The 72089-nt window shown below is 39.8% G+C and overlaps 2 protein-coding genes across 4 annotated transcripts; both read left to right on the top strand.

The window, feature by feature from the left end:
* The first annotated feature begins 28754 nt into the window (after nucleotides 1-28754).
* On the top strand, nucleotides 28755-39505 carry LOC149287384 (tripartite motif-containing protein 2-like). Of its 3 annotated transcripts, none has more exons than XM_089492868.1 (11): nucleotides 28755-28897; nucleotides 29573-29810; nucleotides 32535-32686; nucleotides 32926-33106; nucleotides 33232-34012; nucleotides 35088-35191; nucleotides 36930-37097; nucleotides 37371-37549; nucleotides 38095-38167; nucleotides 38456-38596; nucleotides 39353-39505. In XM_089492868.1, exons 1-11 carry the CDS (start codon nucleotides 28764-28766, stop codon nucleotides 39503-39505), a joined length of 2304 nt encoding a protein of 767 aa, XP_089348994.1. In that variant the 5' UTR covers nucleotides 28755-28763. The 3 variants fall into 3 exon arrangements, with proteins under 3 accessions (XP_089348994.1, XP_089348993.1, XP_089348992.1); XM_089492867.1 differs by having other exon boundaries at nucleotides 28764-28897; nucleotides 33232-33955; nucleotides 37371-37539; nucleotides 38097-38167; XM_089492866.1 differs by having other exon boundaries at nucleotides 28764-28897; nucleotides 33232-33955.
* A 3586-nt stretch (nucleotides 39506-43091) lies between these two features.
* LOC149287383 (meiotic nuclear division protein 1 homolog) lies at nucleotides 43092-71809 on the top strand. The gene is made up of 8 exons (XM_089492893.1): nucleotides 43092-43130; nucleotides 45641-45706; nucleotides 46472-46529; nucleotides 47386-47534; nucleotides 64032-64106; nucleotides 67142-67256; nucleotides 70511-70555; nucleotides 71703-71809. Exons 1-8 carry the CDS (start codon nucleotides 43092-43094, stop codon nucleotides 71807-71809), a joined length of 654 nt encoding a protein of 217 aa, XP_089349019.1.
* Nucleotides 71810-72089: the final 280 nt, after the last annotated feature.

Raw genomic sequence — 72089 nt, 5'->3', positions numbered from 1 at the left:
AGGTTGAATTGTTAGATCATTATGCTGAAATATCGCCTCACCAAAAATCTGGTTATACGAAGGAACATCCATCAAATTAATTGATGCTATTCAGTTTAGCTGGGGAACCTCATCCAAAACTTATTACATTGTGCTTGAGCGCCTAAGTTGATTTACACTATATTGACAAAAGTATTAGGACACCTGACCATTACACCAACAGGGACTTTTATTTCAGTTGTAAGCATAGAATTGTCCAAAACGTCATGGTATGTCTCCTTCCGCAGTGGGAGCAGTTTGAGAGAGGCCATTTTATATTCCAGCATGACTGTGCCCAATTGCACAAATCAAGGTCCATAAAGACATGGTTGGATGAGTCTGGAAGAACTTGACTGGCCCACACAGAGCCTCATCGAACACTTTTGGGATGAGCTGGGACAGGCCTTCTCATCCAACATCAGTGCCTGACCTCACAAATGCTCTACTGGATGAATGGGCAAAAATTACCACAGAATCACTGGGAGGGGGGGGGGCAACTTTATATTAATGTCTATGTATTTAGAATGCAATGTCATAAAACATTCCCTGTTGGCGTAATTGTCAGGTGTCCCAATACTTTTGTCCATATAGTTTATACACAGTCTATTGATTATTGCCTCTTTGCTCACAGTCTCTTCATATATCCTTACCAAACCACCATGATCCCCAACACTCTTTAACATTCCCAACTCTCTTGCACCCTTACTGTGTTTCCTGAAACACAGTACACACTTGAATCGGTAACCAGTCATATCCCATTGAAATAAATTCAGTGAATTCTTCCATTTTCATGCAAACCTTACTATTAATATTATTAATAATAATAATAATAATACTCGTATCATACTATGATGGTACTGCTTCAGTTAGAAAACAATTGTTAATTTTATCACAGGGCCGTTTTACTGCAGACGGATTAAAACAGTGTATGCCCGGAAGCTCTTAGTTTGCTTTTTATCTTAACATAACACTCAATAATGGTTCATTAAAGCTACTGTTTATGCCTATGCTGTGTGAATCACAGGAGAACGCATCTGAGTGAGAGAATTAGCATATTGGAAAAATCCAGTCATATTTAGAAAGAACGTATTTAGAAAAAATGGGAAAAGCTGGCAATATCATTAAAACCATTTTGCATAATTATGGTTAACATCTATATCTGCTCTTATTTTTTAAAACATTACCAATGTAGAACATGAGTAAAAGACAAATGTGACCTATAATCCCGGCTATTAGGACTGCTAAGCAGTTAAGATGTAGAAACAGAATTTGATGGCACATAAGAATGATTCGGCCCATCAAGTCTGCTCATTTTTCCTGATATAAAGACTCCGACCTTAATGAGTCCTTGGTCTTGTCTTAGATTCAGGATAGCTTTATGCCTACTCATGCACGTTCAAATTCCCTCGCTATACTAGCCTCCGTATTACGCAGTTGCCCTATTCGGACAGAAAGACACTGGCCCGGCTCTGAGTGTCTGCTGTTTTTAGGTTAAAGTGCTCCCAATGGGGACATTTAGCCCATCTGTCCTGGCCAGATAGGCCACTAGAAAGTTCAGCCTCCCAGATGGCAAGCAAGTCCATCTTAGATTTATTTTTTTGATATGGTTGTATATCAATATACGGTATTGGCTCGAATATAGGCCGCACCCGATTATAGGCCGCATCCTAAAAGTCTGGTGCCATTTTAAAGAAAAAAATGATTTTTAAAGAAAAAAAACACATTAGTGGAATAGTAAAGCAGTATTTTACCTAATAAACAGGAATACAAGCATTTTAACATTTTTGGTATATATTATGCAGCATAGTAAGCATATGTTATATATAAACAGAAATTTGGAAAACCAATAGCCATTTTAAGGTCCCCCCTTAATTCATGATGCACCTAAATAGATATTCCCCTCTGCCCCTCTGATATGCCATTCTGGCCCCCAGATATGCCACTTTGCCCCCCAGATATGCTAATTGCCCCCCATAAATGCCACTCTACCCCCAGAAATGCTTTATGCCCCCTAGAAATGCCAATCTGCCCCCTAGATATGCGCATTCACAAAAAGTACCGGTACTCCCAATGAGTTCTATGAGAGTGTTTTCTTGGAATTGGCTGGCCTCAAGATGCCAAAAGTTGGCCCCAAAGAGTGCATTCTGGAGCTGCTGCCTTTTCACCGGGTAAGTGTTTTTGTTGGGGTGGGGCACTGGAGAAGAATTCATATTTAAATGCTTACCATGTACTGTAATATACATTCTTTGTTGGGAAGGCTGTATGGGGCATTAGTATGTCTCTTTACAGGCTAAACCTTTTAAGCATTACACATTTTTATTTAAAAAAAATACTATTTTCAAGAGAAAAAAATAGGGCCAGCAGCCAGGTGTGAAGAATGTAAATAGATTGGGTTCATACACAGAAGAACTGAACAGAACAAGAAGACAAGAGATCTGAGACTGCAGCACTTTGGCCTTAGAAATAGAATATATGACCAATAATAATAATGTGAGCCCTCTATAAATAATGATAAAGGCTATTTATATAGATTCATGCTAGTACATTGTTTATTGATTTTTTTTAATTACACAAAATAATGAATCCCACTTTCATGTATTCTGGCTAAACTGATCAGGCAATTCTTTGTATTCATACACCAAAATCCATTTCTGTGTAGGAGTTCTTCCTACAAAACAAATCATTTTAGAAGCAGGAAATACTAAGTTTAGAATGAGCTAAATAGATATTTTTTCTCGCTCCAAACAATGGAGCTGAGAGCTAAAGATTTCTTTGATGTCCCTGACCAATTTCCTGTGAAATTAGAATAACTTCTACCTCCATTCAGCTACAACAAAGTTAAAAGAAATGTTTTAATTCTAAATAATAAAAATTAAGACATGGGGACCTACCCACAAAAGACCTGAACATTTGAAAACCTTGACACCCCTTTCAGAGATGAATTTAACTGTCCCACTGTCCTATGCCTGGCAGTGCCCCCAGTCCCTACCTCCATTGTAGGCTTCTTCCCTGCATTAAAAGCCCCACCAGTACAGTCTATGGAGGCTGTGCTGAGCTGGCATAACCACCATAGTGTAAATGGGCTGGTTGGGGAGAATATTGTTGTGGGAAGAATGAAGAAGGTGGTTAGGAGTATTTGGATATGAGAGCAGACATATAGGGGGTGCAGAGTTGTTACTGGTTATGGGTCAGGATTAAAATTTTATTCTGGAGTGCATAGGGAGCCAATGGGCTGACTGACATAGAGCGGCAGTAGATGAAGAGGGATTAGTATTTTGGTAGTTTCTTGTGTGAGAAAAGGACAGACTTGAGAGATGTTTCTCAGGTGAAGTTGGCTGGATTTGGCGAGTGACTGTATGTGAGGGATAAAGCAGAGGGCAGAGTCAATTGGAACATCAAGGCAGCAAACCTGGCCTTTTGGGTGGATTGTGGAATTATAAACAGTGATACAGATGTCTAGAACTGTGAGATGGCAGGGATGGTGGAAAAACCATAACCTCGGTCTTGGAGATGTTGAGCTTCAGGTAATGGGACACCACCCTTGAGACTAGATGGGCCAAATAAAATATTCCTTCAGAATAGTAGAATAGTTCCAACTCCATGAAGTTGAAGAATAAAGCTTAGATTGCAGTAATGGGCACATGGAGCGAAGTTGAAATTGCTGAATTTAGCTCAAGGCAAAATGAACAAGATGACACAGTCCATAAAAAAACACTGAAGCTTGTCTCATGCGATCACTCCATTTAAAACAGGCAGAACTGCATTCATAGAAAAAGATGTTTTTACATGAGTATTGTACACAATCTGGGTATATCTGGATATATCTTGTCCCCACTACTACTGGAACTCCAGGCAAGAAAGATTGCTGATAAAACACGTTGTTGAGTTTTCCCCAAGCCAACGGCAAGGCTGTACAATATTTTAAAGAACGCCTGTGGTGCAAAGAAGCAACGTGTACCCATATCTTTGAAGAATGTAAACTAATAAACATACTATCACTACAACGTAAAATGCAAAAAATGAGCTCCTAAACTTAAACTAAAAAACCCCAAAACCGATTATGCAATAGGTGAATGCTACGCAGTAAGCGGCTGTGCTAACAGGAGATAGCTTTGGGACCTGAATGTCCACAGCTGATAAACAGTATGCGACAGAAGCTAATACTCGACAACTTATTCTGTTTTAGTTTATAGGAATAGATAAGTGGTTTTCCAAATTAAATTTACTATATACTCAGCAAAACCGCCAAGGTGCTGCTTCCCTGATAATGGAACCGAATTGTATTGTGAATTATTATCAGAAATTAAAACGGACATTATACAAGACCATTGTCAGATCAGCTTGCTCAGTCTCTATAAACATGTGAATTAGGATCAAAATAATATTTTAGCATAATTCAAATAATACTGTCATACTACTGTTACTAATATACAATATTAAAAAAATATATATTAGAACGATGATAGCTGAAGAAAAAGGAATAGAAGTGTTGATGAGTGGGGTAGTGCAAACAAAGGGGTTTATGTATATATAGTAATTCTTTAGCAAAGTGGTAAGAGTGGAGTATGAACATTTCACCGGTTGCTATGGCAGTTGCACCACCTTTACCTATTTGCACCGTAATAATTCATATACATGCTTGCAGCAGAAAGATCTAGGCATGCCGGCATATTAAAAAAATATATAATTACTATTAGGGGGGAAATCATTGCGTAGTGAGTAGGCTGGACATGTAGGCCTTGTCGTGTATGACATTAGCATTTAGTATAGTACATAGAACAATACACTTGAAGAAGAGTATGGTAGACATAAACATATCGGAGATTCCATGCCATTTGTTATTCTCTCCTTCCAACATTTCCAATGGCCAGAAGGGACACCTTTGTTTTAGGGGGATAGAGGTGTGGCTAGGGGCGGGGTTTTTACTAAGACTTTTTATGTGACTCCTACATAGTAATTTGTGTAACTAAGTGAGGCATTTAAGAAAAGAAGAATGTATTTTTACACAATTTAATTTATAAACACATGTTCTGCTGTTTCTATACACTGTAACTTTTCAGGCTGCAGAACACTGGGATACTTTCATAACCACCAACCACTTCGAGATAACAGAAAAGAGGGACATCAGGGGAGAAAAGATGGACCAGGGAATTCAGGCAGGACTGTCCCTCCTATAGAGGGACTCTTGGGAGCTATGTATTATGTGAATTCCATGGCACAGCGTGCTGATTTACTATCAGTAGATCATGCGCTTCCTCTGAATGTAATGACGGTAATCAACATGGTAATTCCCGGGGTAAGAAGTAAGAGTTATCGTGCGATCAGCCATGTCGCAGCTCTGCGATGCATTATATAGTTTCCAAAAGCATCACGTAATTAACAGGATGTGTTATCGCTTTAAATGTAACGCTGATCTCACCAGCCTGCTCAGTGCTTATTTGTGCACAGGGTGACCTCCCTCCTCCCCAAATAAAAATGTTTTCCCAGTGGCCTTTGCCCTTTGTGGGTTTATCATTGCCTCTCTTCCTGTCAGTGTGTGCTGGATCCCCCCTCTTTCCCTGAACACTGGGCTGAATGTAGTGCAGCGGGAGCCGATCCCCGGTGACAACTCCCCCGATCCCCGGTGACAACTCCCCCGATCCCCGGGCGCCGCCCCCTTTGGCTGGAGCTGACAAGCTGTTTGTGTTTGTGCTTGTGCTCAGAGGAGCTTTTCATTCTGGGGCTGAATTAAGCCATTTATCCTGAATTTCACAACGAGCAGACCGGTTTGCATGCGAGATCCGCTCAGGAGGACGCAATGGAATGCCAGTGAGTAGGGTCCATACGGTTACCCCATCATCACGCTAACACTGCATTGTTCTATGTCCCATTGTGATCAGTTTTACCTCCCAGAGAACAGCTGGAAAGAGAATGCATCGTCTCTTACTTACAACACCGTAACTTACACTCTGTCTGCCAGGACTTTCCTTTTGCCGAGATCTAATGGCTTGCATTATTAATGAAAACAGTCAATTAGATCAACCATAGAAATCAGCTCCCTTTTAGTAGCAAAGATGGGCATGCGGGTTTGCTGCTATATTGGAACAGATGGTAACAGTAAGAGCATCTTAAAAAAATAGTGTTTTTTTTTCTTCATTTAATGTGTTCTCTCTGTATTTGAATAATGGGTTATACAGAGGACTTCCTGGAGAGGGAGCAGCTTTCATTACTATAATCACAAGCAGCCTACTGCAGCATGTGGATGCTTTCACTTTGTAGCGTAAATAGCAGTATATTAACTGTCTTTCTAGTAAAAGATGAGTTGGAAAAAGTTTAATTATACAAAATGGTTAGTCTAATTTATTTTCTTGCCTGTGATCTTATAAAGTTGGCATAGGAACAAGATAGTAAGTGCTAGTAGAATATTGTATATTGTATAACGTTAGAATTTACCAACATACCTGTAGTAACATATGAGATTATTTATAAACCAAATATTATTTATATAACATATTTCAATATTATTGCTGAGTGCTAGTTTTTTGGGGGGGAGAAGGAAACAATCATTTAAGGCATATTCCTTTTTTAATATAAGGTGTAAGGGTACATTGATGTTTTTGCTTCACTAAAGTAGTAATAATACTGACTTGTATTTACGGATTATATAAAAAAACAATTGTTTCTATGTTAAATAAATCTCTACTTCCTATAACTCCTCCTCCACCTGCTGCTACTGAAAACAGGAAGCATTTGTCAGTACACCTGTTGCACATGCTCAGTAGAGCTCCCATTCTAATCAATGGGAGTAATATTATCTGTACACGTAATTGGCCACTCTTGGATGACTTCAATTGGATTACTATAGAACAAGTGCAAACATTTTACATACTGAAGGTTATTGGTTTTAGTAGAAGCAGCCAGGGGAGGAAGTTAATGGTAGTAAAAGGAATGAGTCCATGCAAAATGCCATTCCTTTCACAATAAACACTGTTAACCTGCATGCTCATCACAAGTTTGTTTGTAATTCTTTCACTCTTGAGGAATGGGTAAGCAGTCAACTTTTAATTTCTTTTTGTAAATGTATATATTTCCCTAGTACCATAGGAAGCCATTACAGGCGGTCCTATTGTCCATTGTGGGAATGGGTCACATGAATGTATAGACAGCTAAGCCTTCTATAGTTTCATTTGCAGCAAACGAATGCTTTTTTTTCACTTCTGGGGATTTTTCACAAAGCCGTTGATTTGAATCATGTGGGAAAACTACCTGCTGTGCAACTATGTATGGCCTGACAGCGTCTGCAATGTTGTTATTGGTATAACTAACCATGACTATATTGATCATTAGAAGTGCTTATGTATTGTTATTATTGGACATTGGTATTAACAGACACATTAAAATAAGTAATATTATTATAAATGTAAAAAAAAAGGCTATTCGACTTTGAGACCCATGGGTAAAAATCCAGCAATCTTAGAGCGTACACGTTAACGCATGACCTCTGCTGCTTCCCATTTTATACAAATAACTATACCTAGAAACTTTCTGACCCTGGCTACCCAGAGCCCACCCTTGCGGGATACGGGTAAGAGGTCCCGCCAAGGCTGTGGGACACACGCTATTTGTAATGGAGAAGTGGGCAGGCAGTGCCACAATGCTGCTCCTGTGACCCAGAGTTACCCATTTAGTGACTCCGGAGTCTCCTGGCGAAACCCTGGAGAATTCCCAGATATATTGATATAACTGATATCTTCTTAAATCAAGCCAAATATGACTACTGATTTACACATTTCTAATGCTAATTAATGCAAAGGTATTTGGGTTATGGGTAGTATATCTCCCCCTTGCATATCTATAAAGATCTTTTTGATGAGGAATGCAAACATTTCTCATTTTTTATTCATACACATGAAATGCATAGTCAGCAGGTTTTGTTTCCACCTATATGTGTTGAGTGATACACAGGAATTTAATGTCAGGTAAGGTCATCAAACCTGTTAGATGTACAAATGTGCAGTTGGACTGGATAGTATCTATGTTTCGTATGAAGTTTGTTTTGATGCCTCCAGCTATACAGTGGAATAAATTATTCGTAAAGTAGTTGAAATAATGTTACTTCAAGGGAAATTCCTCCTTTTGTGGCTTTGTGGATTTCAAGAAATAATTCATAATTTATGTGGCCCTCGATTTCTTGTAAATAAGTTGACATGAGGCCTGATGCTGGCGGTCCAACCTGGGGGGGGGCAGTTGGAATGGCATGTCCCATAGCTCAGTGTGATGGTCAGGTGTCCACTTACTTTTAGTCATATAGTGTACTTGTATGCAGTTATATCCTTGCTTGCCATTTTTTTCCCCAAGAGTAAAAAGAAAAAAGCTCAATTTGATCGGAGATCTTCCATTCCTAAATTTTGTTTTGTTGCACGTCTAAACCCTTTCCAATTCCACAGTGTCTTTATTTTTTATTTATTTTTTAAATGAGCTGTGCCCAAACCCATCCAATTTTGTACTCCAGCAACTGAGAATGTGGCACTATATTAAAGGCCTTGGCAAAATCCAGGTAGCCCACATGCACTGGATCACCTGGATTCACACTGTGACCTCCAGCTTTACCAAAAGCAAGCAAGGTAGACATAGCCTATTACTCCATCTAATGTTATTGTTGCATAGAACAACTTCCTGAATAGCATCTTGTTAAAATCGTTCCAACAGTTTTCTATATCGCTAAAGGAATAATAAATGAGAATAACTGGGAACGTCAGAGAGCAGGACACCGAGAGCTCTTCTTCATGAGGGCTTGGCTTCGTGAGGGCCTGAGCCAGGTCTAGCTACAGAAGGGGCGTGGCTAGCCATGGAAGGGGTGGGGTAGCACCAACTACTGTTAAATGGGTTGGGAGTGGGTGGAGAATTGGGCAGGGAGTGGGCATGGCTAAATGCTGCTCCCCGGCCCCTGAGAATAAGGAGATTGACCCAGGGGAGGCAGTGCTTCATTGGTCAATGCGGATGAAATATTTATTTATATAGCGCCAGCAGATTCTGTAGCGCTGTTACAATAGGGGAAGTGACAACGTTTAACAGACCATTAAAACATACTGTTACAGAAGGGGGCTGTGCTCTTGTGAGCTTACAATCTGTTAGACCCAGAGAGTTCCACAGAGTCCTGTCCCTCTCTGGTGTTGTCTTGCTAACAGCTGTTCTACGTATGATCAGATCCTATGAGAGCCTCTTACAAGATTTGCAACTGTGCTAAAAGTCACTGTTTAGTGAATAAGCCCCACAGTGGTTTCAGGGAAAGAATCCTTCCCCTTTCTCGTCAGTCTACTATTAGAGACTCTGAGCTTTGATTCATGACATCATAACCTATTACCTTAATGGACAAAAATATTGTGCTCTTTCTCTGCTAGCCTTGAGCAAATTTTCTACTGTTTTTCTGTATTTCTTCAGAATGTTGACTTGCCCCTTTTTCAATTGCTGTGCAATACATCTGGTTTGATTTATCCAGATCTTAGACCAAAAATATTGTGATTATGTTAAACTGAGCGCACTTATAATCAAATTCCATGGGAAAAAAACCGATGACTTAATACTTTTGAAAAGCAGAAGGAGCCTGAATGAATCTCCCTGCTGTGTTTCAGATGGGGTTAATGAGTCGGAATAAAGAAAGGTGGGAGGGAGTTAGTACTCTCCATTTTGCCAGCTATTTTTAATATGACGGTATGTGTTACCTCAGCTGAGAATGTCTGGGGACAGAGCGGGCACGAACGCAGATATCAGATTTAGTGACAAATAACCAGGAGACAAGAACACTGAATCATCCTACGTCGGATGTAAACAAGTCACTGTGGGGTGTAGCAGCACCGTCGCTCCATCGTGGTGGGTTTGGTAAGTGTTTGTTGATGGTCTATTGGTTTGGAAACCACGGCCCATCTTGTATTTTTTGGCAATGACATCTGGCATGTAAGTATGCTCTAAAGGTATATTTATAGGTGTGTTCCAAGCAATTGTCTATTTAAATTGAACATATTTTTGGCATAAATGCCACATTTAAGGGTAGGTGTAATGCATGCTATTAAACTTACCGTTGAAGATGTGTTGTATCTCTGACAGCTTGACAACAGTCTTCGGATACTATGCTGGAAGGGAAAGCTTGTAATGCTGGTTGGAAATATGTTATATATTGTATCAATAAGTGAAAATAAGAGTGTAAACAAATGTCTCTTGTAGCTGAGCCAAGTAATATGTCTCTGAAATGAGCTCACGGGAGTGATTTACAGCAGCTCTTTGCCATTATAAATGTTGTGTTTAAAGAGAGTACACAATGTTACAATCCGGCTCTGTTATATTATATGGTGCTTTAATAACGAGGGCCAAGTTTAATCGTATCACTAACACTATTAAAGTGATGCATCCGTTTAAAAATTGGAATTTCCTATGCTTTGCACCAGAATTGCTCTTTATTTAACCCTTGTTTTAAATTTAATTGTTACAAGAGGCTGAGATCTGACAAATACTAATAACGTGATATTTGGCTAGATCTGCTCTTATGGAAAGAATGATATCTATAGGTTATAGGGCAACTTTGGGAATACATGTTTGTAATTGATTATGACAGCAGCAGTTATCAGGAAAACTCCATAAGCCAGGACTGTAGGAACGCAGGCATGTGTCTTGACCCGGTGTATAAGATTACACTGGTATCCACTCCAGGAGCATACGGTTCCATCTAACCTGTGTACCTGCGCAACATAATCTAGTTGGTATTGAATACATTCTACTTTTTTCAAAGGCACTTTACTTACCACTTTGCCGGTCTCCTATTATTATTATTATCTTTTATTTATATAGCGCCAACAATTCACGCAGCGCTTAATACAATACATAAATTCAAGGGGTATGACAAGACTAAGACAAATCGATACATTAGGTGGAGAGAGCCCTGCTCGCAAGCTTACAATCTAGAGGGAATGGGGTGACAAACATAAGGCACAGTGAAAGGGTGAGAGGTAGTGTGGGGGCTATAAGGCACAGAGAAAGGTTGAGAGGTAGTGTGGTGGTTGTCTCAATGACAAGGAAGTTCTAGCAGCTAAGGTGGAATGCTTCTCTGAAGAAGTGGGTTTTGGGATTTTTGTTGACGGTTGTGAGGGAGGGTGAAAGCTGAAAGTTCAGTAGAAGTAGATTCCATATATATGGAGATATGGGGCAGCTCGAGTGAAATCTTGTAGATGGGAAAAGGAAGAGGTGATAAGTGAGGAGGAGAGCCTTTGTTAGGGAACAGTTAAGGACTGGAGGGAGTTTATGGTTGGAGATGATAGGAATAAAATTGGTTAAGTTGACCATGTTGGTTAAATTTGGTGGTTGCGAGTGATAGGAATAGGGAGGAATATGTGGGGGGACAGAAGTAGCAGAGCAAACACAGGCAGCTTTCTTCTATGCAGGAAACGCATCTCTTGACACATAATATACTTGCCACCAGTCAGCTCCAGTACTAGATAGAAAGCATTCTACCAATACCTGCTACTGATTGGCTGCTTGAAGCAAATCGTTGGGCCATGGAGGCTTAATTTTTTTTTTTTTAAATAACTTTTTACAAAACCTAGCTTTAATAACAACACTTTGATCAGCAAATGTTTCATTCTGAATGGCTGAAGGGTCAAGGGTTTTAATTACTTTTTACCACATCAAACCAGTTTAGACCAGGACCTTAAATACTTGTCATGGAGAATTGTGTCTCAATCTGTGATCCCTTTACGTCACCAACATCCCCGTTCAATAAATGGCATTTGATGTGAAACTATTGTACGTACAAGTTGTCTCATGGTTATCATCATTAAAACCCTATTGTAAAGCATGAAGGGTGTTTACAGCTGTCTATCAGATTTGATTTGTCACTTTCAATAACAAAAAAGCTTACATCTGAATTCCATTCAATAACGGCAATAAATAATTAAGCGCAGCAATGCTTTTCAGGATATCTTCAAGGCTTTCCTAGAACTTTTTTTTTTTTTCTCTTTCAATGCCAATGAGACAGTAAATGTGACCTGTTTGAGCTGAACTTGCAAGTTTCCAATTTTTAATTTTATGTTCTAAGCACAGATTTTGGAGACTGGAGCCACCATTAATAATGTCCGTGGTCTGCGGGCCCTTCTGCTCTGAACGGTGCCATGTGTCATGTATAGTATATTTTTATAGGCAGGTTTTAATGGTTCCCTGCTCTGGACAGGATAATTTGTATAATTGGCTGACAGTTATTTTCCATGCTTTGTGTTAATGCTTTAGGGATCGTTAACGATTTGGATACTATACGGGATGTGCAACAAAGGAGCAGAAAGCCAATTTTTATTCCCTTTTCTTTGTAATCCTTAAATATTGATTGATTGAACTTTCATGCTGGATGTTTTCATGCTATAGGATTTTGTGAAGCACATTCTGTGAACCGAACCAGTCAAATCCATAAGTAGAAAATTAGGTGGTATGGAAGGGAAATAGCCCATAGCAGATGTTTTATTATTTGCTTAACGTGCCGCTAAGTAGAACAGCGCCTTCAAAATGAGCACCCATGGTTCAGCTGTATGGTAGGCAGGATAGACATATTAGGATTAGATAGGACTTGCTGAAATTGTGACTCTTATTGACGTATTGCTGGGTTAAGCATGTTGTTTGGCACTGTGGAATATGAGGGTGCTACATAAATCAATAAATAATAGTAATGTGACTTAATTTACAATATTTTCAATAGAATCGTATCTGTGTCTGCAGTGCCTGCTTCTCTCCCCGACTGTTGATAGTATCAATATAGTATTATGTAAGGACGTTCTACTTTACTGAGAGGGTGGTAAATAAAGGGAACAGCCTCCCAGCAAAAGTGGTAGAGGCTAATACAGTGAGGGAATTTTAAACATGCATGGGATAGGCATAAAGATATCCTAAATCTGGATGTCCTTGAATCAGAAAAACAAGCGGACTAGATGGTCGGAATGGCTCGTCTGCTCTCAAATTTTTAACTTTTATTTGTATAGAATCCAAAGATTACGCAGCTCTTCTTACAGTGAAAACATTCCAGGGGTAGAACAAAACCAGAGCTGACAGACTAAGACAAACCGATACATTGGGTAATGAGAGCCCTGCTCACGAGCTTGCAATCTATTTCTGTGTTTAAAAAAGCAGAAGATTGTTCTATTTCTGATTTCTAAGTAAAACGGCAGAAAATAAAACCCAGTTATTTCACGTGTGGCCTGGATTCCTCCTCCTGATGTTCTCTGCGACGGGATCACATAAAAGGGGTTGGAAGGGATCAGAACCTTGTGCCAGATGGAAAGCTTGTTACACGCAGCAGGTTGGGGCGGAGATTACATGACAATGTAATTTAATAATAATAATACACAATAGGCTGTGCTTTTATTATATTTTGTGCACCTGTTGTTTCGTTGGGTGTATATTTGTAATTAATTATTTGCATGCTATCCATCCATCAGACAACACAAGAGAATATGTTGCTGCTTTTCATACAGGTGTACAAATCCGTATAACATCCTTTTTATATTATTGTTATTGTATAAACCTGTAATGTAACATTTTGATTGACTTTTTCCTCGGCACGTTGTATGCTTTGTGCCTTGACTCAGCTCGTTCTGTTAATCCATCTAGTAGGTTTTGCACTCCCCCCTCCCTTGCTTTCCCTTTCAATAGCCCACTCATCCTTTTTAAACAGCTGAGTGATGCTCGTAGGGTGGGTAGGGGGAGGAAAAAAACCCATCAAATCTCTTTGGAGCTCACTGCTGCATCCCGATCCCACAATGCATTGCATCATTTGCTGCAGTCTTTTCAACAGCATCTTACTGGGGAGAATAAAGATGCTCTGAATAAAGATTGGTTGGGTTGAAACCTATCAAGCGACTCTGAAATAATCAATGACCCAGAAATCAGTGACAAAGCGGAGGCTGCCTTCATTATTTCTGCTGTGTTTTTCCTTGTGCGTCATTCCTGTATGAGGATTACAGCATCTCTAAGTGATACAGGGTTGGATGGAAATGGCTCTGATGGGGAGAATTGCCTACCCAGCCTCTCCCTGCTCTGTGTCTGAGAATCTCTCCTAGCAAGAACTATGTTTCCTCCCTTGGAATTCTTTGTGACCCCCACAGCTTCTCCGCTAGCCTTTTGCTGATATGTTTTTTGCCAACAAACATGGGTAGGTATTGCAGTTAATCAGGTGTGTCTTTTAGGCGTTATGTAGTATGTTGTACGTCCCTTCTGGAGTATATTGCTTTATGCGAGAGGATGCAGGTGTATATGCTTTGGCTGTGAACAAAGGCTGAAAGCAAGAAAGATCCCACTGGGTTCGCTTACATAGACATATGCACGCTTTTTATCGGGGATTTAAAAGCTATTGTATAGTAAAATTATTCTTTTTCCTATTTGCATTATCACTATCACTATTCTTTCATAAATGTTTTCATTGAGTCTGGGATCGTCTTCATTCCCATGACCGCACTGGGTGAATGGAGACTGGGGCCTTATCTTGCTGTATCAGCTTCACTCTGTGATGTGGCTGGGTGGGAAGCAGCTGGCAAGGCAAGACTTAGACGTTCTTGGCAGCTCCTCTGCGTTCTCGGACATGCTGGTGGAATTGTGTTTTCTGGAAGGGTGAGGGATATTTGGGTATGTGCTCCTGCATTGCGTAACACTTGTGTTTCTGCTCTTTTGAGATCAGTCCTGCAGGCATTGTTCTTGTGTTTAAGATAGAGATGGACAAATCTACGTAGAATTTGGCAGCCAGAGAAAAAAAAATAGGTGCGCGTCTGTACAGATCAATAAAAAATTGTATAAGTAGTTAGGAACCAACAAGCTTGTTGTAGGAGTCATGGCCGTCTGGATTGCGGGCTTTTTTCCGCCATGGATTAGGGTGCATCACTGGTAGTGTTCAGAAGGCTTGCTTCAATATAAAGAGCATAGAGGTCCATGATTAAAGTGGCTTTCCTTTTGTATATTGAATCTTTAAACAAAAATGTTATTTCTACTAAATTGCACAATGCATTAAATCACTGTCAGACCACTTATGTTAGGCAGCCGTCTTGATCCTGTTGGCATGATCGTATGGTTATGTGTGTCTGTATGTCTTTATAATCACACACACACACTATGAATGTGTATGGTTTTTCGTGTATTTACCAACATACTAGGCACATACAAATGTAGTAAGCTGTTGGGAATCCTGATATCACATAAGCAATAAGTGGAACTTTAGGATCGATAACTAATATTTCCCCTAGATTGTAAGCTTGCAAGCTTGGCCCTCTCTACCGAATGTATCGGTTTGTCTTAGTGTGTTAGTTCTAATTTTGTCATACCCTTTGTATGTATTGTAAGAAGCGCTGCGTAAACTGCTTGCAGTGTATAAAGAAAACATAATTGAGAATACCTCCTTTTTTATTTAGAATTGTATATATTACCATGCCTTGAGACCAGGTTGTTGGAAGGTAACCATTGTGTCCAGCTGCTGTCCTAAGAGATCATGGATCAATAATGTCTAAGCACAGTGAATTAGTATAGCAACTGAAAATTGCAATGGTCGTAAATTCCAAAAATTAATAAAAATATGAATAAATAAAAAAAAATAATGTGATGCACTGCTCGGAGAGGGCTGGCAGTGGGGCAGGGGGCCTGTTGCTCCTAATTAAAAGCTTTTGTATCTATTGCCTGCAATTCCACATGCCGCCACCAGGGTATAGAGTAACAGGATCATTGGGATGTACTCATTGATTGGATCTCTTTTGTATTCCTTTTATGTATTTTTATGCATAGTTCACAATGGGTATATTGTCTTCAACATTTGCTTTGGGCTGCTTTATTACTGGGCCACCTGCCTGGAATAGCCACATGACCTTAACATGCATCGGCTTATCGATTTATACAGTACTACGGAATAGGATGGTGCTATACAAATAATATCAGACATTTATGTTCTGCTTCCTTTCTAATTACTCCTAAGCTGCCCAGCTGGAGAAAACATTAGCGTTCAAGAAATAATTGCAGCCCCCAATACTCTTGAATAATTTTCCAGGGAATGTGAAACATACATTGCCCAGCTTTAGAATGCGAAGGTATTATTGTTCCTCCCGTTTTTTTCCTCCTTTGTTGCAACGGAGGCAGTAAGAGAAATGACTGCCTCAAACACTAAGTATATTTTTTGTTATAGTAATACATTGTTGCCTTGCTTGGTTTACTTTTCCACCAAAATTGGTTGGCCATTTTTATTTGTATGTGTTAATATTTTTTAATGAGACACTAGGCAGCAGCATTTCAGTCCCCGAAATGAGTATATTTGTTGACTGCTTCGTGCCTGTAAATGAAATGCACGCTTAACCCCTTCACTGCCAAGGGACTGTCCAACATACTGCCTTCTTGCAATGAATTTGCCTCCTCCCTGGCACTGAAAGGATGCCGTAACGACCAGTGGGGCAGTAAGCGTCATATAAAAATTGAAGTTTACATAAAGATAAAATGGCAAACTGAACGTTGTTTTGTGTTGGGAAGACATCGCTGGCATTGATGGCAAATGGCCATGATGCTGAAAGACTTAGAGGTGAAAACTAACAATTCTATCACTTTGCATAATAGATAACAAAAGGGACGCTCACGCTATCCAATGCACTTTAACATATATGATAGCGGAGAGGTAGCATTAAACTTTTGTGGTGTCTAATAAGCATGGGGGATGCAACTTTGCCCCGTCCCAACCCTCCGCTTTCTTCCGTGCAGGTGGTGGGTTTGGCTGAATACATCCCCTGACCCATGGTTTACTTACTGGCAGTCCACTCCAGATTGTCTCAAATGCTTGCATTATACTTCAGTTAGCCAACAGATGTATTTTCATATGCATTCATTTTTCAGGGGTTACCTGAAAACACTTGCTTATTTCAATTTGCTACATTAATCAGTGAAAATCAAAGACAAGAAGAGCGGAAATACATTATTATATTGTCCTTCAATATTTTTTTGGCTGAACAGGATAGATTTAAATTGGACCTTTACATGACCCCTAGCTTCTGTGACAGATGGGTCTGAGTGATTCATTAAATTACATTTTCTCTTATCGCTCATCTTATTTCAAAGCAAACCTTGGCAGAGGCTTAAACTGTACGTGGGTGGACACCAGCGAAAGTAATTAGCACAGGATTTGTTCACTATTCCTCCCTGTTCTGACGGAATGAGCTACAGAGTTCTTTCTGTACTACAAACCTTGCATGTCCAACCTGCGCAGACTGTACATGCTATAATGTCTTTTGTATAAATCCACAGGAAATGTAGTGTAGGGTAAAATGCATTGTCCAAAATATCTTGGTATGGCCCTTTCAGTGGACAATGCTTACTTTGTGGGGACAGTTTGGGGAAGGCCCTTTTCTATTCCAGTGCACAAAGCAAGGTCCATGATATGGTTGGATGAGTTTGATGTGGAAGAACTTGACTGGTCCATACAGAGCCCTGCCTTCAACCCCATCAAACAACAGAGATTGCTAGCCAGGTCTTCTCATCCAAAATCAGTTCCTGACCTCACAGAAGCTCTACTGACCCCACAGAAACACTCCAAAATCTTGTGGAAAGCCTTCCCAGGAGAGTGGAAGCTGTTATAGCTGCAAAGAGAGACCAACTTCATATTAATGTCTATGTATTTAGAATGCAATGTCATCAAAGTCCATGTTTGGGTAATGGTCAGGTGTTCCAATACTTTTGTCCATATAGTGTATGTAGATAATATTATTTAAAAAGCAGCACCACTCTTATGTACTTCCAGATCATAGTTATAACAATGTACATGTGTGTTAAGCCCTGATACCATAGCATTAATAAGTATGTTAGGAGAAGCAGGTGTATAAGGCACAAGTAAATGCTTATTCATCTGATACTATAGTAGAGTGACATTGTGAACACTAATGTTGCTTTGGTCAGTTTGGAAGCTTTCAAATATGTGTTTGTGAATATTAATGCATTTCTCCCTTGTTAAGGTAAATCAAGAGGTCAGACTTGTAGAGCATGAAATTTTGTTAATTATTATCCAGAATGGAAAATACCTGAGTTCCAGCCAGAACAAGCTTAATCTTTTCTTGATGTGCATATACAGTACTCGGCAGGTGTGAAAAAGTGCTGGTAATGGTTTATTTTTTATCATTTAACAAAATGCAATTTGGAAAAAAAAAACCCAAATATTTGGCTGTAGCAGAAGGCAATTTGTTCACCGAAGGGCCAGGGAACGGTAAATGAATCAGTGTTTGCAGGCAACAGTGAGGTATGGGGGAGGTTGCTTGTAGGTTTGGGGTGGCGTTTCTGCAAATGCAGTTGTGAATTTGGTCAAAATGAATGGTCTCAACTGAGGTGCCTAAATCCAAAGAAGAAATGCAGTTCTAGATGTTTGAAACCACATTTTCTGCCGAGTTCCTGAAAAAAATGTATGTTCTGTCTTTATCCAATACATGATATGATATACAATATTTTGGCTGTTCAATTCCCAAAAGTAGGCAACCAGCAGAGTACGAGCAGAAGCAGTAGTCTTCTTTGAGGCCTTGATAGATTTCACATTTTAAGTAATGGTTTCAGTGTTGTGAGCATAGCCTTTCCTCGTATTAGCACACATGCATGAGACAGACATATGGCTATCCTAAATCTAAGCCCAGTCCAAGAACTTATTAAGGTCTGTCTTTACATCAGGAAAAACGGACGGACTAGATGGGCCAAATGGTTCTTATCTGCCATCAAATTCTGTGCTTCTGTTCTGCTGGAACAAATACAATGACCTATATTAATATGAGCAGTGCTTTATCACTGCTTATTACACATTCTTTAATGATTTTTCTCTTAAGTGCTTTAAATAAAAATTCACAAATGTATTATCTTGCACTTTAGATTTCAAAGTGTATTCATCATCTTCCTGCAGTGCGAAGCCTGGATAATTTCATTATTCATTAGAGAGAGGCTTGATTTGAGAACAGGCATAAAAGGTTACGCTGAATCCCCTTGAGGCCAGATTCTGTTCCTTCCATGAATAAATAACCAATTTGAACTCTTTCACCATGTCTTAACACAAAGAAGCCAAGAACACTGCTTAGAATGCTAAAGAAAATGTGCCTTCACTTTTGGCCTCTGTAACCAGAGTGTTAGTGGTTTATGAATTTAAAGACATTCTCTGCAGACATTCTGGAATCGGGAACCAGGGCTATTTAGTGCATTGGGGAATCTCTAGTTGCTAAATGAATGAACAATGATAATACTATAATAGTATGTTCTTAAGTATCTCAATAAACTATTTATGTTTTGACACAATGGTTGGGAACATTTAGAGCTGATTTCTTGATTGAAGGCAAGTCGGCAGCGTAAAGAATCATCTTTTAAATGTAAAACAATTCAAACACTAGCCTAGGTTTTCAAATGTAAAAAAAATAACCAAAGGGTTTTTATAATTTTGTTATTAATTTTAAAAGGACGCTCGTGTTACATGAGTTAATGCATATTAAAGTCCTAAAGTACTTAAAAACTACTTAATGACTTACCGTTAGAGGAAACTGCAACTCTAGAGCTGCAGAACAGTGCCCCATCTGTGATCCCTAAACCATTCCATTGGATTCTGAGTCCACACCTCCTTCAAGCCCAAATGCATATGGTAGGATTCTGCAGAATCTCCATGTATTTGCATTGGGGAGGTACATGAAAACTTGTAGTCCATGTGCATATTCTTGCTGGAGTGTCCCTTCAACACATCCTTAAATAATGATATCATAATAAAGGCGATGTTACCAAAGCATTGCTTTGATATAGAGCTTGGGAAATTTAGACAGAGGTTTTGTTATGCAAGGCCATTTCTCTGTTTCCAAGCTTTATTTGTTTTGTGAGGGATTCCGGGTTAATTTGGACCATGGGTTTGCAAACCTACAGAAAGTGCTGTACATGCTAGGTATAAGGGTTTATCATGGTTTTGTTACAGCTTTATAACTCTGTGGCTGCTCCCTAGAATTTCAGGTTTAGTTTAGCAAACATCATCCTTCTGGATACTCTCTGTATCTTGACCAATGATGAGAACTAGAAAGGTGCGTTTGTAGAACAGTGCTATGTCCAGGTTGTCTTCTGGTTTTCACCACAATAGACCGTAGGAAAAATAGATAAACTTAGATATGATTGTGTCTGTGGAACAGGGGAAGGTCCAAAAAGGACCCATATCCATGTAGTGAAAGGACATAGGTCACAGCTAACAAATCAACAGAGTATATTTGGTTCTTCAGCTGGCTTTGAACTTTGGATTTTACTTTATGTATGAAATAACTACTTGAGAGGAGCCACCAACATCACCCCAAAATTGTTAAATTATGTTACATTGGATTAAGTCCTTTTCACTTTAAATGATGTCACTTGATTTTCTTAGGAGTAGGGCAAGATTCTGGCGATGATCTTAGAGTATTGACTTTAATGTCCTTTGCATTTTGATAAAAACATAGTATTTCAGGTGTTTGCAGTTCTGCTAAGAGAACATAAAAATACCTATAGTTAGATGTGTTTTCTGCATTAATACTGACATTCTTAAAATCTACCCTATCAATATGATTAGGGAATTGGTAGGTAATTTAGGATTAAGATACAACTGCCAAAATGAGTGCTTCAATCATGTTCAATACTGTGTTGGCAACAAGTCAAGCGTTGACACTGGAAAGTCCAAAAGCCTGTGCATAGCCCATGTGGGATCTAGTAGGACTGGTGAATATTAACTAGTTAAAGAGAGCAAATGGGCTGTGAAGATAATTGCAAAGGACCCTTTAAAGAACCTCCTTATTTTTTTATTTTTTTTTAAATTAGTTTCCTATTCTGTGTTAAATTTCAGTGATGTCAGTGCCCCCTACTGTTTATTTTACTGTGGTGTATTGTTAAAGAAACCACTATATTCAATATTTTTAGCGGCATAGTTATTGTTTTCATATTGCAAATAATTTGAACCAAGCATTTACAACATGACAAATACCTCATATTTCTACCTGAAATATGAACTGTGTATGTGTTACATGTTACCCTGCTTCCTGTACTAGTTAGTAATTTCTCCAAGGCAGTCCTACTAGGTGACTCATACGTAAGTGTACAGACACTTAACATTCTTTAATATGAGCTCTCCCCTTCTTCTTTTTTTTTTATTTTTTTTTTTTTTCAAAACAATTTATTCAAAGAGGATAATTTACAGATGAAGTACATAAAAGAAATAAAGGGCAAACTGAAATACAGTGTACAAATACAATAAGAATGTATCAGCATCACAAGAGGCCCAAAAGGGTCAAAACAGCAGGACGGAATGCTCGGCAGACCCATGTGTAAGAAAATACATATAAAGAATGAACCAACAGGAAGGATACATAATACAGGCAGGTCTGACAGTAGCAGTTTATGAACGACGTCCGTAGAAAAGGCGTGGCAGGCAAACAAGACAATCAAAAATATAGCGAACATGTATTGACCTAGCCCCATCACAACTCCTGAAGCACTCCCCCAAACATAGCCTGAGAAGGATGAAACCCTGGAATGGGGTAGATCCCCCTCAGCGCCTGAAGACAGAACCAACCAGTGGAATGAAAGGTATTATAAAGGGACAATTTTACAGAGTCCTCTAGGACCACAATAAAGGAAGACCATTTTCGGAAGAAGAATTTAGCTTTAACTTCCCTATGCATAGCGGCCTCTAACCAGTCTAGTCGAAAAATACTATGCAATCGGGAAATAACCATGTCAAGAAGAGGCGGGGAGGACTGTATCCATTGGGTCAGTATGGTCTTTTTACCAACCGCTGATACAATAAGCAGAATAGCTTTTTCTGCAGCAGAAAAGGGACGAGTATCGGAAGGCGGCAAGATACCAAAAAGAGCCCACTCCACTGTTAGGGGAAAGGGTACACCCAAAACAGTAGTAACATATTGGTGAACGGCTTTCCAAAAGGTGGTAATAGAGGAACAAGCCCAGAGGTTATGAAAAAGATCGGCATCAGGCTCTGCACACTTAAAACAATTAGAGCTATCACCCAACCGGGCCGCAACATAAAGTTTCGGAGTCATATAGGCTCTGTGGAGAATTTTCAAAAACATTTCACTATATGAGCGGGACACCAAGAGCTTAGAGTTGAACACCGTGGCGTCAACCAAGGTATCCAGGTCTATCTCCAGGAGGTCCTTCTTCCAAGCAGGCAGGCTCTGTCTAAGGGACCTCCATGTAATAATAGGGCGAATTTGCCCATAGAGAAAGGACATGGTGAGAGAACTGGTAGGAGTATGTAGGGTCACATTATCAAGAGGATTATTGTGGTCTTTGGGCGATAACATAGCAAGAGTACTCACAACAAAACTGCGAAGCTGCAAATAATGTAGCGGGTGAACAGAGACTGAGGAAAATTTCACACGGGACTGCTGCCAGGTAAGAACACACGAGGTAGAAAGGGAAAGAAAATCAGTCACAAGGCGTCCCCCAACACATTCCAGTCTCCTGAAAACAGGAGCAGATTTGCCATGCTGGAATCTGGGATTACGTACCATGGTCACATAGGGAGAGTGCAAGAATCCCAAACCCAAGCGCTTCCGCACCTGGGACCAGGCCCTAGACGTGTGATACAGCAGCGGATTTAAGCGTAAGTCACGCGGCCACAGATGGGTAGGCATATGTAGGAGGGGCGGCAAACGGATATTGGGAGAAAGCTGGGATTCCAGCCCAGTAGAGGTGAAACGGTGCCTGCCTAAAATCCAGTCAACCGCATATCTGTAATTGGCCGCTAAATTATAATCAGGCAGGTGAGGGATATTCAAGCCACCATTTTAACAATTCGTCCACTTGTTGGAAAAGAGGAAGAAAATTTCGCTTATACAGTAGGGAAAGAGAGGATGGGATCCAAAGACCCAGGTACTTGATAGCCGAGGTGGCAGTCCAGCAGAAAGGAAAACGATCGCCCCAGCCATTCCTGGCCTGAGGGAAAATTGGGAGGGCTTCTGTTTTGGTTGCATTAATCAAAAACCCCGAAGCCCTATGGAACAACGCAAAAAGGTCCATAAGAGGAGGGACGGACTGCTTAGGATCAAAAGCAGGTCATCGGCAAAAGCAACCACCTTTAAGTCAGCACCACCCACAGGGATGCCCTTTAGTTGGTTAGAGCAAAGAATCAGACGAAGCAGCGGCTCAATGGCTAAATTAAATAGCAACGGGGAAAGAGGGCAGCCCTGACGTGTACCCCTCCCCAACGGGAAGCGTGGTGAGTTAAGCACATTAATGAGGAGTTGGGTGAGAGGAGAGCTATATAGAGACCGAAACAAGTGAGTAAAACGGATGCCAAAATGATGGAATTTGAAAAAGGACGTTAAATAATCAAACGCCTTGTCAGCATCACAACTAATGACAATGGCAGATTTGTTTTTGGTCAACTTAGTGGAGACAATGGCCGAGATCAGACTGCGAACATTGTGGGTAGAATGCCTCCCACGAAGGAAGCCCGTCTGGGATGGTCCGATCAACCGAGCCAAAATGGGTTGGAGGCGAGAAGCCATTATAGCAGTCAAAATTTTAAAATCCTGATTGAGGAGAGAAATCGGGCGATAAGAAGACAACAGCTCGGGGTCGCGATTGGGCTTAGCAATAAGGACCGTCTTAGAAAGATTAAAGTCTCGTGGAGGAGGTTCACCTGCAAGTAGACGGTTATATAATTCCTGGAGATGAGGCAACAGATGGGGTGATAACATTTTGTAGTATTCCGCACTGAGGCCGTCAGGCCCCGGCGTCTTACAAGTCGGCAGGGACTTAATAATGGACCTAATTTCTTGTAGAGAAATAGGTGCTTCTAGGTGATCCTTATCCTGTTGGGTGAGCTTAGGGATTTGAGCCCGGCTGAAAGTGTCAATCATTGCATCAAAAGCAACAGGTTCCTCGGTATAAAAGCTGCTAAAATAGTCAACAAACAGTTGGGAAATCCTGGTAGGGGACGAGGTACGAGTTTGATCACGATCCCTCAAACGGGTAATAAATTGTCTCTTATATTTAGAGCGAGTGACCAAATTAGCCAGGAGTTTCCCCGCCCTGTTGCCCCAACGGAAATATCTATTGCGCATATAGGCACAGGAGATCTGCGCCCTCTCAGTGGCCCAAGCATCATATAACACTTTAGTCTCCCTATAAACATTTGCAGTTTCAGCAGATTGGGACAGGACATGGTTAGAGTATGCCCGAGACAGATCACGGCCCAGGTGCAGGAACCGCTCAGCAGTCTCCCGCCTACGTCTTGACACATAGCTAATAATATGTCCGCGCAACACAGGTTTAGATGCCTCCCAAAATAGGTTCATATCGTCCATATGGGCGAGATTATCATCAATATAATTAAGCCACTCCCGTTCCAAAAAGGAGCGGAAGTCGTCGGAGTGAAAGAGATTAGAAGGGAATCTCCAATTGTAGGAGAACGACCGAGGGGTAGCAAGCCGAAGATCTAGCCCTATTGGCGCGTGGTCGGAAATAGCTATAGGGAAAATGTGGACAGCCTTGATCCTATATAGCAGAGGCTCCGGGAGACAGAAATAATCTAGTCTAGAAAAGGAGTCGTGGGGATGTGAGTAAAACGTAAAATGCCTGTCCACCGGGTAGACATGTGTATCTACGAGATGGAAGTGGTCTAACGGGTGTGGAAAGGAGTCGCGTGGGGCGAGAATCCGAGCGGGAAGTGTCCAGGCCAGGGTCAGTGGTAAGATTAAAGTCACCCCCCAGAATAATATTAACAGCAGACAGTTCTGACAATACAGCATATACTCGAGCCAGGAAGGAATACTGGCCTGAGTTTGGGGCATAGAGGTTGGCCAGAGTAAAGGTGTCATCCCCCAATCGTATTTTCAGAATCGTATACCTGCCCTCAGGGTCATACCTTTCCGCTTCCACAGAGAACGGCAACCGAGTCGTGAGAATAATAGAGGTACCCCTGGATTTTTCAGAAAAAACGTAGAGTAACAACTAGCAATCCAAGGGGCGGTAAATTTATTAGTTAGCGGATCACACCAATGAGTTTCCTGCAGATAAATTATATCAGGGTGGAGTTGGTGAAGACGGGTGAGAATTTTTTTACGTTTAACAGGAGACTTGAGACCCTCCACATTCCAGGAGATAAGTCTAAAAGAGTCGAAAGTATGCACCCTATCTGCGGAAGCATGTAAGGCAGGAGAAGCAGAAGCCATCAGCCTAGACCCTCACGGGGAAGCAGGATTCCAGTAAAGTAAACGGTAAACAATATTCCCAGGGAGTCCCAGCGAGCCCCCATCGAGACAGACTTATCAATGCGAAAACATAATCGACAAAAGGGTTGCCCTAAGAATGAACAAGACCTCTCAATTTTTTTCCCCAATTTGACCCACCCCATGATGCGAGAACAGTAACCGAGGCAGAAGGAGGAGAAGAGGCGAGGACCCGGTGCCCCCTTGTGATGCTTGTAGGTGAGTCGGTAAATCCAGGTCATCAGCCATGAAGCGCTTAGCATCTTCCGGGGAATCGAAGAGAAAGGACGTACCAGCATGATGTATTCTCAATTTCGCTGGGTACAATAAGGCAAACTTTATCTTCTTGGAATACAACTCTGAGCTCTCCCCTTCTTCAGTAGATGTGTGTATATATATTTTCTATTAAGCACTAACAAATGTACTTTAGTAATGTACAGAAATTTACGGATTGGGCACAATAGGTATGAAGACATGAGGAAGGGAAGCCCGGGCCCTGTAGAGCTTACAGACTGTAATGGGGAGTGGGTGGACGTATATAGATACAATCGGAGGGAAGATGTAAGTGGAATTTCCAGTTCTGCATACCAAGTGAAAAATTGTATGTTACTGTAGTGTTACTATTAAAAAGTGTTCCTTTAGTTTACTGTTGGTGCTGTGGAGAGTTGAGGCTTGATGAAGATCCAGTGATGTTGAGATATGGAGTAATGAAGGAGAAGGCCTTTGGAGCACTAGCTGTTAAAGATACAGACAGGGCATAGAGGGCATGTAGGTATGTGGCAAGGTATTAGAGATCAAATGTAGGTTGGGGATGAGAACTCAAGAACCTTGAAACAAGGAGTGTAATATAGAAAGCCAACGTTTTAGTGTGAGGGTGTGTGTTGTATACGTAATTGTAGGTAGGAGCCCATGTAATGACCGTTTCAAAATGGTACCCCTTTTTACGCTGCCTCTTTTACCTCCTTCAACATGTGTAAAAGGTGTATAAATGAGCTGTATTAAGGGTTTTAAAGGTTGGTTACTCGGGTAAAAAAAATTCCCCGGAAAGATCTGGTGTCTGGGTAAGTTTTTGTTTGAAAGATTTAGTGGCAGCTGTGCTCTTCATCTTTTCCCCAGCCTATTTAGAAACCTTGTCATTTTATTGTACATCATTATTATTTTTATAGCTAATCATCATTTGGATTCCCCTATTTTGTACCTCTTTTCCTGATATGTTAAACTTTTGTAAAGAAGATTTATGTAAAAAAAAAAACAACTTACGTGGCATCTAGTAAAACTGCAAATATTATTTTTTTTTTTTGTGTAACACTGAAGTGGATGATTAAGGCTCAGACTTAACGTTGCAGAGAGTTGTGAATAAGTGCGGGTTGGCTTTTGTCCTGTGGGTTATTCGTGGAATAGCCAAGTTCGTCATGAAATGCCAACACATTACATCTCTGGCTTTAGACAACAATGCCCATTTGTATGCTGTCTTTTCACATTACATTAATTTTCCATGGGTATTTCCATGGAAGCAGCTTTCTTTCCTCCCTTTTTGATCTCGCCCTGTCCTGCATCCCCTAGGGTTACAGTCAGATTTGTGGCACCATAGGTGGTTGTTGTGGGATTAATTGGCATGTCACAAGTAGCTTTAGACTCCTGTTTATACAGACTTTTTTAGTGATGCGTGCCTCTGTTACTGGAACACATGCCACATGGCTGATCTAATTATTTTTTTTACACTGTGGGAACCATATGGCTTTATGTTTACATCCACTATTGGGTCAGCAAATTGGTAGTTCTATATGGTGATATAAACCATCACGAGGAATGATGCTATGAAAAGTTTGGAAAGACTACTGTGGACAGACTTCATGTGGAAGATAAAACACATTTATATACTGTGTTTATATATTTTTCACATTATTAAATGTTTAAGATCATTAAACCAATTTTAATAGAAGACAAGGACAAGAAGAAAAGTAATTTGCCCCTAAAGCTACTGGTTGTGAAACCCGTGGCGGCAACAACTGCAATCAAACATTTGCAATAACTGACAATGAGTCTTTAACATCTCTGTGGAACATTTTGGCCCGGTCTTCTAGGCAGAACTGAACTGCCTTCTTAAGCTCATGTCACAGCATCTCAATCGGATTCAAGTCAGGTCTTTGACTAGGCCACTCAAAATCTTTATATTGTTTCTTTTGAGCCATTCAGAGAAGAACTTGCTTGTGTGCTTCAGGATCATTGTCCTGTAGCATAACCCATCTGCCCTTGAGCTTTAGGTCATGAACTGATGGCTAGACATTCTCCATCAGGATTCCATGTTTGACTCATCAGTCTACAGAATATTATGCCAAAACTCTTGGGGGTCATCAAGGTGTTTATGGCAAATGTGAGATGAGCCTTTGTCTTCATTTTGGTCAGCAATGGTTTTTACCTTGCCACTCTCCTGTCATTTCTGCAGTCTTTCTTATTGTGGGATTGTGAAAACTGACATTAACTGTAGCAAATGAGGCCTGCATTGGGTTCTTTTGTGACCCCATTGATTACGCTTTTGGAGGGATTTGTAGAGAATGGCCTTCACCGTGGGACCCTGGAGTCCCAGAGCTTTATAACCCTTTCCAGACTGATAGATGTCAATGACTTTGTTTTTCATCTGTTCTTGAATCTCTTTAGGTTATGGAATCATGTGCTACATTTGCAAGACCTGTTCTACTTAATTGATGTTGAGATTCTACAGGGCTGGCAGTAATCATGCCTGGGTGTGTCTGAATTGGTAGTAACTAAGTGGGCAATAACTTTTTCACATAGGGCCATGTAGGCTTGTATAACGTTCTCTTTCTATAAATGAAATCATTTAAAAATGTTGAATTTTGTGTTTACTCAGGTAACCTCTGTCTAATATATAGAATAAATGTTACAAATCTTAAAAAATAAATCAGGATGGGGAAAAAAACTTTTTCATAGCAGTGGGTTTACTGTAGATCCTAGTTCGGATATATGGACTAGTGGCACACAGAAAATGTCCCTGGCAAAAGCAGGAAGAGGCTGTAGAACTCCAGTCACGGCATGGTGGCACTGAAAGGGTTAATCTGGGGATGACGCACCCGGCAGCGGCTGGTATCATTCTCCACTGGTATCATTCTCCACTAAATACACAGCAAGTGATTTGTCACCTGTGTCTAGTGTGCCTTATTTGAATTGGGAGTGATTTGAATGCTAAAGGTGACATACCTGTCTAGTAGACATTATAAACTATACAGATATTACTGTTTTAGATCCATTCTACAGGGCATGTTGCCCATAGCTTATAAAATCATCTTTATTTTTAGAGATTGGGTAGATATTTGGTATAATCTGTGATTTTACCTGAAGGTTTTTTTATTTTTTTTATGTGTTTTTATTAATTATGGGTTTGTGTATATTGAGTAAGCACTGCTCAGTGTTTTTTTTCCCCCCTGGTCTAAGCTGTGCTTTCCTGTTTTTTTTCCATAGTGTGCAAGGTGGAAGGGAACTTAACCCACATGTCAGTGGTCTAGGATGGCCAGTGAAGGTTCCAATATCCCCAGCCCTGTGGTGCGCCAGATCGACAAGCAGTTTCTGATCTGCAGTATATGCCTCGACAGATACAAAAACCCCAAAGTGCTTCCCTGTTTGCACACATTTTGTGAGAGGTGAGCAGCATGTTAATGTTGTCTTGTGTATCTTAAAATGCCAAGTATACACTTTGTACATGCAGTGATGTACAGTGTAAATAATTTAGCTTATGTGCCCATCATTGAAATTGTGCCCAAAAATCTTTCTCCCCCTCACTCTATCTACCCTTCTCCTCTCTTTCTCTCTCCCTTTTTCCTCGCTCTTTTCTGTGCCTCCCTTTCTCTCTCTGCCCTTTCACAACACCAGTTCTGTTCCATGTTGTCTCTCCTTTATTGTCACAATCTCCCTAAGGCTCCATAGACAGACAGAGTGGGGTGATACTAGAAACCACTTGTTATTCGCCCAGTATTACTGACAATGTCCACAGTGACAAGGCTACATAATGCATATAGATGTATTTTATTATAGAAATATATAATTAATGGCATTTAAGAACCTTTCAGAACATTTTCATTACTACATTTGTGTTCTTGGCCCCAAGAACACTCTTATTTCATGACAGGAACTGATATTGGGGTCACACTGAAATCCCAGTCCAAAGTGAAATTTGAGTTTGATGCTTCCCTTCCAGGTGTTCTGTGAAATATCCAACTCCTAACAGAACAAATTTAGTCCAGTTTAGACATAAATTCAAGACTATAAGGAGCTAATATATATTAAATACAGTTCTTTCTTGTCTGTTGGTTATCCAGGTGTTTGCAAAACTACATCCCGGCTCACAGTCTGACCCTATCTTGTCCGGTCTGCCGCCAGACATCGATCCTGCCCGAGAAGGGTGTTTCAGCTCTACAAAATAACTTCTTCATTACAAACCTGATGGATGTGCTCCAGAGGAGTCCAGATAATGGCATTGAAGAGTCTTCCATCTTGGAGACGGTGAATGCTGTTGCTGCTGGAAAGCCACTGTCCTGTCCTAACCATGATGGAAATGTAAGAGAAAAGCAAACAATAAACCAATGGAAGACTTAGGCTCTCCTCATTGGGTAAAATGTAAAGGATCAGAACAAAGCAATTTTTGGTTGTGTATTATTTATTAACAAGGTATATGGTCATTGAATGCTAACAGGGAATTGAACTGCAGGATGTGGAATTAGATAACCGGTTCCTTTTCCAGCGGCAATATTTTAATTCAAAGGGGTCCACGATGGAGTCTGTACTAGAAGCACCACTGATATTTTTCAGGCAATTTTTAGTTCTGAGCAAAGTAAGGAAATATGTGATTAGCGATGATTTTCGTATGCCAAAAAGGCAGTGTGAAAGAGGGAAGAGTGGGGAAGATAGTTGGGATCATGAATGCTGACTCATTCTTCTTCATTTGCTTCATCTTCCTCATTCAACTTTAATAAGCTTGATTTTATAACACTTTGCTTTCTAATGTGACAGAAATGTTATATATGAAATGTTACTCATGTATCAATGTTGTCACAAACTGAACACCGCACAGCCATGTGTCTGATGAGATCAGGATTAAATGGAACAGCCATCTTGTTTAACTTGTTGTGTAGACTGCACACTTTTCATTTCATGTACATTTGAGAAGGAAGGGAGAAGGACTTATTAAAGAGGATCACCATTAATTCTACTTACAAGACAGAAAATCTCGTTACTTTAACCTACCTAATCCTTCTGCCCTTTAATTGGCAGCATTATGTTAATTCCTTTGTATACAATATCCAAAGATTATCTGATGACCACTGACTTTATTGTGGATCTCTCCCCATTCACTATTTTAAGTGTGTAATGATTGCATGCATTGGTCCGTGGCTAGCTATATGGTTGGGAGCTTCTGGATTTTTGTTTAATTAGGAAGATTACCTGTTGAGCTGGAAATACAATTGAAGGCTGATTTGATACTTTTCCATGTAATGCTTCATTTGTTCATCACAGTTTTATGTTTGTTAAATGGAAATATTTTCGGTTTGTTAGCCACCATATCGCTGTTAAGACTCTCGTATGGGAGCACTGGTTAGGGATGGCTGGATGAAGTAGTATCGAAGTACAGACAAGGGTGAGGCAGAAAACGAAGTCAGGACCTTCCAAAGGGACTGGGTAGGCAGCAAACAAGCAACAACGGGTAAACAGACAGAGGCCAGGGCTGGCAGAGTTCATGCGATAAGTGAGTAAACAAGCGGGGATCAGGGTAAGGCAGCTGGCAGAGGAGAATCAGGAGCAAGCCGAGGTCAGAACTGGGGAATCCACACAGCACAGCTTAAGCAAGGGAATGGGAACCGAGGAACACACTGGGTGAGCACACTGTAGATTGGAGAACAATCAAGCACTGAGGTCTGAGAGAGGAGGGTTTATATAGTGAGTGCTGACTGGGAGTTACTGAACAGCCCCTTAGCCCAACCCTCTTCCTCTCTTGTGATTAGTTGGTGCAGGGGAAACCTCCTTCCCTTTTTGTGGGACCAGCCTCCTTTCAGGTGCTTTGGGTACCTTGGCACGCCCCCTGGCTGTGTTTACATACTACCGCGATCCAAATGCCTCGAAAACGGGCCGCACTAATCACGCGAGTCTGGGGATGCAGCCTAGTGTGGCATTGCGCAGCGTTCTGGCGGTGAACAGAGGGTCTGGAGGGCCTGGTACAAGGGATCCCTGTGGTGGCGGCGGCATAGATGGCTAGGGGCCTGACAATCGTCCTCTAACAGATAATAGCTGTCTCTATTGGAGAATAGTGTGAGGCAGATTTGGTAAAATTTATATATTTCATACAATGATGTCTTATTCAGAAATGTTGCTTTTTGCCATGACCTGACCCACCATTTACTGTAATATATTTTATTATGCGATGCGTTAGTAGGATCATTCTTCCTGTAAGACAAGACAGAACTGAGTCGCAGAATGAATACCTCCATGTACTTGCAATGGAAAAATTATAAATTAAAATGGATATTCGGTTATAATAGCTGTTCAAGGTACACTCCACTCATCAAATGCACTTTAAGTACAACATACATTGATGCCCACTTTGATCAGTAACATGAAAATTTAAAGTAGTATGATAAGACAATTATAAGAGCGAAGGGTGAGAATGAGTATGTTTGTGTTAGTGTATGTTGTTGGAGTGCGTGTTAGTGTGTGGGTGTACGTGTTACTGCGTGGTGTTAAAGTGTGTTAGCATGAGTGAATGTGTTAGTGTACGGTGTTGGTGGGCGGGTGTTAGAGTGAGTATGTGTATATTCGTGTATGGTATAAGAAGAAAACGCTGCAACCAGGAATCATAATCCGTAGGCTCATCCCTACTAAACTAAACATAAAGGGACACAACAGTCTCTAAATTTGGTGTCCATTGAACTCCACTGCATTTGCTCCATGCCTGTGTATGTGCAGTAGTCGATGATACATTTGAGTTAAGCTTTGGAGTGACGTTCTCTTTTAAACCTATTTTAAATAATAAGACAAAATACACATCATTTGGTGCTCCTACCAGAGAGAGTTTGATTTGTTGTTGCGACACTTTTGTGCAGTTTGTTCAGAATAAAGATTATGCTCAGAACACAGATTTATACATTATCATTGCCCGGTCCATGACCTGGACACTTTTTCACCTAATACATATTTGGAAAGTCCGTTGACTAAACACGGTTTAGTTATGTTGATTGATGTTCAGGGCCACAATGTGTAACTTCTTAACAACTTCCTATTTTCTTGCAGGTTATGGAATTCTACTGCCAGTCCTGTGAGACTGCCATGTGCCAAGACTGTACCGGAGGGGAGCATGCAGAGCACCCCACCGTACCCTTAAAAGATGTAGTGGAACAGCATAAGGCAGCCCTGCAGGAACAGCTGGATGCAGTAAAGAAAAGGTAAAAAAAAATATAACGGGTGTTTAGCGCTTTAACTCTTATTGCTCTGAAAGCAATTTAGAGATATGATTGGAGTGGTAAGTAAAGAAAAACCAAAGTTTGCCTACTATCTGACTAAACTATGTATTTAAGTGTTCTGAAGTTGAACCTTTAGTCTGCCAAGTCTGTTGGAGGAACTGCCATTTGTAAAATATTTCTTATTTTTCATAATCAAAATATTTAATGAAATTGTTCTTTAGGTTGCCTGAAATTGATTCAGCTCTTCAAGTAGTGTCGGAAATTATCAATCAGTTGGCCAGTCAGAAATCTAGCATTGTTGAAGAAATTCACACAACGTTTGATGATCTTCAGAAGACTCTAAATGTGCGGAAAAGTGTGCTTCTCATGGAACTGGAAGTTAACTATGGTCTGAAACATAAAGTAAGTAGTAAATTATCCCTGCTGTTTTTAAGGAATATATCATCCTGCATACTTCCATAATCATCATTATAATGTGCTTATACCTATGGTTATTTTTGTAAATTATTGCAAATTGTTCTTGGCAGGTTCTACAGTCACAGCTGGACACATTAATTGAAGGGCAGGATAACATCAAAAGTTGTACCACCTTTACAGCACAAGCTCTTAACCATGGAAGTGAAACAGAGGTTTTGTTGGTTAAGAAACAAATGAGTGAAAAGTTGAATGAATTGGCTGAGCAGGATTTCCCACTGCAGCCCCATGAAAATGACCAGATGGATTTTATTGTAGAAACTGAAGGATTGAAAAAGTCAATCCACAACCTAGGAACAATCCTAACTACAAATGCGGTGGCCTCAGAAACTGTGGCCACCGGCGAAGGGTTGAGGCAGAGTGTGGTTGGACAGCCAATGTCAATCACGATAACAACAAAAGACAAAGATGGAGAACTTTGCAAGACGGGTAGTGCTTATATCTCAGCTGAGCTGTTCACCCCTGATGGCAGTGTCACTGATGGTGAAATACTTGACAATAAAAATGGCACTTATGAATTTTTATATACAATTCCTAAAGAAGGTGACTTCACGCTTTCTTTGAGACTTCACGATCAGCACATAAGGGGAAGCCCCTTTAAACTGAAGGTAGTCAAATCGGCAGATGTGTCCCCGACCACAGAAGGTGTAAAGAGGAGAGTCAAGTCTCCAGGAAGCGGACATGTGAAACAGAAGGCAGTGAAGAGGCCTGCGAGTATGTACAGCACCGGAAAAAGGAAAGAAAACCCTATAGAAGATGACTTGATCTTTAGAGTTGGTCAGTATTGTGGCCTTGATGTGTTGGGATGTTACGTGGGAATATATTTATTGTTAGGTTTGAAAACATGCTCAAAAAGCATTTGGAGATATATTAATATGACACTAATATTCTGTGCTTATGTCGAGGTTACACCCCAGCCCTTTTGTTTGTGTTAAGTGCATACTGTTCTCCATTTTGCAGGTACTCATTTTGCAGGTACATTAGTAATTTAGTAGTTATAATCCCCACTTGAAGCAGGGTACACATAAATTGCACAAAAATAATTACAATACAAGATAGAAAGTGAGAGATCCATTTTAAATGTACGAGCATGTAAATCTTTGGTTTTGTGTGAGTATACAGTATTTAAATGATTACAAAAGAAGCTTCCCTGCTTGCTCTGGAGGACACTGCCACCTGCTGTGCCTGGAAAAAATGGTGGCTGCCACCACTACATCACAGTACAGCTCCCATCCAAAACAAGTTAATATGTCACTGCGTTATTACAAATATATTATTAGAAAATATTAGAAAAATATTATCAGAAATATATTTAAATGTATAATGTTAAAGCTATTACACTGTAACTCCAGATTCGTTACTGAGAATTAGTAATGATGGCACAACAGGGGGTATTGTATCTCTGTTATGCTTTGTTGGGTCAGCTGCTGTAACGCTTTGTGCTGGGAATGTTTGTGTTCAGTCAAAGAGAACATTTCGAGTCATTGTTGTGACGGCTGTTTGTGTTTCTGGATGTACATCAGATGTGATGATGGAAAAGACAATTGAGGCTTTCTAAATCCGCTATGTGTATACTCCTGTCACATGCCAATGTGATTAACATTTCTACCTCTTACCAACGGGTGATACAATATATATAAAACGGCTTGCTGCAAATTCATCCCGTTACCATGGATTTTTTTGCTTCTGATTAAAAGTGCCATTTAGTGTTACCAGGTTAGCGTCCAGTTCTAAATGTGTATTAAATACTGTAATAAACTTGTGGGACAGATAGCTATTAGGTGTTGTCACAGTATTACACAGTTGTCACACTGATTATTCTGAATTGGCCCTCTCCTTAAACCAAAACAACACAAGTTTAACACTACAGCTAACATAATATTTAATTTTGCACGTTAACTCCCTTTAGGTACAAAAGGAAGAAATAAAGGTGAATTTACAAATCTCCAAGGAGTAGCTGCGTCAACAAATGGAAAAATTCTGATAGCCGATAGTAACAACCAATGTGTCCAGGTATTTGTGTTACGATAGACAAGATACAATATGCTTAGTTCTCGTGTTTATAAGTGTAGTGTGTAAAAGTAAAAAAGAAAAAATGTGATATACTTCCCAAATGAGCGCAGCAGCCCAAAAGGCACTCTTCCTCAGGGTGCAAATGTACAGATAAGCAAATGGTTGGGGCGCAGGTACATGTAAGGGAAGAAAATAAATATGTAGTGTGAAAAGTATAAATACTGGAAAATGAGTATAATTGTGGTTACACTCACAATCGGATAAGATGCTTCAGGCCCTTCAAATTGTGTTGAAAAGAATCTTTAATACATGGTGCAGTATCCTCAGTAAAACAATATTTGCTATTCAGAATGTACTCACGGTTCGTCCATGCACTGACACTATATATTTATTTTCTTCCCTTACATGTACCTGCGCCCCAACCATTTGCTTATTTGTGTTACGATAACTGTAAAGATTGCTCATCTCTGGTAAAATATTGATGGTGCCTTAGATTTGAAGCACACGTGTTGTACTTTACAAGCTCATGGTGAGAGATTAAATGATTTATCTATCTGAAATCTGAACAGTGCAACAAATGGCAATGAAGCAGATGTGAACCCGTCTCCCATCGACTGCTGATAATTCTTTTTTAGTTTGCCAGATCTATAAAAATCAATGAAAGGCCAACTCAGTGCTTCTCATAAAACAATCTCTCCAAGGTCGTTTGCTATACGGAGTATTTGCAAGTTGTCAAACTCAGGGGAATTTTGCGGAAAGTCTGGCAGGCAAGTGTCCTGCCAATTAAACTCCTCATTCGGTCCCTATCAATTGGTGACTCAGCCCTTGAAGCTTGGAATTCTTAATTCCCTTGCATTACGTCCAGATTTTTGGCTGTACTAAACTTCGATGTTACTGAATAATATTTTTTTAGTATGTATACGACATAAGTGAATCACTAAAATGCAGTAGTATATGTCTCGTATCACCTAATCTCACAAATTAGAGTGGAAACGTCCCCTCTAATTTTGTTATCTACTGTTTTATAAGTAGATTCTGTTAAAAATACATTTAAACTTGGTTGAATTGGTTCAGTAATGGTGTGTTTTCATCTAATCTCCCTAGAGCGTGGTTAATAGCTTTCCTGCTGGTGACGTTTAACCAGTCTCATTTTATTTTGTTATTACCCTTTAGTTGTGTCCAGCAGTTCTGTCCATGATGTATAATGTAATCAGTCCCTTACAAACCCGTTTATAAATCTAGTGCTAAAGTTCCTTATTTTATATAATATTCAAATTCCCAAACGTGGATGACCTTGGTTTGTCTTTTTATCTCTATATCTGAGACACCTTAATAAGCAACTTTTTTAGTAGTGACGATACCTTTTTATACGCTTGCATTAGATTGCATGTTGTCAAGACTTAGGTCTCTTTTTAGACATCTTTCACTTCATGGCTAACACTGTATCATTCTACACCTGCAATGTGTTCTGGCCTACTAGGCTTAGAGCGGCAGCTCCAGAGCACGAAAAACAAGGTCTCCCTGGTGTGCTGCTGGTCAATGAGCCGGTTACTGGGTCCATTTACACTATGCCACAGCCTCGATAGGATGCAGTGAAAGTCATAGGATGCCTTTAGGACATAACGCGCCTACCTATACTTGGCTTTTTAGTTCAACGTCGCTTCTGAAGAATTCTACCAGTAACCGCTGATTTCCTGCTCCTGTAGAACTGCATGCAAATAATGCTTCTGTATTTTAGATCTTTTCCAATGATGGACAGTTCAAAAGCCGCTTCGGTATTCGAGGGAGGTCACCAGGTCAGCTGCAGAGGCCAACAGGAGTCGCTGTTCATCCAAGCAGTGACATCATTATTGCTGACTATGACAACAAGTGGGTCAGCATCTTCACAGCAGATGGCAAATTTAAGGTAATTATTTCTGCTCTTAAATAAAATGACATTTACATCAAACTGAAAAATAGTTATGAACATTATATAGATTAGATCTAGATTGTCGTGCTGGTGTACACTGACATTGGGCACCCACAAGGACTAGGGTTTTGCGTGACAATCAGACATCAGGTCTGAGGCTGTCCAAACATTGTAGGAGTTGTAGCTCATTTCTAAGCTGGGGTTCAAACATTTTTGCAGAGATATTAAAACTTTAAGGAACCTACTTTATGTATTTTGTTATTTCAATAGGCAAAAATTGGATCCGGAAAGTTAATGGGACCCAAAGGTGTTTCAGTTGACCGCAATGGACACATCATTGTAGTGGACAACAAAGCATGTTGCGTGTTCATCTTTCAGCCAAATGGGAAAATAGTGACGAGATTTGGAAGCCGAGGAAACGGAGACAAACAGTTTGCAGGTACTCTTGAAACTTTTTTTTTTTTTGCTTTGTATATAGAAGATATATATTGCATTTGGACATATCCCATGTGAGAGGGTAGTACGCTAACACATTTTTCCCCTCACATTGCTTGATAATACCCTCAAAAGGTACCTCACCCAATGTTCATCTCTGACTGCACCCTGTACAGATGTGCTCATTACAAAGTCACTTTATGAAGCACAACCTGAAATAATTGATTTACATAGTGCCATCATATTCTTTAACTCTGTAACAGGACAAGTAGTGTTATGGAATAGTAATAATAGTTAATAGATAAAATGCCATGTGTGTCACTTTGCACATTGCTGCTGTTCCTTTAATTTATTTATGTGATGGGCGAAGGGACAGTTCCCCTGTTTTTTTCTGTTTATTATTAGCGTTAATATGTCAAATTAATAGAAAAACCTAATAGATACTGTCATATGCTCCATAGAATAGCATAACATATTAATTCTTTCTGGATCTTTTAAATTACTCTTCGTATACAATAGTAGTAAAAAATGTAATTATTATTATTTTATTTCCTTTTGTAGGCCCTCACTTTGCAGCTGTTAACAGCAACAATGAAATAATTGTGACAGATTTCCATAATCATTCAGTTAAGGTATGGAATCTACTACAAAGTGTTTTTTTCAGAATAACATTGGTTTATTACATATTTTCCTTCCCTGGCAAAGTGGATCTCAGTTGTATTTTCCCATCCCTCTGTATATACCCATTAATACCGCTAAAAGCTCAACACCTGCAATAATTTTAACAATACATATGTTATATAAAATACGTATATTTTTGTACTATAAAGCTGACAGCAGCAGCTTGTATTATTAATTGTAATAGTGTGTTATATGTTTTAGACACTTCGATAATCTCGACTGTGTCTTAATGTTTGCAGGTATTTAACCAGGACGGGGAATTTATACTGAAGTTTGGATCCAATGGAGAAGGGAACGGACAGTTTAATGCTCCAACTGGAGTAGCTGTGGATTCCAATGGCAATATTATTGTAGCTGACTGGGGAAACAGCAGAATACAGGTAACTGTAGAAATCCTCCTTATGCCGTTAACACTGAAGATACAGTGTAATGTATGTCAATAGGTATTTTAACCCCTTAAGGATGGAGTACTTAATATTACTTCCTCACAAAACCAGCCTTTAAGGCCAAGGATTTAATATTACGTCCTCTGCTACTGTCTCCAATCATGGGGACTGTATCGGGTTAGAAACATACAGCATACAGTAATATGCATTCTTCAGAATCTTTTTTTTTTTTTATTTTTTTTTTTATTTTAAATAGAATCAGCAGCTGAATCGTACTTCTTATGTGGTCTGAATTCTTGCCACTGATTGGATGCTTGAAGTAGCCAATCAGTGACAGGAAAGTGCACCCATTGAAATCAGTAGATCTTTCCATGCATAAACTGCACTGAAAATAGCTGGGGGATAGGGGATAGGGCAAATACATTTTCGAAAGAGACAACACATAGAAAGGACCACACAGATGTAATTATGCATTAAAGTGTATATGATGGCTGATGTATCCCTTTAAACATTTTTTGTGTGAATAACGACTTAAACCTTTCTTTTATGTAGCACTAACCTCTGTACATTGAAGTTATTCAGAAAAATGAATACTTAAGGGCAGAGTGTCATGCTGAAAAAACTCATGTTAGACCTTTTTAATATCTAGAGATCAGTTGAAGGGCCACTTCAGCCTTTCTTTAGCTGTTGGAGTTATAAAATATTTTTGTTTTCCCTACCACTTAAATATGTATATATTTATTTTTTTAGGTCTTTGACGGAAGTGGATCATTTTTATCTTACATTAATACTTCAGCTGACCCACTCTATGGGCCTCAAGGACTAGCCCTGACATCGGATGGCCATGTGGTTGTAGCAGACTCTGGAAATCATTGCTTCAAAGTTTACCGATACTTACAGTAATTGAAGAAATTCAGTTTTGTTAGATTTACTGCACTGGATGAACCAACTTCATGCAAGATGGATGGAAATATCCCCACGCTTCATTTGAAGTGTTCTCCAAATAACTCTACTTTTATCTAATTCCTGTCCAAACATGTTTACGTTTTGGTAGTGGGCCATTCTCACTCAAATGTTTCATTGCTACAGAGGATCGCATTAGTGTGTTTAATGAAGCCTTGACACATCAATGTTAATTACTCACCTCCTGCACTTAGATTTGAGGTCTTTTAAATAACTACACGACGCTTGCTTCTCTCTAGAGCTTCTACTTATAATAGTCACACATTTTCACCCTCACTGAGAACTGGGCATTATTCAAAGCCTTTGTATCCTGGTAGGCATTGTGTTTAAAAATATTGAATAAAATAATAAAAAAAAAAAAAAGCCGTTTAGTTGATAGAACTCCTAATATGCAACAGTGAAAACTGTAAACAGCCCACGTGCACTTCTATTTATTTTGCGGTACATGCAGTATAACAAAGTAAATGTGCTTTCATTTCATGCATTTTGACAGTACTTTTACTGTTTCATGATTTTTTTTTTTTACAAAATAGAAAAAAAAAACTTTCATATAAATGTGTTGTGTTTTTTTAAGTTAAGTTAATTGCCTGCTTTCTTCCTATGTGAAGGTTATTCATATTAATTGCCTCTTGTTTCTTAAAGCAGAAAGACAACGTGTGGCCTTGTACGGGATGTAGAGCCATATGAACGTTTTTAGGCATGTGTTTCTCACATAAAGATACATAAATATTGACTGAAACCTACAAACTTTATTTACTAACACAATGTTGCATTGAGATGAAATGATGAATTAGAAAGCCAACCATGGGGTGTTTTCTTAGCCTGCTATTCTATTGCTAACAGAGTGAGATTACATTTTTTGTATGACTGCAGTCCATAGATCTGGACAGAGGGGGTTGGCCATTCATAATGCATACAGAGTCCCAGGTTAATGAATACACCCCAAAGTTATCATTTAGCACGCTATACTTTACCACCATAAATGAGATTGGGAATGGAGAGGGCATAAAACCAGTTCAAAGGCACCTACAGTGGACTTCAGGAGGAGGTGGCTTACTTACTACCCAAGATGGATAAGATGGTCCAACAAGTTTCTATCAAATGAATTATCAATATTGTTAAGTTAGTATTCCAGTTTACCAAATCTCCATTCCCCATATCTAGGGTTAGGCTGTTTTCCAGGACACCTTTTCTCGCAAATCGCTGACCGGCAGCATATAGGATATTTAAAGTCACAGGAAGGAACTCCATTACTGATTTATACATCCCAAAACACTGGAAGGTAGCACTTTAGTTTGCTGCAAATCTGACTTAATTTTAAAGTGAATTAAAGTAAAAACATCTACCCCTTAAGTCATCTGCGTGCTGTTTTATTATCAGTGGTATAAAATGTTTTCCCCTTTTTATTGGAAAGAGTGGTAATACTCAGATCTCTCTTATAACGGAATTGCTCAAAGGCCTGCTAAATGTTTGCAGTGATTGTGATGATTTTTTTTAATGCAAGGGTTTCAATGAATAGCAATATGATTGTGATTTACTTAAGGTATTTGGTACGAATGCAAAAAGGGCTCCCAGGTTTTATGATAAAAGGCGATACAGAGTCAGTTCACTGACCTCTCTGAGTTATGCAGAATTTAAGAAAACAAACAAACTTGCAAATATAACGTATACAGAGCCAGCTCCGTCACAGGAGAAATGATCCATGGTTGGCCCATTCTAATGTATCAAGCTGCTTATATTCAATATTTCATCCCATCTTGATTTATGGTTTGAGTAAACTCTAAAACCCAGAATAACTACTTCTAAATGAGCACTTAAATCTGCGAAGAACAGAAATGATGCAAAGCTTCAGAATTGTAATTACTCAATTACACCATTAATAATTCATTCTTAATATTACCAAATGATTAGAAGAGTACAGCGGGCTTGATATATATATTGGGGTAACTGTAGGAACACTGGTCAACATTCTTGCATGTATACTACAAGTGATAAGGCGATGCACCATATGAATTGAAACATTTATTTTATTCACTATGAAAAGCCGACACAGTTATGTTTCTCCTCCAAGAAGAGCTGTATTGGCACTGCCTAACGCATAGCGAAATTTCTAAAATGTCACTCTATTTATTAAACTATACATTACATTATGCAGGGCCAGAGTTAAAATGTTTAATTTTAGTGCACTTCCTGCGTTACCGAACAAGAAAAATGTATATGGCTCTATTAGCCAAAGGCAAGATGGAGCCTTTGTAGAAGATAATCTTTTTATTGGACCAATGTAGAAAAATATATAAATACATAAGCTTTTGGGACCTCCATCTGAAGAAGAGCCCTTGGAGGTCCCCAAAACATATGCAACTTTACATGTTTTCCTCTCTTGGACCAATAAAAAGCATCGCCTTTATACAGATTGACTGAGTTAACCCGTATGTGAACGTCACACAGGGTAATGCAAAGATATGCCTAAAATGTACCCTTATGTTAACTGAGGATTTCAACTGTGTAACAGTACGAGATCAGCATGTACAACTTACTTGTCCGTGTTTGTGTACACATTCAACGAAATCTGAACAAATGTCCCCATTATGAGATAAAGCATATGTGCATATATATATAGTAACTAGCAATTATCTGCCTAAAAAAGCTGGTTCTTACTGTGCTACCCGGCTGTGTGATTATTGATGTTACCTAGCAATGCTTATCATCAATGAGTTTACTTTAGTAATCCGGTAATACATTACAAACTATACAGCAAAGACACAAGTAGATTATTGTTGCCCAAAGGTTATCTAATCCAAATATATACATCTGGTTGTATATGGTGCTTTCTCAGGTCTGTATATTTTTGTGGCATGGATGTAATTGTCGCGAAATTGATTTGTTCAGAATTCCTTACCGATAACAATAGCATGTTAAACCAACATGTGCTCCACAGAATAAGTTGTTTCTTAAACTGCGTATAGTTTTTAAACTAAACTGGTCAGCCTTATTTAATTTATAATTTTATATAAGCAGTTTGTGGCATAGACACTAAACACACGGCTGTTGCTTTACAACAGGAGAAGCTCTAAGAAAGTACCACTGCAATTAAAATAATAATAATAAATATATAGTTAAAAATATTTGAAATAAGCAGAAAAATTTAATAGTTTAAGGTTTCCCCTACATAGATCAAAATATATACCTGACTTGTTCAAAACATTCCCAATGGTGTGTAAAACTGCTAAGTGCCCATTTGAGATGAGCATATGTTCAGTGTTTTCTATAAGAGAACAGCTGGTTATATAAATACTGCTATTAGTGTAAGTGATAAGGGCTCTATACATGATAAAGCAGGTCTGTCAGACACATTAATCTCTTCTCCGTATCTTAACCTAAAGCGATAGATCACCACGACAAAGAAATCAGACTATAAATTAGTGTCTGGAATGGCCCCAATGGGAGATGCCATCTTGTAACCAGACTGCCCTAAGTACTGCTGGCTTTAACTGCCTAGGTTTACCAATGTGTTTGCCACAAAAGTATGACGGATCTGCTGAAAGCTCGGCCACGCGTGTTGAATGTAAAGGATTTCCAGTTATGTTTGTAAACAATTGAGCCTTAATCGCGATGCTTTTGTGTCCTGTCCTTAGGGTGTTCCGTTTGTAGATTCCTTGTGCTAGAACCTCTTCTCTAGACATGCGTGCTGCCTTTCTATACCCCAACCGGAGTTTCTTTTTGTTTTCTATTTTGTTACATTCCATCTTTGTAAGCCTGTTTCAGATGTTTGTGTACAGAATGACATTAATAAAGACTTACACTTAACCAGAACCACCTTGCCACGTGCTGTTTTTTTAATAACGTACTAGATATTTTTTTAAAAAAAGTCGGGTCAAAACACAGCAATAAATCTAAGTATTTCAATTGGTCGCATGGCCTCATCCTTTTATTCTTCTCTAGAAGGAATTTCTCTTATTTTAAAGTGATCTGGTTTAACTTGGGCTAGCTGGAGCCTTTCCTGAATACCCAATGGACTGTTACACTTTTTCAAACTGTGTCACATGAGCCCAGATCATTTTTTTTTTTTTAATCTGCTTACCCCCCCCAATTATATAATTCAAGTAATTCAATATTAGTTGCTTCCCAAAGGTAGACAGGCAGATGTGTATTTTTGTGTCAGACATTGTTTACGCTGTGATAAATAGTTCATTGGCAACTTAGATTACACAGAATCTGTTAAACATATGCACCTTACAGTGAAGTTGACAGAGAAGGGACTGCTGCAGAAGATACAAATAACATCAGAAGCGTCACGTTAACCCCTTCAATCCCCTATAGATGTACCGGGACGTCCAAAAAACGGCTACTAAGAAACCCCTATGGACGTCCCGGTACGTCCAGCCCTTCGTGCAGCGTCAGGGACACATCGTTTGACAGCCTGGACTCCCCCCTGGCAGCAGAAGCCGGCATTGCCGGCTTTCTGCTGCCCGATCTCCTGTAACAGCTTCCGGCATGAAAGCCGGTAAGCTGTTACAGTTGAAAGTGCCCAATCGCGCAGTTGCAAACGCGCGATCGGGCATTCCCTTCCGGGTTGCGTCACTGCTTTTTTTAAACTTTAAAAAAAGTTAATTCATTTAAAAAATAATATTAAATAAATCATTAAAATAATAATATAAATAATACAAAAAAAAATGTGAGCTGTGATGTCATTATGACATCACTGGCATGTTCAGGAGGTCCCTAGGAGGACCACTAACCATTTCTGTGTAAAAATAATATATAAAAAATAAAAAAATATATAAAATAATTAAAATTAAAAAAAAATATATATAAAAAAATATATAGTTTACATGGGTACACTATTCACAGGAAAAGAGAATCATCGCTAAACCGACATACCCCAAAAATGGCAAAATTGCTCTGGGCTTTGAGGTACCAAAAACCCCTGGGATTGAAGGGGTTAAGAATGGCATACATGTCATTAGTTAAGAAAGCGGTCACTATTCAGTTCAAAACAAGAACTGGCAACCTCATTTACGGTACAAAAACCCACACTAGGTCTATAACCGAAACCACGACCCTTCACAAATACTTCCGGAAACAAAGCGCTGAACGAGCACAATGATCTGTGCACATGATATTCAGACCCACCCTGTCCTCCCTCTGTATTTCATATATTGGAGAGCCAATTGTATTTCAGTTTATTAGCAGATGTTCTACTTCTTGTAGTTTCGCTCTCAGAATCTGCCCTAATTAAGTTGAGACAATGATTAAAACATCTTTAGTGTTTAGACCTCAGATCAGGACGATCGACTACCTGAGTCTGCAGGCCTAGCCAACCGAAGATCAGAGCGAGCCAATCCGATCGTGTGGGAGGCGGGGCTTGTGCTGATGTGTTTTTCCGCGAATAGTTGCGGGTAATTAGCAAAATGGTGAGTGGATGCGAGTTCTTGTATATTGTGTATTACAAAACGTCTGCTTCTTGAAAGTATCTTCAAGTAAAAGTGCTGCTATTAGTTTTGTGAATGTGAACCTTTCATGCAACGCACGTTTGCAGGTGTAAGTAGCCTCTCTATCTGCTGGTAATACCGCCATGGATTTTCCGTATGATAATAAAGCCGAAAACAAATTTCCCACAACTTTGGGTAACGCTTACCAATGGGAGCCTTTCCTTGGTTCTATTGACATGTTCTCTTGACAAACGAACTATAGAACAATCCTCCAAAAAGCAGAATGATTTATTAGTGAGTAAACGTTAGTCTGAGTTCAGCTAAACACATCTCATACAAGCCTAGGAGCTGAGCTGGTCTAGTATAGAGGTACATTCATTGTACAGCGCTACGGAATTTGATGGCGCTATATAAAACAATAAATAATAATTCATGGGGGAGGGTGTCCTCCTGAATTCTTCCATGCATTTGCAAGGGGGAGAAAACCATAGTTTAAAGGGGACACAGCTCTTGTATGCATTAAAGTGCATACTATTCCTAGAGTAAGACCCATATTACAATTTACTTTTGTGTGTGTGGCAAGGAAAATAAATGCATGTAAACAATTTTGACATGAGTATAAATTCCTTCTTATTCCTTCCAGTCTAAGAAAAGAGGTCTTAGCGTAGAAGAGAAAAGAACCCGCATGATGGAAATATTTTTTGAAACTGTAAGTTTTCTCCTTATCAAATTGTCATAATCGTGCATTATTTGCATATCATAATGAGTCTCAAATAGCTTTAATCAGACCGGTCACTGTACCCAGATCCTACATTTTTTGATTCCACACACTAAAATGTAATGGCATTAAGAGATATAACATAACTGTAATAAAAACCCACCTTATGTTTTTGAAACAGCCTTTTTATTACTAGTATCAAAAGAATAATGCTTTTTTTTTTCTTTGTAGCAATTTTAGTTCAGTAGCAGTTGCATGTTAGCCATTTGTATGTGTTCTAACACTGTTAGCTTAGCCTAATCTACTAGACAAATACGCTGACTTCTTGTTATTCTACCTTGTATTGACAAATTAAATGAGTCAGTATTAATCACCCAGCGTACTGCACTCAAACACATCCTACATCTCAGACACACTACTCCAGATGCACAGACAACTTTGAATATATTAAACTACATTGACCGCTCCCAGCCATACATTCAGCTATAAATACCACTCTCACCCAGTGACACACAAAATTGCCAGATACACGCTCAAAATATATCCATCTCAAGCACAAGCATCATACTCCACATACAACAAACTCAATATCCAGAGACAGCACTTGTGTGTAGTGTAAATCTCACAATTATGACTTCAATGCTAGTTTGACCATAGATCTCTGCCTCCTTGAGATTAAAAATATCTCAAAAACAGCATGGGCAGATTAAATAAAATGGTGAGAGTTTTAATATTTGTACATTGATTTGTTAACAGAAAGATGTTTTCCAGCTGAAGGACCTGGAGAAAATTGCCCCCAAAGAAAAAGGAATCAGTGAGTATGACTTAATTTCTGGATGAAGTTTTTAATGCTTACAGTGCTATCTTTATTGAAGTCTATGCCTTTCATGATGCATAGTGATGTCAGTGGATTGAAATATTAAACTTTTCCTGCAAACACCCAGTTTAAGAAATAAATCTCTATGGAGATGCACCAAAGGTTAGAGCTTCAAGGAGAGTTGTAGTCTTAACTCTTCACTTTTCTTTATGAAGGGTAAATGCTGGCGGATTTCTCATGCATGAAAGGCTGAGCTTTTCCTGCATAATTCAACAGGGGAGAAGACGGAGAAGAAGTCTCAGTGATTTAAGTATACATTATACGTGAAGGAGCTAAAACACAACTCTCTTGTCAACTCTTCCTTTAGACCTCTATAGCTACAGTTGATCCTCGTAAAACAAAAAGATAACTACCTCACTGGTTTACTCCACTCGCTAGCAGGTGGTGATCCTTGGTATACAGCAGGTTTCAAAAAGCAAGAGTATGCACAGCAGATGTAGTATAAAACATAATTTAATTTCATCTTCTTAAAATATCAGCAGAGTTGTTCACAAACGTAGCCGCTGTACACCAAACTCATGGTGAGGCGGTGGTCATTTTCAATACCTTCCTCTGAATATACACTAGTAACAAGTCCTTTGTGTGATTACCCACCATTAATTGCACAAATCTAATGGATACACAGGTGTATATACCAATAATGTACTCTCATGCTATAGGTGAAATGCTTTCTTGTTCTGTATATCTCACAATTATCGATAAGAGATTTTAATTTAAAATCTGGGATGTATTTGTTATCATTTTGTATTGTGTAATTGCTGAGAAATTGAACAATGATGTGTAACACTGACAGCTTCCATGTCTGTGAAGGAGATCCTACAAAGCTTAGTGGATGATGCAATGGTGGACAGTGATCGCATTGGAACATCTAACTATTATTGGGCCTTCCCCAGCAAAGCTCTGCATGGCCGGAAGAGAAAGTTGGAAACATTGCAGGCACAGGTAACCATTAAATGAGGGAGCCCATCTAACAGTGGTTAAATAATCAAAATGTGATATTTTGTATCCTTATCTGTATCTCTAACCTCCTGGTGAACTTCTGCAAAAGTTTCAGGCACTCTCTCTCTCTCCGTTCCTTCAATTTGAGTTCCATTTTAACCCCTTCATGACAAAGCCCATATGTACGGGCTGCTTTAAAATTGCTAAGATCGCTGCTTCCCCCACCCTAAAAAACAGACCCCAAAAAATGTACATACCCTGGGTTAACTTATTTTTTTTTTGTAAAACATATGTATATGGGTTGATGGGGTAAACTGGCCACCTTCCAAGGTGCCCCAAATAGGACATTGTACCAGAATTACTAGATGTTAAAATTCCAAGTTCAAAAACTGAAATTCACTAGGCCCAAATATGACCCTTTAGCCCCCAAACAACCTGACAAACCTACGCATTGGTGGTATCAATTTACGCAGGGGATGTTGCTGAACACATATTGGGGTGTTGTTTTGCAGTGACATATAGCATGAGCTGTTAATTTATACCTGAAGTACAATGTGTGTGTGGGGAAAAAACATACTGCTACAAATTTTGACAAAGGCTGGGTGTAGAATTAGTGCATGGAAAGAGTTAAAATACCAGCATTTCAAATACCCTGAGGTGTCTGTTTTTAAAAAACAGTTTCATGGGGTAAATTGAATTAGCCGACTTCATAAAAGAATATTTAGCAGGGTTTTTCTTTAGCTGTTGTGTATGAGTAAAAGTCTTTTCAATTAATTGTTGATCGCCTCCTAAGCTCTTTTAAAGCACGTAGGTTGCTAAATCCCTCAATTGTTGTCAAGGGTTAAAGAAGATATAGTGTGTGGTGACTTCTTAAGTTCTCTACAGCCACAAGGGGGCATCTTATGTCTAAAAATATATGGCATCTCTTAACTTTGACAAAAATTTGTTGTCTTATGTTGTATGGTAAAAGTCAATAGGAAAAAGCATTTCCAAAAAATAAATAAATAACAGGCCGAGTTAATCCGTTTCTTGTGCAGCATCGTCTTCCCTTCTTATGGCAAATAAGCATAGTTAAACTGGTCCAGTGGACAAGAGATATAATTCCAGCCTGCGGTACAATTTACAATTCTAATATCTAGTAATTTGTAAATACGGTATATATTTAAATTTTCTTACCAAAAAAGCACTATGGGTTTATTTACTAAACTGGGCATTTCAGCTTCTTGACTTCTCCTGTAGGAGACTGAGCAGGTCTTGTATAATGCACAGTTAAGTTGATGAGGTGTTTTTATTTGCTATATTAACTATACATTATGCAGGGCTAGCCAAGCTTTCCTTGCACATGGATCCTTGTATTAAGATGCAATCTCCCTTCATAAAGCAACCTGAAGCGCCAGTAAAGTTTTACAATAACATTGGCTTCTCAGATGATGTTTACTGGCACTTTAAAAAAAGCATGCACGTCCAGTACCAGCCCTACCGAGCTCCTTTTGCAAGTTAAAGAGGCATCCAGACACCATGTGAACTTTAATGAATATAGTTATTGAGAGGTCCCTTTTAAACCTACTTGGTGTCCTTTTTGAAATTGCATGAGGTTTATGCAGTGTCCCCTATATATGTGTTCCTTCCACTCTCCCCATAGCTATTTTGTGTGCATGAAATGTGTTTGGCTGAGTACATTAACCTGCACATGATGTATTTACTACCAGTCGGCTCTAGCGCTGTCTCCTCAAACACTATTGATGGGGTACCTGTGCGGACCCCCTTATGCATGTGTGGAAGGTGCTCCTATTAATTTCAGTGGGAGAACTGTATTGCCTCAGACGACAGCTGCTTTTTTTGTTTTTTTTTCTTCCCGTTTTTGAATAATGTGAGTACTTTAATATGAATTCCTCCTTGGTGGGGCTGTCAGGAACAGTAAACTATACTGGCTATGAACTTACAGTTGTTTGTTTAATGTATAAAAACAAGTATATGTAGTCATATGACTTTATATTTTTGTGTAATACATAACATTTTTAACATTAATTTGTACAGATGTATTCCTCTTGACTTTTATATCATACATCGATAATACATGATGACATCTTATTACAAAAAATTTAAAAGTTATGTAATTGTTTTTAAATGTTTAGCATTTTCAAATGAGGCCTGCAATGTTGGTATTAATACACTTTATTGCATAACTGTTCTGTAATACAAAGGTCTTTTGTATTGTTCATTGCATATATATATATACTTGTAATATCCTATTAATGCATATTGGTACTTGTAGTTTTTGTACCACTTTGAATGCTCTGTGCCCTTTACTAATATTGGCACCCTTGGTAAAAATGTCAATTATCTTAACCCTTCTTCAATAAATACACAAACATACGATAGATATAAAAAAAATGCAAACAAAACGCAGGTTTATCCAAAATAAATACATAAATAAAACATGTTAAATGTATGTTTAGCACAATTATTGGCACCCCTTTAGTATGATGATCTCTGTTTTCAGATGCTTTTGGGCTTGTATTGCACTTGTTTTCCCATTTGCATTGCAGAACCCTTTGTCATCAGTAGGACCTGTTGTCTTGTGCGGAATTCTTTTCCCAGCTGTTAGGACCTTGTGAAACATTCTTGGTTTGGAGCCTGAAAGCTAGTTGTGCCTTGGACATTGATCCCTAGCTCTGTGATACTACTTTACTCTGATCCAGCCCCAGCTGACCTTTGTGAATTGAGCACCATGACCTTTGAAGCATATCTTAAATCTGTCCTAAAACATTAGAAACATTCACTAACTCAGCCATCAAGAATAAAGTTGCTATGTATGGACTTATTAAATGTGTTTATACTTTTAAAGGTTTCCATATGGCAGATTTATTTAAGTAAAAAAAAAAGGTATTGCTATTTTTATTTGCTACTCCCATAAATTAGGGGGTTTGCAGTATATAAACTAACACTTTCTAGTAAATAATGCATAGGAAGCCACACAGCCAGAAATTATTTGGTGCCACCTAGGATGGTTTATGATTTACTTACACTTTGACCAAGGTTAGAACTTTTGTTAGTTTTAGAAAGATCACTTCTGCCTGATGGAATGGCTGTAAATCGTGTATTATTATTTAGGGCTGCAACTAACGATTATTTTAATAATCGATTAGTTGGCCGATTATTTTTTCGATTAATCGGATAAAAAAAAACAATATGCAAATTTTTTGTTTATTTAAAATAATTTAATGAACTGGATGTTAAAAAACAACTTAAAATTTACATTAACATTCTTATTTTGTTATGATGTAATAAAAAAACAATATTTTCAAAGTACAAAAACCCAAACACAATATTTATGAAACAAAATAACCCCAAACATTCTGAAAAGAGGTGGACTATTACTGTTCAAGAAACTTTGCACCCGGCACTTTGCACCCGGCACTTTGCACCCAGCCCTGGCACTTTGCACCCAGCACTTTGCCCCACCCCTGGCACTTTGCACCCGGCACTTTGCACCCAGCCCTGGCACTTTGCACCCAGCACTTTGCCCCAGCCCTGGCACTTTGCACCCAGCACTTTGCACCCAGCCCTGGCACTTTGCACCCAGCCCTGGCACTGTGCCCCTGCACCCAGTCTCCAACTCTGCCCTGCACCCAGTCTCCTGCCCTGCATCCCCACCCCCTGCCCTGCATCCCCACCCCCACTCTGCCCTGCACTTAGTCTCCTACCCTGGCCTGCCCCCCCACCCCCACTCTGCCCTGCATCCCCTGAAACCCCACCCCCACCCCCGCGAATCGCTCTGTGCCAGTGGCTCCGTTCGCACAGAGCGAACCGCTCTGTGCGAACGGAGCCACTCGCACAGAGCGAACCGCTCTGTGCGAACGGAGCCACTCGCACAGAGCGAACCGCTCTGTGCGAACGGAGCCACTCGCACAGAGCGAACCGCTCTGTGCGAACGGAGCCACTCGCACAGAGCGAACCGCTCTGTGCGAACGGAGCCACTCGCACAGAGCGAACCGCTCTGTGCGAACGGAGCCACTCGCAACTAGAAGAAGGCGGAGAGTGCAGCGCGTGTAGCGGAAGCGGGGAACGCTCGCGGAGGTAAGTAAAAGGAGCCGAGTGCTCCAACAACGAATCGATCACTCGATTAATCGATAACGGAAATCGTCGACAACGATTTCCGTTATCGATTATTATCGATTTTATCGATTCGTTGTTTCAGCCCTATTATTATTATTATCTTTTATTTATATAGCGCCAACAGTTTACACAGCGCTTAATACAATACATAAATTCAAGGGATATGACAATCATTGCCCCCAAACAACTTGTCTGTGCCTTCTTTGCCCCTTGCCTCCCCCTTCCAACATACACTCTGACACACTTACACAAATGACACACTTACTCATACTCTCTAACGCACACACACTCCATCTCACCCCACTTACACAAACACCTGTGCATCCATGCTCACACACACACAATTATACACCCTTGCTTATTCAGCTTCTCGCACACCGCAGGGTGACTCCAATACCCTCCTGTCTACCTGTGACGGTTCAAAATCGTTTAGAAAGGGCTCTTCCAACCTGGAGCAATACAGTCAAGGTTGGAAGGGCCCTTTATAAACTATTTTGAGTCGGTATGAGGAGAGAGGAACAAGGGGTTGCCCCTTGTAGTTACCCCAGTGTCTGAGCTTGGGAGTATAGTTGCTGAATAATCCCGAGAGAGCCCACTCCTGTGGTTTAGCCTTTTTTTCCTTTCCTTTTATGTCTGAACGTGTGACAGGAAGAGAGTAGCAGGATTATGACAAAATAAATATGCCATTTAACAGGCTAAATGCGAACCACTCCAAGTCCATTTTGCTTCTTATACTCCCGTTCCACTATTGATTTAACTTAAATTTGGTTATCGGGTGTGAACTAAAGTTTCCTAATGTTAATCTAATGCCCTGGAATGCGATGTAGAGAATGTACATGCGATTGGGTCCGGACAGTATATTGTGATACATTATACTGTACACTATATAACTAAAAGTATGTGGACATTTAACTATCACACCTGTATGAGCTTGTTGGACATCCTGTTCCAAAACCATGGCCATTAATATGAAGGCTTTCCACAAGATTTTAGAGTGTTTCTGTAGGAATTGTTGCATTTGTAAGATCAGGCACTGATCCCAAAGGTGATCGATGGGATTGAGGTCAGGGCTCCATATGGGCCACTCTAGTTTCTCCACACCAAACTCATCAAATCTAAAATCAAATCTCTTTATGGACCTTACTTTGTGCACTGGGGCACAGTCATGCTGGAATAGAAAAGGGCCTCCCCCAAACTGTTACCACAAAGTTGGAAGGATAGTATTGTCCAAAATGTCTGGGTAAGCTAAAGCATTAACATTACTCTCTACTGAAAATAAAGGGCCTAGCCCAAACCCTGAAAAACAGCCCAAGAACATCAAACATTACAGTAGGCACCATGCGTTCTGATAGGTAGAGTTCTAACCCAGATTCATCCATCAGACTTGCAGATAGTGAGGCATGATTTATCAGAGAACACTTTTCCACTTCTGTAGAGTACAGTTGTGTGTACGGTTGTGTGCAGCTATAGAAACTAGGGCTGCAACAACTAATCGATAAAATCGATAATAATCGATAATGAAAATCGTTGCCAACGAATTTCATTATCGATTAGTTGAATCGATTTTTATCGATTATAAAATGAGGGTTTTTTCAGAGCAAACGCTCTGAAAAATACCCCTCATTATATAAACCGTTTCAGTGACTCACAGCAGCAGCTCCTACTTACCAGTCCCTCCCTGTAATCACTGTGACAACTGGCCCCGCCCCCTTCCTTCTCCCAGAAGGCCAGAACCACATGGCTGTGACACTCATCTAACTGTAAGTATAAAATTAATATTTGGGCTGCTGATAGTTAGGGGAGGTGGGGGTTAATTTAGGGGCAGTTATGGTTAATGGGGTGTTTAGGGTTAATTTAGGGGAAGTTATGGTTAATGGGGTGTTTAGAGGCAGCTATGGTTAATGGGGTGTTTAGGGGCAGCTATGGTTAATGGGGTGTTTAGGGTTAATTTAGGGGCAGTTATGGTTAATGGGGTGTTTAGGGGCAGCTATGGTTAATGGGGTGTTTAGGGGCAGCTATGGTTAATGGGGTGTTTAGGGTTAATTTAGGGGCAGTTATGGTTAATGGGGTGTTTAGGGTTAATATAGGAGCAGCTGTGGTTAATGGGGTGTTTGGGGTTAATTTGAGGCAGTTGTGGTTAATGGGGTGTTTAGGGTTAATTTAGGGGCTGTTGTGGTTGATGGGGGTCTTTAGGGTTAATTTAGGGGATGCTGTGGTTAATGGGGTGTTTAGGGTTAATTTAGAGTAGTTGTGTTTGATGGGGTATTTAGAGTTAATTTAGGGGTAGTTATGGTTAATGGGGTGTTTAGGGTTAATTTAATGATGAGGACTGAGGGTTAATTTAATAAAGTTAACTTAAGGCGCAGTTAGAGGTAAAGGGGGGCAGACTAAGGAGAATCTAAATCCTGGGGGCAGTGAAGATTAACCCAGTACTTATTTATAAAAGTATGGTGTCAGTGTGATGCGAACAGGTCTGTGACTCTGAGGGGACTATGAGATATCTGGGGGTATACGGCATATCTGGGGAGGATGGAGAGACATATCTGGGGGTATAAGGCATATGTGAGGAGGGCAGCGTGGCATGTCTGGGAGGCAGTGTGGCATGTCTGGGGAGGATGCAGTGGTGTATCAGGGGGTATAAGGCGTATCAGGCACAGTGGCATATGTGGGGGTAGAGTGGAGTGGAATATGTGGGAGGCAGCGTGGCATATGTGGGAGGCAGCGTGGAGTGGTATATGTGGGAGGCAGCGTGGAGTGGCACATGTGGGAGGCAGCGTGGCATATGTGGGAGGCAGCGTGGATTGGCATGTCTGGGAGGAAGCGTGGCAAGCCTGGGCTCAAATGTGCATGTGGGAGGCAGCGTGGCATATGTGGGAGGCAGCGTGGAGTGGCATATGTGGGAGGCAGCGTGGAGTGGCATATGTGGGAGGCAGCGTGGCATGTCTGGGAGGCAGCGTGGCATGTCTGGGAGGCAGCGTGGCAAGCCTGTGCTCAAATGTGCATAAATTGGGGGGGCTGGTTGGGAAATAAAGACAAGAAATGCATTTTATCAGGTTTTTTTTTATTCTGCGTTTGTATTTAACATCATTTGTTTATTAAATTATTGTAAATAAATGAAAAATGTACATTCATTTTTTTTATCCGATTAATCGAAAAAATAATCGGCCAACTAATCGATTATGAAAATAATCGTTAGTTGCAGCCCTAATAGAAACCCATTCCATGAAGCTCTCAACACACAGTGCTTGTTGTTTCCAAAAGCAGTTTAGAACTGTGTAGTGAGTGATGTTAAAGAGGACGGGCAATTTTTACACATTACCCGCTTTGGCTCTTGGCAGCCCCGTTCTGTGAGTGTGCATGGTCTTCCACTTCCTGGCTTAGGTGTTGTTACACTTAGACACCTCCACTTCACAATAATAGCACTTACAGCGGTCCATGGCAGTTCTAACAGGGCAGAGGTTTCACAAACTGACTTGTGGCATCCTGTGAGTGCAACAATGTTTGTCATTGTATATGGGATGCCTATGTGCTTGATTTTATACACCTGTGAGGGTTGTTCACAAAGTTTTGGGTGTGTTAAACTGGTAATTTCAATTTTATAAACCCATGTAAATTTGCATTTTTAATTAGTTAATGGAATGTGATATGTAGGGGGAAAACACTAGAAACATCGCTAGAGACAAAGGCTTTGAGAGAAAGTAATTGTGCATTGTGCTCACTTTCACAGAAATCCAGTTTGGCTGCCTGATCTCAGGAGGCAAACAAATAGGAAAGTGACTGGGCTGCATTTTTTAAGGAAGATGCTCATAGAAATCAGTAGGGGAATGGTGACTATTAACATGGTTGTGTGGAATATATTTAGAAGGAAGTTATATTTTTATCCCTGCATCCAATGTGATAAGAAATGGAGTTATTGAAATTTGTGTCCCGGAACCTGACTACTATAAAAATAGAAAGTTTGTGGTTATTCGGTTAGCTGGTTACCATAATATCATAGTTTTGTTTTTCGCTTCTTCCCCTTTCAGTTTCCTTAATTTTAATCCGATGCGTATGTATGTGAATAAATAGTTAACTTAAACTTCAAACACATAGCTGTGTTATGCCGTTATATAGGTGTGGTTTACCATCTAACATAAAGTATTTTGTTAGTGGAAAATAGGAAACATATAAAGTTCAAATTTTAAACAGATAGAGTGAAGGGGTCAACTCACAATGGACCAAAAGGGGTATTTGCCCCCCAGTGGCAAGGGGAGCCCACTTTCTGCTTACTGTTGCTTTATGATCTACATGTTTTCATACACTGCACACGGCTCCTCTTGTGCAGCAGTAGTCACCAAGAAACAGACACCATCTCTGGAGCATCTTCAGTGTTGGCAGAGGAAACCTCTCACTTCCTGTCATGTGACAGTGTCCGCCAGTAAGAAGCTCCATTTAGTCACATGTTGCAGTAAGGGGGAAGCTGGATGACATCCTATTGTAAGATGCACATACTATCCAACAACATACATACACATGCTCACACTATACATACATAAAAACACACTAACACTATACACAAATACACACAGAATCTGGCACTATACATTTAGACACATATACTGACTCTAGCACAATACATATACACCCTGACTCTGACATGACAGTATAAACACACACTCACGGACTGACTCCAGCACTAAACATATACACACTGACTGACACTACAGTATACACATACATACACTACCCCCCACACCTTGTAGAGACCTGCCACGCCACTGCCTATATTCTGCCATTGTGAATCTGGCACCCTATGCTTTCCTGTGGGGGAGCAATAAAGCAGGTGCCATGAGGTACGCAAAAGGTTCACGTAATGCATGTATTGTGACCCTGCTGGGTGCCTCACGGCACCGTGCAGAAAAATATGGGTGCAGGATTCACAATGGTAGCCCTGGCCAGTTTTACCCACTTGTCCCACAAAATCCTGGGAAGTGGTTTGTAGTCATATGGCGCCCGGGCTTGTCGAGTCATGCATTACGAAGTGTGAGATTTCTAAACCACTATTTATGCCTAGGGGATTCATTAATGACTCTTTGGGTTATGATTGCTGCCATCAGCAGCCAATACATGCTGAAACCTGGCTAGCTGCCGCCCTTGAGTATTGATGCTGCTCTGCAAGATAAAATGCTGCTCTGCAAGATGGGGTCTGCACTTCACTTACAGCCTCCCTGTGCCATGCACCCCCCCCTACTTACACATCCATGCTTTCGCACCATATTCATTAATTTACTCATTCACAAACATTCATTCCCTCATTCACAGATACGCATTTATTACCTCATTCATAGATACTAATAATTCACAGATACTCATTCATTCCCTCATTCACAGATACTGATTTATTCCCTTAATCACGCATACTGGTTCATACATCCTCCCCCACCCCGTTACATGAAGTGCAGATTTCTCGGTGCCGCTCACGGCCTTCTGCAGGGGGCGCTGCTTCCCTCTGCATTGCGCGCACTCTGTGCGAACAACTTCTCTTGTTCTGCCCAGGGGAAGCATGGCGTAAATTCACATGACTCCTCTGTTTTCCTGCTACCCCTGGACAGACAAGAAACAACAGAGATGGAACAAGCAACGCATAGGTAAGCAGCAACAATTGCCCCCTCCAGCCCTGCCCCCCCTGCATTTTCGGCAGTTTTTTTTCCTTTCGGCATCTTGCTGATAATGCCATTTTCGGCCGATATGTTTCAGCCACCGATATTTCGGTGCATCCATAATATTCTGAGAATGTTATAATTTTATATATTATTTTTCTCATATTTGATTGACTCCCACCCTGCCTTTACATTTTATAAATTTGTCATAGGAAATACGCTTTTTCCTGCCTTTTGCACCCTCACTTAACAGGTATCCATGTTAATGGTATGGAAGGGGTGCTCCTCTATTCATTTGTAAGCCCAGCTAATGCCTGAAATGTATACCAGGAGGCAACCAAGGCAGTAAAAACAAAGGAGCAGTATTCATGGGAAAGCATATGTGTCATAAAAAAATTACAATAATGAACAAACACGACCGGTTTTCACAAAATTTTTGTATTGTTCTTGTCCATACTGAATACAATGTGGGTTGGAAAATCGCTTCAACAAATGCTAATTGTAGTCATGAGTTAGCAAATCTGGAGTCCAATCAATAAAAAAGGGGCCGCTCACACCCGACATCCTGGGAATATGGCTGAGCTTAAGGAAGAATGGTGTAAAATTCCTCCTGGATGTTGTGCAGTTCTGATCTGCAGCTACCGGAGGCACTTGTTTGAGGTTATTGCTGCCAAAGGAGGTTCAAGCGATTATTAAATCCAAGAGTTCATTTACATTTTCCTCCAGCACTGTAAATGTTTAATGGGTGCGTTGAATAAAGACATGAAAGATCATGATTGTTTGTGTGCTGTTAGCTTTAGCACATTGTGTTTGTCTATACTTAGAATTAAGAATTAGAAAGATAAGTTATCTTGTATATGGCTGTACCCCTTTCATTATTTATGCATTTCAGAGAGTACATCTACTGGAGAGGGGCTGTCCGTTATGGGGTGCAACAATGTTAATTTTAGTTGTTACTTTACATTTATGGTCTTTGTGATATGTAAGTGTGCTTATTTAAAATGCATGGTCAGCAAACCACACCCAAAAGCATGAAGTATGATTAAGATTCATATTTGCCATATGATTCATAAGTGCTTTTCATTTTCTGTTTGTTGATTCTGCACATCGCAAATTCCCTAATGTATGCCACACCCTGAAACTGATGCAGACATCTTCATTTTAACTGTTTGCGTGGCGTTTTGTTAAATTTGCCTCTTTGTGTTTGAGGGATTACAAGGGAGGGCAGTCATTGCAAATCACCACATACTACATTTTTACTGAATTAACTTCGTAATGTCGGTGGCCTGCTGTTGCATGAAATCGGCTCCAGCATTATGAGGGTTTTACAGCTTTGTTACTGGAAACATCATTCTACATGGACAGAAAAGGCAAAGGAATAAAATGTTTTTGATATCATGGATTTTATTATATTTTTTAGACAAAATGAGATTGATCTTTTATAGTTAATGATAAAATACTTGCTAAGAAAAAAAACAAACGTTTTAAATGTAATAAAACCCTTATAAAAAAATGTTAGGGTTGGTCAGATATGACAAAAAAAGACTGTGAACCGAATAGTTTTAGCTGTGGAAATTTTAAAGCAGAGCTGTCATTTTTTTTCTTGTATGTTATGTAGTGGAGATTGCAATACGTATATATATATATTTTATATATATATATATATATATATATATATATATATATATATATATACATACTGAAATCCACGTTATATGTCTAATTTAGGAGCAGCCATCTCTTTCTGTCTGCCCTGATCTGTTGTTAAGACACTGATTGTTGATTAATTATTCCATCACTACATATAATCTTTGGAAACAATTCCAAAACCTATAACATTGCAATACACAGAACAGAAATATAGTGAGCCGTCCTGAAGGAACACTGTTCAGCCTGTTGTTTCAGCTGTCCATGCAAATCTGGCTTCCTGGTTGATGATGTCACATTAATGTCGTGGTGTATTTTCCATTATTGTATTTACATCAGCTCTTAAGATTACAGCTCTCAGAGTATAGTTTGTCGTGTTATGATTAAAAAACAAAAAAACTGCATGATAGAAAATGTCACAAATTTTTACATATTTCTTAGGAAAAACAGTTGTTGGAGAATTGACCCTAAGTTTACAATAAGTACTTGATATTATTGCTTTTAAAGCTACATCATCTCAAACGTAAAGCCTACTTATAGTTGTCAATGCCCAACGTCATTGAATATAGCTAACATGTTTTAAAAAAATTTATCCAAGTAACCGTATTGGCTCGAATATAGGCCGCACTTTTTCCCCCCACTTTAAGTCTTTAAAGTGGGGGTGCGGCCTATATTCGGGCTCTAGCGCCGGGCAGGCAGCAGGGTTAGGATACAGATCCCCCGCAGCGGTGCAGGGGACCCGTATCCTACTCTCTGATACGCTCAGACAGCCTCCCCTGCCAGCACTTCCCACGGGGGGGGGTGCCGGCACGGGAGGTTGTCTAAGCGCATCGTGCGGACGGTCACCGGCTGCGGAGGTTGTTTACCCGCATCGCCGCAGCCGGTGACCGTCCGCACGATGCGGTTTACCTCTGCCCCCAAGACTTACCAGCAATACGTGTATACAACTTCTGGTGCCGGCACATCCGCTGAGTGCCGGGACCGGAAGTTGTATATGCGTATTGCGTAGATGTCCCCCGCCGGCCACGCAAGACAACCGGGAGTCTGCTCTGGTAAGTCGGGTGGGGGGCAGAGTGGCAGCATATCTCGGGGGGGGGGGAGGACAGTGGCAGCATATCTCGGGGGGGAGGAGGAGGACAGTGGCAGCATATCTCGGGGGGGGGGAGGACAGTGGCAGCATATCTCGGGGGGGAGAGGACAGTGGCAGCATATCTCGGGGGGGGAGGAGGAGGACAGTGGCAGCATATCTCGGGGGGGAGACGGACAGTGGCAGCATATCTCGGGGGGGGACAGTGGCAGCATATCTAGGGGGGAAAGTGGCAGCATATCTCGGGGGGGGGACAGTGGCAGCATATCTCGGGGGGGGGAGGCAGAGTGGCAGCATGTTTTTTTGGTGCTTTTTTTAAGCACCAAACTTTTAGGGGGCGGCCTATATCCGAGCCAATACGGTATTTACAGACCGCTAGTGATTTGCTCTGAGGTCGTAGCAGATGGTTAAAAATCTGGAATTCCTTATCAGTCTTATGCTAGAAAGAAAGCGATGCTTTCTCAATCACCATACACAGACTTAAATTCATGTTAGCATAGGCAAGAAGGGTTTTATTCCAACTCAATGCAGGTGTGCATCATGTGAAAATCAAAATGTTACTCACTTATTCGGCAGGTGGTTTATGTGAAATATGTTGTCCGTGTGAAGAGGAATATATAAATTCCGCACATTAGTGATAATGATATCTAAATAGTACTTTATTTGTTTCTGTACTGTTCCTCGGTCCCCACTATGAAGTGGCAGATATATTGAAAAGTTATTTATTTATGTTTTTCCTTGTGATACCTGAATGGTTAATGCTATATGTGCACTTGTCCAACACCTCTGGATAACGCCTAAATATACTGTCCTCCTGCTGTTTATGTGATGTCGGAGAGATTTTTATGGCTGTGTCAGGAAGCTCCCCAGTGATGCTGCACAGCGTCTGAATTGCTTTCTTGCATTCTTCCCACAGATAGCTACAGGAAGGAACCCGGGTAATAGTCATTTGATCAAATATTTCTCTATTTACTTAGACCAGGACGACCGCCTAAAGTTCAGAGGATGTTGCTAGTGGTCTTTGTAGCGGGGATATATTTTCCTGTGTTAGTAAAACTGCATGACCTACATTTCATAGGAAACCAAATTCTTATGCGTGTTTTCACACGTGGCTGCTTTTACTTGGCTTTATTACCATCTAGGGGATAATATATTCTATAAGCAGCATTTATGTCTCTGGAGTCAGAACACTTAAAAATTTATATATACAGAATCTCACAAAAGTGAGTACACCTCTCACATTTTTGTACATATTTTATTATGTCTTTTCAAGTGACAACACTGAAGAAATGACACTGGGCTACAATGTAAAGTAGTGAGTGTACAGCCTGTATTACAGTGTAAATTTGCTGTCCCTTCCAAATAACGCAACACACAGCCATTAATGTCTAAACCATGTTAACAAAAGTGAGTACACCCCTAAGTGGGAATGTGCAAATTGGGCCCAAAGTGTCTATTTTGTGTGGCCACCATTATTTTCCAGCACTGCCTTGGAGTTCACCAGAGCTTCACAGGTTGCCACTGAAGTCCTCTTCCACTGCTCTATGACAACATCACGGAGCTGGTGGATGTTAGAGACCTTGCACTCCCCCACCTTCCATTTGAGGATGCTCAATAGGGTTTAGGTCTGGAGACATGCTTGGCCGGTCCATCACCTTTACCCTCAGCTTCTTTAGCAAAGCAGTGTTCGTCTTGGAGGTGTGTTTGGGGTCGTTATCATGTTGGAATACTGCCCTGCGAGCCAGTCTCTGAAGGGAGGGGGTCATGCTCTGCTTCAGTATGTCACAGTACATGTTGGCATTCACGGTTCCCTCAATGAACTGTAGCTCCCCAGTGCCAGCAGCACTCATGCAGGCCCAGACCATGACGCTTCCAGCACCATGATTGACTGTAGGCAAGACACACTTGTCTTTGTACACCACACAAGCTTGACACCATCTGAACCAATTAAGTTTATCTTGGTCTCATCGGACCACAGGACATGGTTCCAGTAATCCATTCCATTAGTCTGCTTGTCTTCAGCAAACTGTTTGCTGGCTTTCTTGTGCATCATCTTTAGAAGAGGCTTCCTTCTGGGACGACATGCGGCATATGGTCTGAGCACTGACAGGCTGACCCCCCACCCCTTCAACCTCTGCAGCAGTACTGGCAGCACTCATACGTCTATTTCCCAAAGACAACCTGTGGATATGACACTGAGCATGTGCACTCAACTTCCTGTTCTGAGTGGCACCTGTCCTGTGAAACCGCTGTCTGTTCTTGCCCACCGTGTTGCAGCTCAGTTTCAGGGTCTTGGCAATCTTCTTTTAGCCTAGGACATCTTTATGTAGAGCAACAATTCTTTTTTTCGGATCCTCAGAGTTATTTGCCATGAGGTGCCATGTTGAACTTCCAGTTACCAGTATGAGAGAGTGTGAGAGCGATAACAGCAAATTTAACACACCTGCTCCCCATTCACAACTGAGACCTTTAACTCTAATGAGTCACATGACACCGGGGAGGGAAAATAGCTAATTGGGCCCAATTTAAACATTTCCACTTAGGGGGTGTACTCACTTTTGTAGCAAAGGTTTAGACATTAATGGCTGTGTGTTATATTTGAGGGGACAGCAAATTTACACTATTATACAGGCTGTACATTCACTACTTTACATTGTAGCAAAGTGTCATTTCTTCAGTGTTGTCACATGAAAAGATATAATAAAATATTTATAAAAATCTGAGGGCTGTATTCACTTTTGTCAGATACTGTATATACAGTATATAGTTCCAGCAATGTCTCAGCGAACATCCTCATGTGCATGTGCAGAAGGCACTTCCATTGATTTCAGTGAGACCGCTGCCACTTATTAGTTGTTTCCAGATCACTTTAATATGCAGTCTACTTTTATGAGAGAGCCAAGGACAGTAACATATTGTAATGTTTATACTGTTGCAAACTGACTGGAAACACCTATGAGAAGAAAACCAAAGTGCGAGGCCAGGGAGTGGATTTCTTAATCTTGAGTGTGTCATGACACAGAAGAAGAGCGTCAGATACAGAAACACAGAAATATGGCAGATGCACACAATGCGATATAAAGGGGATTAGAGACTTAAAGCACTGGCCGGCAAAACAAGATTCCACTGTCACTAACACTTGTCCTTAAACGTCATTCATTTTCTTGGTTTCTCAAGACCACTTTGATATAATTCATCAAATTAATACATACATCTTAAGGTCGTCTACAATATATAACATCTTGTTTTTTGTGATAGTTTCTCTTTAAGTATAATTATAGTTATTAAAGTAATATTAAGCCATATTCATTCTTAACTTTATGAATGGGAGGACTTTCTGTCATTCCTTGATATGTTGATATGTTGTCATATTTTGCAATCAAGAACAGATCATCAGGGCATTGCTTAATGTAAATCTAGCTCTTGGGGATGTTATGTGTCAAACATAATGTTAAAACATCACACACAAGCAAAAAAAAAAAAATACACATTTGATACAGAAAATAGTAATGGATGGTTCATAAGAGGAGACTAGACAAGAGAGGGGAATGCAAGCCATACCTAAGCTAGCTCTAACATCCTCTCATGCTCAGAATGTTGGTCCTCACACATCTGTATGGATGCTTGTGAGTATTTTCGTTATGTTCAGAGTGAGCAGTGACAGTTTGTTTTTTGTATGGCTAGGGTAGACTGTTTTATGTTCAGGTTGTACTCTGGCTTAGCCTGTGAAATGCCATCTCCTGCCTAGCCCACCTCTGTTAGTTGAGTAACATGATGCAGAGCTGTGGCACTATAGCAATAAAGGATAGTATATAATAAGCAATAGTAACTCTAATAACTGCTCAGAGGTTATAATAGGACAGTTGCAAATTATTCTGTATAGTCTCTATACTCGCCCAACTGGTACACATATAGACTCCATGATACTGATGCCCTGTGCCACTGATAATTGTCATTGTTTTTAAAACACCATTGGAGTGCCTTCACATTCTGTCTTGCTTCTTTCAGTTGGAGGAAGCTAACCAGAAGAAGAAACATTTAGAGCAAAGTGTTGAAAAAGCCAAAGTTGGGCGGCAAGATACGGTAATTTTCCTTTTTGTGTGCTGCATTAAAACATTTTCTAACATTAAAACATTTTAACATTGTTGTTCATATCTATATCATGGTCATACCTCACTAACCTACTTCCAAAACCTGCAGAGGCTATCAGTTATGCATATATATTGTGAAAATTCAGTTTCATTGTTACAGGACAGAATTGGTTTATTTTTTTTTGGGGTGCCGAGAATAACTTACTAAGCAATCGACATAAATATTCCTAATGTTTTGGATAAATGTAAGTTACGCTCAAGATTTTATGGTAATCCGTTATAATGCAATCTGTTGCTATAAAGCCAGCAAGCATTGATGTCCATGTTCAGCTGCCAGTCACTGAGACCTTCTCCAATCCAAATGTTAGATATCAGTTACATGCCAAAAGGACAATGGATTATTAGCATTTATTAATATGCACATAATGCTGTATGATATTTCAGAAAAATATTTAAAGCATCAGGTTACCCTTGGAAGTATAGGAGGGGCATCCTAGCCTTCAAGCAGTGGCGGAACTACCGGGGTCGCAGGGGCCCAAGCTAAGGGGCCGCCCGAAATCTTTTTTCCGTTTTTTTTTTTAAATAAGGCAGGGGCGTCCAACATGCGGCCCGCGAGACCTCGAGGTGCGGCCCTGCTACTTACTTGTGGGAGGGTCTTCTGGACTGCACAGAGGAAGCGGAGTTCACGTGACATCCTACTTCCTCTGTGCTTTAGCAGAGAAGGCAGAGGGAGGCCGTGCCCCCTGCTGAAGTCTGTGAGCGGCATCGAGGAGCTGCAGTGCAGGTAAGGGGTGGGGAGGGTGTTTGAATGAGTGTGTGTGATTGAGGGAATGAATCTGTGAATGAATGATTATATGAATAAGTGTGTGTGTGTGTGTGTTAGCATGGATGTGTAAGTGCTGGAACCTAGGCATGATGGGACTGTGATTGCTGTTATCAATCACACTCCTATCATGCCAAGTCAGACAGTACATGCTGAAACCTGGCCAGCTGCCCCCCTTGTGTAGTGATGCTGCCAGCAGTATGGGGTCTGCACATCACTTACAGCCACCCTGTACCAGCATGTACTGGCTGACTTGGCATGATAGGAGTGTGATTGCTAACAGCAATTACAGTCCCATCATGCCTAGGTTCCAGCATTTACTGGATGGATGTGTAAGTGCTGGAACCTAGGCATGATGGGACTGTGACTACTGTTAGCAATCACACTCCTATCATGCCAAGTCAGCCAGTACATGCTGAAACCTAGCTAGCTGCCCCCCTTGTGTAGTGATGCTGCCAGCAGTATGGGGTCTGCACATCACTTACAGCCACCCTGTACCAGCATGTACTGGCTGACTTGGCATGATAGGAGTGTGATTGCTAACAGCGAGCACAGTCCCATCATGCCTAGGTACCAGCATTTACTGGTTGCCTGGGTATGATAGGAGTGTGATTGCTGTTAGCAATCACACTCCTATCATGCCAAGTCATATTGCTAATTTTGTCCAATTGTGTGTTACCTACTTTTATTAAACATGTGAGTTTTTATTATTATTTTTAAAGGTGGGGGTCATTTTCGGTTTTGGCTAAGTGAACCCTGAATGTTTTGGTCCAGAATTTTCATTTTAGTTCATCCCTAGAATAAATCTAGGGAATCCTGAATTTGTAGTCGCAAAACTTTCAAGGCCCAGAAATCAGTGAGAGGAAGAGTAAAGGTTTTGTGTCATTTTACTTTATTTTAATCTGTATATTTTATTAAGGCCATATTTTTTGTCACAGTGAAAAATGAGTGCGGCCCGCGCACGTATACAATTCTGATGAAGTGGCCCACTGCAGAAAAAACTTGGACACCCCTGGATTATGCCCTTTGTACATGCGCCCCTTTTTCTTTGATTTTTTTTACAGATATGATTCAATATGTAAATTGAATTTGTTGAAAAAAAATTGTTGGGTAAAAATCATGGATTTTTTGGGAGGGGGTGGGGGGGCCCTTAACAGATTCTCGCACCCGGGCCCTGAGGCGTCTAGTTACGCCCCTGCCTTCAAGAGATGCCAAAATGACGAAGTTTGTATGATATACCTGGCTGACCACTTACATGAATGAACAATTTGTATTAATATGATTTTTTGACAAAGTAAAAGTCCACATTCTTTGGTTAGCCAGAGCCCCCACCATCACCTTATTATCTTTTTATTCATATAGCACCAAAAGCTTAAGCAGCACTTCTTACAATACATATTCTCAAGGAGGATGACAAAACTAGAATCGACAACTAGGATTAACTGATACATTAGGTAAACAGGGTCAGGCTCACAAGCTTACACTTTTCCGAGTTACAATATAGTTCACATATTTCCAAATTATTATATTTGCTTGAATATGACATACTTTTTGTTATTTAAAAAAAAAACTGTCTCTGTTTGAATAACTGATTTCTCTTTAGGTAATGCATGTATACGATACCAAGTTTTCCACTCCTTTTTAATAGGTCCAGATCCAAACATATATTCAATCCAACACATAAATATCAGCTCGTTGCATGCTAGTTTTCTAAGCAGTGCTCAAGTTGTGTTAAAGGCAGTACTGTAGTATTCCATATAGTATTCAAACAACTGCAAGGTAATTGTTACACAATTAGAAAAACACTTCTATGGCAAGAAATTTCATCTTCATAATAAAGCAAACATAACCAGAATTTGAGTCAATTTTCTACCTATTAGACACGGCTTTCATTTCATGCCGCCTGTATTAAAAGGCTAATATATTGATCCGTTGGAACAAATATTAACTTTTTGGTGGAATTTGTGTACAGTGGAAACATGGGAATTATGGTTTTGATATGACTTGTGTAAAGGAAATCCACAAGACATTTTTCACATAATAGTGTATTTTTGCTTACATGAATCATATCATATCTCTGGTATTAACTGTATTATGAGGGGAGAGTCTTAAGAGGAGGTTATTTTGCACTTAAAGCTGCCTTCATAGCACTAAATGCGGTGAGATCCATCCATTTGCTTCTTTGCGTTTTCATTGTTTTCCAGGAAGAGCGATCCAAATTGGCAAAGGAGCTGGCATCTCTGAGACAGCAGAGAGAACAACTCCGGGTGCAGTTGGATAAATACAAAGAGTGTGATCCGGAGGTCGTAGAAGAAATCCGTAAGTTATAGCTATTAGGATCTTGAATTGCTTTTTGTATAAAACTGTGACAAACATTTTGCCAACTTGAAGTGTATGAAGTGAAATATTATCTCCCTTTGTGTAATGTCCAAGGATAGCAGTTTTGGAAGCAGTGATGGATAGAGCACGGTTGCATTCAATAGGGTTTTAAATGTCAGAACTTCCTTTCAGGCATTTCCTTCTGGCAACTTCATCACTTACGTCGGCAGGGACTCCCCATGGTGCGGCAGGGACTCCCCATGGTGCAGCAGGGACTGTCGGGTCTATAGAGTCCTCTATAGAGTTATAAACCTATGCATGGCTGGTATCAATGTACTTGGGATATGTTGTTCAACACATATTAGGGTGGTGTTTTGAACTGACATATACCAGGAGTTATAAATTCATATCTGAAATAAAATGTGTATGGGAAAAAACACACATAAATTACTGTCACAAACTTTGACAAAGGCTGGTGTTAGAATTAGTGCATGGAAAGGTTGAAATACAAGCATTTTAAAATAACCTGGAGTTTCTACTTTTCAAAAATATATGATTTGATAAGGTAAATTGAATTGACCAGCTTCAAGGATGAAGGACACGAGTGCATGGTGACCAGATATCTAAATTCCATGTTGAAAAATGCGCAAACCTCCCAAATGTGGCCTCTTACCTCCCAACAAACCTACAAATGAGTGGTATCAGTATACTCAGAAGATGTTGCTGAACATATATTGTTTTTTGGCAATAGCATATTCCAAGAGCTGTAAATCCATAGCTCAAGTACAATTTGTGTGAAAAAAAAATGCATGCAAAATACCAGTATTTAAAATACCCGACTGTGTCTAGTTTTTAAAAGTACCTAGTTTTGATGGGGTAAATTCATCAGCTAAAGATGTCCCAAATAACACAGGGGAGGTGCAGAATGATCAGATGTCGAAATTCCAAGTTGAAAAACTGAATTGCGCATGTCCCAAATGTGGCCTTTTAGCCCCCAAACAACCCAACAAACCTATGCATAGGTGGTATCACTGTACTCAGACGATATTTCTGAACACATATTGGGATGTTGTTTTAAATTAACATATCCGATGAGCTATGAACTCATACCTGAAGTACAATTTGCGTGAATAAAAAACACAACAAATTACTACCACAAACACATACTAACGTTTGAAATACCATAGGGTGTGTAGTTTTCATAAAGATATGCATTAAAGGGGTAAATTGAATTGGTCAGCTTTAAAGATATCCCAAATAACACATGGGGCAGAATGACCAGATTTGAAAAAAATGGTTTTCAGTAGGGAGAATTCTACTTATTGCAACATCCAAATGTTAGATATCAGTTACATGCCAAAAGGACAATGGATTATTAGCATTTATTAATATGCACATAATGCTGTATGATATTTCAGAAAAATATTTAAAGCATCAGGTTACCCTTGGAAGTATATGAGGGGCATCCTAGCCTTCAAGAGATGCCAAAATGACGAAGTTTGTATGATATACCTGGCTGACCACTTACATGAATGAGCAATTTGTATTAATATGATTTTTTGACAAAGTAAAAGTCCACATTCTTTGGTTAGCCAGAGCCCCCACCATCACCTTATTATCTTTTTATTCATATAGCACCAAAAGTTTAAGCAGCACTTCTTACAATACATATTGGGGCAGAATGACCAGATTTGAAAAAAAATGGTTTTCAGTAGGGAGAATTCTTCTTATTGCCCTTCAACATGTCCAAAAAAACCCCTTAAAAGAATTTGGGTATTTCTAAAATCTGGAAAATATTAGCATCTGTTTAGCAGGTATTTCCATTAAATTTTGAAGATGAGTAAAATATATATATTTTTATTTAAATTGTTTTTTTCACCATATTTTAATTTTTTTAGTAAATGAAATTGTCCTGGAAAAAACAACAATATATAACTTGTATGGGTACACTAAATGAAAGAGAAGAAAATGACAGCTAAACACGAGCACCGCAGAAATGTTAAAACAGCCTCGGCCACGTAGGGTACAAAAAGAAAAAAACAGCCCATTCCTTAAGCGATTAACTCTTAAACGTCCTAGAGTGGACAGTGTATTGAATGACAATATCAGCAGCACATTTCTAGGTTGTAAACTTGTTGAGCAGAAACCTTTTCACCTTTTGTTTCAGTAAGTCCAAATTATTTAAAGCACTACTTTTTTCAGTTGTCTATTGTACATAGCTGCAGAATGTTGTGGTGCTATGTAACTCAGTAATTAATAATTAAACCGATTGCATTGTGGCATAAGGGCTTAAAGAAATATAGTTGATATTTTGTTGTGCTTGTTTACCACAGCCTGCTTTAATTTTTTTTATCTTATCCACTTGTCAACCCTCCGCACACGAACCTACAATGACAAGTGTTTTTTTCCATTTTTTTATACAGATCTTTATAAAATTAGTTCCTTTTTCATTGAAATATCTCCAAAACAACTACGCTCATTGTAAGTTCACAAGTGAAATATGCTGTAGCTATGTCTTAACATAGAGACTATAGAAAGCAGAAGTGTTTATAAAGTCTGATGGCGCCCCATTAGTGTTTTGCCTTTATGCATTTTATGGTACCTAGCTTCTTATCACCCTTGATGATACTTGAAAATATGAAAGTGTTTCGGCTCAGCAGTTCATGTTAGTGATTCAACAGTAAGTGGCACTGGAAAGCTCAACAGCTTCCCATCTGTGACATATTTATAGGGAGAAAAGGAGGAAAATAGTAACGGCATACGCCGAAACATCTTAGGTGGGAAATGCACAAGCTAAGCTAATCGTGTGATCTTGCTATTATCTCATAATGGGGGAAAGTGTAGGACTGGCTTTAATTTCTGGCATGGTATCAAGTCAGTAAGCATCCACTCAAAGGCCAGCTGTCATACCTCATCTAAAATGATTTATGGCATGCAAGCATAGACGCTCAATTAATTACTGAGTAACTGTCCTTGAAACCACATACATTTAAGGTTAACTCTCAACTCCTTGCTTTTTATCTGTGATCATTCTCAGAATTGGAAGCTTGTGGCCTACAATTCAATTTCTGCATGAAATAATACAGTTATTAACAATGTTTTATTTAAGTCATTTCAGTAATTTGTTTTATATTGCATCATCTCTGGAGCTTATTGTATATTATAACACCGCTTTCTGGGTCTTGGTTAGCTTTAAAAAAAAAAAAAAAAAAAAAAAGGTAAAAAGCTCACTTGTCTAATTAATTGACTTTTAGGCCAAGCAAATAAGGTTGCCAAAGAAGCAGTTAATCGTTGGACAGGTGAGTAAAAATGTTATGTTTCTGGTGAATAATAATTTTGTGAGCTTACATTGTACCTTTCCCCGCTCCAGTCCATACTGAATACCGCTGCCAGACTAGTCTTATCTTATCCCATCACTCTACATCTGTTGTTCCAGTCTCCCCAGCTGGCTCCCCGTACCCTGCTCTTATTTTCATACGCTCTCCTAACTGCCCTTCGCCCTGTCCACAACTTTCCTCTCTCCTTGCCGGTCATCACCATCTCCAGCTCTTATCCTCAGGATTTCACTTGTAGCTTTAAACACTCTAAAAACCGACCTATTATGAGACGCATTAAACCAATGAAACCATCATCTCACAGAGTCCCTCGTCTTCTGTCACATTCACCTAAAGCTTTCTAATAGATTGTAAACTTACAGGACCCTCTTTTACGCCTGTACTAATATGTCCTGTTCGTATTCATATTATCCTTTATTTTGTATATTAATAATTTTAATGTTATTATAATATCATATATAGGTTTACCCCATAGGGTCTTCTAAATAAATACAGCTTATTTATTGCGAAGCCTACTAGTTTTTTCAGCGATCCTAGCGGTGTATTCTAGAAACTACTTCCATCCTGTCGTCTTTACCACCATACACTGCTCCTGTGTTAATGAGTTTGCTTACACCCCAGCATCTTCAGCAAAATGTTATTTGCTGTGTCTACAGCCACCAGACCTCTTATTTATTTTATATCAGCTGCATCGCTATGTTTTTTTGAAAGCAATGAGGTAAATGGTTGCTTTTGCATTGGATTGATGTTAGCCTTACTTTCCCTGTCAGCACCATGGAGAGGGCTGTGTTGTTTTGGAGCCAATCACAAAAAGAACAACCACTGAAAGGGCAGTATCCGTTAGCATCCATAAAGCTTCCCACGCTGCTTACATCAAGTAGTATTTATGTAGGGTTACATATATTTTGAATATTTACAGAATGTTTTTTTTTTTGGAAATGCCTGTTGGCGGCTCAGCAATTTTGATACATGTAGGTTATCTGTAAACAATGATATATGTGTAGCTTTAAAATAGGCTTACTACCATGGCAACTGGTGGAATTAAACGTTTCTAAAGATTTTGATTATGACAGCTTAATGCTTAATTTATTATTTTTCCTTTTATTCGCAGATAATATTTTTTCAGTTAAGTCTTGGGCAAAAAAGAAATTTGGCTTTGAAGACAGTAAAATTGACAAAACATTTGGAATACCTGAAGATTTTGACTATATTGATTAAATTAATAATCGTGAGTTGTGTTTTTGAATCTGGACAGTTTCCTTTCAGTAGTTCTGTTTCATTGACTTTAGACATCAACATTTTCTTTAATAATAAAACAAGAGTATTATTTTCCCCGAACAATACCACCTGGTAGTACACATCTGTTGTGCTTTTGGCTGTGTTTTGGATAAAGATCTAATGGAGTAATAAAAGCATCATCTTTTTAGAACTGTTTTCTTTAGGAGTCCCCAGATATCACTAAATGAGAGTTACATATAATTAATGAAAGTTTCTCCAG

The sequence above is a fragment of the Sceloporus occidentalis genome, unplaced genomic scaffold (assembly GCF_023333645.1).
Source record: "Sceloporus occidentalis isolate IW3139 unplaced genomic scaffold, rSceOcc1.0.p SCAF_61, whole genome shotgun sequence".
Taxonomy (NCBI): Eukaryota; Metazoa; Chordata; class Lepidosauria; order Squamata; family Phrynosomatidae; genus Sceloporus; species Sceloporus occidentalis.
This window is presented reverse-complemented; position numbering and strand designations above follow the sequence as displayed.

Excerpts from the sequence above, each read along its gene's own strand:
- LOC149287384 (XM_089492868.1), top strand. The coding sequence starts at position 28,764 with ATGGCCAGTGAAGGTTCCAATATCCCCAGCCCTGTGGTGCGCCAGATC. Across the intron at positions 29,811-32,534 it reads GTCCTAACCATGATGGAAAT|GTTATGGAATTCTACTGCCA; the intron begins GTAAGAGAAAAG and ends ATTTTCTTGCAG. Across the intron at positions 35,192-36,929 it reads GTAACAACCAATGTGTCCAG|ATCTTTTCCAATGATGGACA; the intron begins GTATTTGTGTTA and ends TCTGTATTTTAG.
- LOC149287383 (XM_089492893.1), top strand. The coding sequence starts at position 43,092 with ATGACGGATCTGCTGAAAGCTCGGCCACGCGTGTTGAAT. Across the intron at positions 46,530-47,385 it reads CCCCAAAGAAAAAGGAATCA|CTTCCATGTCTGTGAAGGAG; the intron begins GTGAGTATGACT and ends TAACACTGACAG. Across the intron at positions 64,107-67,141 it reads AAGTTGGGCGGCAAGATACG|GAAGAGCGATCCAAATTGGC; the intron begins GTAATTTTCCTT and ends ATTGTTTTCCAG.